The 72,089-nt window shown below is 32.2% G+C and overlaps 5 protein-coding genes across 5 annotated transcripts; 1 reads left to right on the top strand and 4 right to left on the bottom strand.

Annotated features, from left to right (window-relative positions):
* Positions 1–20,663: 20,663 nt before the first annotated feature.
* On the bottom strand, positions 20,664–31,635 carry LOC139498719 (uncharacterized). The gene is made up of 2 exons (XM_071287243.1): positions 31,381–31,635; positions 20,664–25,034 (listed from the first exon to the last, which is right to left on the bottom strand). The coding sequence occupies exon 2, from the start codon at positions 25,027–25,029 to the stop codon at positions 22,108–22,110; it is 2,922 nt and encodes a 973-aa protein (XP_071143344.1). The 5' UTR covers positions 25,030–25,034; positions 31,381–31,635; the 3' UTR covers positions 20,664–22,107.
* On the top strand, positions 30,666–37,862 carry LOC139498721 (uncharacterized). The gene is made up of 6 exons (XM_071287244.1): positions 30,666–31,701; positions 32,774–32,947; positions 33,157–33,242; positions 33,824–33,915; positions 34,852–34,961; positions 35,613–37,862. Exons 1-6 carry the CDS (start codon positions 31,387–31,389, stop codon positions 35,925–35,927), a joined length of 1,092 nt encoding a protein of 363 aa, XP_071143345.1. The 5' UTR covers positions 30,666–31,386; the 3' UTR covers positions 35,928–37,862.
* Positions 37,863–42,860: 4,998 nt separating this feature from the next.
* On the bottom strand, positions 42,861–44,810 carry LOC139497671 (uncharacterized). The gene has a single exon (XM_071285904.1). The coding sequence runs from the start codon at positions 44,808–44,810 to the stop codon at positions 42,861–42,863; it is 1,950 nt and encodes a 649-aa protein (XP_071142005.1).
* A 609-nt stretch (positions 44,811–45,419) lies between these two features.
* On the bottom strand, positions 45,420–47,369 carry LOC139497670 (uncharacterized). Its single transcript, XM_071285902.1, has one exon. The coding sequence runs from the start codon at positions 47,367–47,369 to the stop codon at positions 45,420–45,422; it is 1,950 nt and encodes a 649-aa protein (XP_071142003.1).
* Positions 47,370–47,978: 609 nt separating this feature from the next.
* LOC139497669 (uncharacterized) lies at positions 47,979–49,214 on the bottom strand. The gene has a single exon (XM_071285901.1). The coding sequence runs from the start codon at positions 49,212–49,214 to the stop codon at positions 47,979–47,981; it is 1,236 nt and encodes a 411-aa protein (XP_071142002.1).
* Between the last annotated feature and the right edge of the window lie 22,875 nt (positions 49,215–72,089).

Raw genomic sequence — 72,089 nt, 5'->3', positions numbered from 1 at the left:
AACACAAGTAAATTCTGTGATGACTGTTCTTGGATTTTCAACGTCACTCGATATCTCACATTCAATGACACTCTTGGCACATATTTTTTTCTCAAAGCTGTCATTAACGAAAGATTTGAATTGGTTCAATTTATTCTGGACAATAGCTTTTGACAGTTCTGTTTTGTAAGTTCTTCCTTTCCTCGGTAAAACCACAGTATTTACTTCAAACACAGATCCGTTTTCGGGGGAAACACGTATTAGCCACTGTGCTTTATCAAGTTTGTTGTCGATGATTAATCCCTCTTCATATGATTTCTTTTCTACCGTCTTGCCATAAATACGCACGTTTACTATTTGAAAAAGATTGTCTATCCATTCTTTGTTGTAAGTAAAGCTAAAGATATTCACCGAAATCTCATCACTAAACGACCATGACATAACAGTGAGTATTTCTTCTATCATTCTTTCCGACAAATTAGCAGACGACACCAGTGAGGCATATACAAATATTTCTTTGTCGTAAAAACGTTTCAAGCATATGCCGTCTACCTCAAACTGTGTACAAAAAAGAAACAAAAAATATTACTTAATAAATGATATAACGTGTTGATAGGTTTACATATATGTAGTCACAAAAGGGAACAGTAGTGTTGCTGGTGTTATTTGTTTTGGAAGGCGCCTTAAATTCATATAACATACATATAATGTATATACGTTCAGTCCTTAATTTATTTTTAGTAATACATGTTGGCGAGTAATTATTTGATACTGTGATGAACATGGATGACTGTGTAACAATATATTATTGATATGGAGAGAGAAAAAACACATATAAAAAGGTAATAGAAAAATGACAAAAAGCAAATGAAAGTTATTAATGAAATGTAAATTATTCACTAATAAGTTTCATTTAATGTTTCGAAATTTCGTCTGATTGTTCACCTTCGTGTCGTCTGTGGCATACTTATAAGAATTTCAAGAAACATAGAACAAGACATGTGCTAGTTAAACGCTTCAAATGTTAGGACGTCTCCAACGATTGGTGTAGCGAATAACGAATCCTTAAGAACATGTAGGTTGATGTAAGGAGTATGTATGAAAATAAAGGTTTGGTGTGATTGACAATGAAACAATTCTGCACAAGAGACCTAATGACACAGAAATTAACAACTATAGGTCACCGTATGACCTTTAGTAATGAACAAGGCTCATACCGCATAGTTAGTTATAAAATATAAAAAAGAAATAAGACAATGAAACAACTCTCCATAAGAGACCAAATCAAACAGACTGAAACAGCTGTAAGTCACCGTAAGACCTTCAACAATGAGCAAAGCCCATACGATATAAAATCAAATCTAAGGGGACGAGGTCCTTGATTTTAGTGTTTGGTTTCGATGATGTAAATATGTTGGTTGGTTCGTTGATCTTTATTTATCAAAGAAATACAGAAATACAGATCAGTCGTATCGTCTATACTCTTAACGTGATTGCATAATGAAATATATCAACATGATCAATGTATATATGGGACAAACAATTATAATATTTGTGTGTATCACTACCAAAATAAAACTGAATGAAAAAACAATCATGCATTTAAAGTAATTCAACCAAAGACTTTGTGCGTAGATAACAATGTAAAGAAAGACATTGCCGTATCTTGTTTCTTTGGAAATACTAAGACATATATCATGGCAAATATTTTCAAGAGAGAGCGTACTCATTAAGAAACGTCTGTTTTCAAACACGTTTATTGATAAGTTTGTTTAGAATTAAGGTTACACGATTGTCTTTAATAAGACTGTCAACTGTTTAGAAAGTGAATTACTTAACATTGTATTTTTTTAACTCTGAAGTTAAAATTAAAATGAAAACGATTATTTCTTTTATTTGAACATATCTACCAATCTTAATTGTTCAAAAGAATGTCATTGTTTTTCACTTGTTTGGTGTGATTGCGGGTTTTTTTTGCCATTTCATTATAAACTTACCGTTTTGAATTTATTTTTCAACTTCGTTTTTTTTTGTATTTTTCCCTTTTTATATTTTCTTTATGTGAGTGCTAAATGGTTTTTATAATTCTAGGAATCACGTAGCACTTTGATCATCAACACATTTCTTTCAACTATTTACATTTTTCTTCAGTATTAAATGAAATTCAAAATTCACCATGTTAAATGTTGTGGGATTTCTGTAGGTAAGCAGAATAGAAATGAGGTTAAGTAGGGGTGTATTATATACCAATATCTCTATAGACTATTAAAATAGCTCATTATCATAACCCTCTTTACCGTTCTTTCTCACTTAATTCAAGTTCCTAGTCGACGTTTGTACGATTGAGTTTAGATAAATATTTTCTGTTTCATTCTCGACGTTGGTAGCCATTTTCAAAATATGAATGACCGTCGTTGTGACTTTTTACCAAGTCTTTAATACAAAATCTCTTTTGAGTCGACCTTAGATATCTCTTGGTCATAAACACACATATATTATACAGCAACAAACGATAACTGAATTATAGTCTCCTGACGTCAGTCAGGCAAATATAAAATGTAGCCATATTAGCGGGCAACCAGTCTCTAGCCTATGACAGTGTTGCAACAGTACTACATACATTTGTATCAACAAACTTTATAAAACTTTTGAAAGAGATTAACATATCAGATTGATATAAAACAGTTAATGGCAAGTAAAAAAAACACGGACCGGTCTTGACAGAATATTCATCATACAGCCATACAACAAAAAAAAGACATAGCTGAGACTACTCGTAGTTACTGGTGACTAGTAGAAAGCCAATAACAACTAACAAAACTAAAACTAGAGTATCGTATCAATCTACACACATCAAACAATGAGTTAATTTTGCAGATGCTGTCAAAAGATAGTGAAAACATGACCTTGTGCTTTGCCAAAATTCAGGTATTGGCCGATTGTAGAACCATGGATGTGCATATGTGCATACATATATGTATTTAGCAGTATGTTTAGTTTATTTACAACCACTGGGTCGATGCCACTGCTGGATGAGATTTATTTCCCCGAGGGTATCACCAGCCCAGTAGTCAGCACGTTTTGTGCTGACATGAATTATCATTGACATGGTTATATTTATAAATTAACTGTGTACAAAATTTTGAATTTTTGAAATACTAAGGCTTTTCTACCTCAGGCATAGATTACCTGAGCTGGATTATGCAAAACTTTTGGGAATTTTGGTCCTCAATGCTCTTCAACTTCGTGCTTTATTTGGTCTTTTTAACTTTTTGGATTCGATCGTCACTGATGAGTCTTTTGTAGTCGAAACGCGCGTCTGGCCTATATACAAAATTTTGTCCTGGTATCTATGACGAGTTTATTTACTTACCTCGCCTTTACATCCTTGCTGGAATTGGAATAATACAGACATTGGATAGGATTCTTCATTAAAGCTAGCCAAACCGTCTACCGAATCAAACATACCAACACAACCCAAAAAATAATTCGGATCGATGCAAAATGTATTTCGGACTATTACATTTTTCCCCTTGACTCTTGCTAAAGCTGGGCTGATGTAATAGTTCAAACAAGTTTCGCTTCCAATATTTGGATCACTGTACACAATACATTCTCGGAGGAGATTTTCAGCCACTGGTGAAATAAACTCTACAACTAAATTGTTTAAGTCTCTCTTTTTATATGTGTCCTGCAAAGAGGCCATTACTATGGATGCATTGCTGTTTTTACGAATAGTACTATTTATATGGGTAAATATGACGTCAAAGGGTTCATAGACATTGATGTTATTACATTTGGCACACAAACGATTTCTATACACAATATTTGAATCAGTAATAACGAATGGGCCAAACGAAAAAATATCGTCTGATTGACATTTAATGTCAATTTCAGTATCTTTCAAATCTTGCGGGCAACTTGTAACCACTGAATAGCCTTGAACATTAAATACCGATTTATCCATTATAAATGGCATACATTCAAACTGAAGGTCACTGGAAATCGTAGAATTTTCGGGTATATCAGCGTTATAACAACAGTCATTGTAAAGTGTACATAAAGCATCGCAACGACAGAACTTGAAGATCAGATTTGAAGCACGTTCACATGAACTAAATTGTTGACACAAATCTAAGGGGACGAGGTCCTTGATTTTAGTGTTTGGTTTCGATGATGTAAATATGTTGGTTGGCGTCGTATTTATACTCTGATCAAATTTTATCAAACTTACATCACGTTTTACTCTTGTTTCAGGAATGCCACTTAATCTTAAAACAATATCTGGCGACAGGTTTGAAGAATACAGTAATAAAGCATCTTGAATCGACGATCTGTCACCAAAAGCTTTTGCTGTTCGGTACTCCCTGTTATTTTGGAAAAGACCTGTGGTGTATTCGGTTGAATTGGTCGGTACCATAGATGTAGTATAACGCATTTCCTGAATCCCATCAATAGAAACAAAGTTACTGGTAAAGACCATTATCAAAAATATCAAACGCAAATTTGATAGCAGCAGCATCCAAAACGTTCTTAGTTCTTGCAAAGTCATTGCAAAAACCGTATTTGTTACTTTTAAAACACTTTATTTATACCGTCTTAGAATAATTTCGTGATTATCAATTTACTTACTTTATGATTTTTGTACTGAGCAATATATATCATCTGTCGATCAAAACCTGGTTTGAATGTACTACACATTAATTGTAGTTTTGTTCAAATAAATTTGATTTAATATTGAATAAATTTTTCGTAATGAACATGATGAAGATGATCATTCTAAGCTAATTACCTTATAGATTTTATATTGAAATTGGATTGATTGTGCGTAAGGACGGAATCATTATGCAGTAAATTAAAATTACTACTGAGATTTTTGTAGTGGTAGTTTATGCATTGGTCAGCATTTCTTCTTGTTATAACATTTGATTGAGTGTACACAGTGATGACAATCATTGTATTATTATACCTGAAAACTCATCATAGATACAAGGTTGAAACTGTATACGCCAGATGAACTTTTTGTCTTTAAAAGACTTATCAGTGAAGCTCGAACAGGTAAAGTGAAAAGGGAGATTTTCATTGGATTGATTGGGCGGAATGAAATAAGTAATTTGGATTGGAACTTTATACGCCAGATGAACTTTCTGTCAGTAAAAAACTTATCAGTGAAGCTGGAACTAGTAAAGTTGAAAACGCGATTTTCATTGGAATGATTGGGCGTAAAGAAATTAGTAGTATTTAGCCAATTATTCGATAACGTCATTTAACTGTGATACATTAAATTGGTTGTGCGTAAAGAAAATAGCCGTTTGATTGCTAACGACTATTCGGGTCTTCTCTCTAATTTAACACTTATTTGATTGTGCGTAAAGAAAATAGTCACTTGATAGCTAATTAATATACGGGTTTCCTTATGTTTTAACATTATGTTGATTGGGCGTAAAGAAAATAGTCATTTGATAGCTAATAACCATTTTGGTTTTCTAACTTTTTTGATATTGAATTGATTGTGCGTGAAGAAAATAGCCTTTAAAGCTTATTACCATTTCGGTTTTCTTACTTTTTTAACATTAAATTGTCGTACTCATTTTATAATTGCTATTTAGGTGAAGTAAAAAATGAAATATTCTAAAACATGTTTTATTAGAAAATTTCCATGAAATATGACTCTACCATGAATATAAGTAGACATAATTTGCCTGTGTTTGCCAAAGATAGTATGCTACTTTTGGTCCGTGCTACCTTTGTACTTGCTTGTGTATACAAAAGATACAGTGCTACTTTTGGTCGATCCGTGCTACATTTGTACTTGCCTGTATATACCGTGTATAGTATGTCCTTTTTTCTGCGCTATCTTTTATAAACCTGTATATACGAAATATATCATGCAACCTTGGTCTGCGTTATTGTTCATTCGCCTGTATTTAAGACAGATATGTTGCTACCTTTGGCCCGCGCTACTTTTGCATTTGCCTTTGAACATGACTGTTTTAATTCCATCTTTCGTCCGTGTTACTTTTTTATTTTCCTGCATATACTGTAGATATTATACCACCTCTGGCCGCCTCTAACGTGTTTGTTTGCCTGTGCATACCACAAATAAAAGTCACATCATGTTCGTGTTACATTTTTATGTTTTGTTTGCCTGTATATTCGATAGATAGTATGCTACATCTTGTCAACCTTGTCATTTCAATAGCCATTATAAACGACAGATTAAAAACCACATCATAATCTAGCTAATGTTTTTAGCCTCTAAAGACGACAAATATAATGCCACATTTCGTCCCCATTACCTTGTATAACGGTAAGTCTGACAGGTCACCTTCTGTCTGCACTACCTTTTCATTTGTCTATAATTATGATAAACAGCATGCCACATTGGTTGGCGATAAGTTTGTATTTGTCTGTATGTATGACTACCATGACACCGTGGTCTGCATTACTTTTTATGTGCTGTATTTCCGAAGGATATTATGCTACTTACGTCTTAATATGTATTTGCCTTTATGTATGACATATATAATGCCTACTAGGTTCACACTATCTTTTCTACTTGTCTGTATACGACGGATCTTATGCCGATAACTGGTCAGTGCTATGTTTTATTTGATTATATTATCGACAGATATTTTTCTAATTTCGATCTAAGCTATCTTTTTATGTGTCTGGTTTTACGACAGCTAGTCTGACGTCTATGACCGCGCTACCCTAATTTGTATGTTTATATGACATATAGTACAATACATCTGGTACGCTCTGATCTTTTATTTGCCGGTATATATATAGATAAATTATCTATAGTAAAGGATCCTACAAATTAATGTAATATACAGTCACATAATATGATCGATGTTACGGAACCTCGGGCGACGCTTCCTTTTTATTATGATTATATAAAGGCAGTTTATGGTAACTATCAGACACTAGGCCTATCTGCTAAATAATTGTACTGTACATCTAACAACAATGATTTGCGACGGCGTAAAAGGTACACGGTTCTAATATGTCCACTTGATCTATTTCAATTTCCTTATCCTAAAATAAACTCTATGATATTCAATTTTTTTTAAATACTCACTTTGATTCCAAATGAAGGATGTTGTCAAGGAAAAACAACTCCTAGTAAAACCAAATGTTTCCCTGTCAGTAAAACAGGTACGAAAGATACCAGAGGGACCGTCAAACTCATAAATCGAAAATAAACTGACAACGCCATGGCTAAAACTGAAAAGACCAAAGAGACAAACAATAGTACACACGACACAACATAAAAAACTAAAGAATAAACAACACGAACCCCACCAAAAACAAGAGGTGATGTCAGGTGTTTCGGAAGGGTCAGCAGATCTTGCTCCACATGTGGTACCCGTCGTGTTGCTTTATATACATCTATTGAAAAAATAAGGCATCGACCATGCCGAATCTTTGACGATATTTCCCATCATTACATATAGCTAATTGATATTCTTTTAAACATGCCCATCTTCTTATTTTTATTTTCAAAATGTTACGAAGTCAACATAGATATGAAGCCCTATAAAATGTTTGTGTCATTTATTTTATAATGAATAAGGTATTCTTCCCTTCAAATTTGTTGATCTAAATATTGGAATTCAAGCTATTCATATACACAAGTTCTTTGCAGCATGTGGATCGACGTATGATTATAAAGCGTGTCTATTACTTAGTCTGCATTACATATGTTGGTATTTTTTACGATATGTATTTGTAAGCGTTGTTGATAAAGTCGATTTTTGTAAGTGTAATCTAATTGAAAGTCAACCTTGTACAAAGTACTTCCGGTTCATAATCTGAGACTGTTGAACATAGTTTTTTTCTTTGTTTTTTACTTCTGCGTGTTTTTGCTGTATTTACATAAGACATTATTCTACAGTATGTCAGCACTACCTATGTATTTTCCTGAATATACGACAGATACATAATGCAACTTTAGTTTTGCGCTTTCCTTTTTTTTCTTGTATTAAGGACGGTTAGGACGGTTATTTTTCCACAAATTGGTCGAAGCTACTTTTCTATTTGCTTATATATACGACGGATATTCGTCTACTTTTGGCCACCAGTTTTATGTGTCTTTTTATACGACATCTATTGTGACACTTTTGACCGCACTACCCTTTAATTTGCCTGAATATTAGACATATATTGCACTAACTCTATTCAGTCATCTTTTTTTATTTGCCTGAATAAATGACAGATGTTGTTGATCCTCTTTTTCATTTTTCTGTGTATACGACAGAGATATTGCCACCTCTAGACAGCCTTATTTATTTTATTTGCTTGTATACAGATTCATAGTGTATTAATTTACGTTTTTTGGTTCAGTTAAGCCATCCAATTGATATTTCATCGTCTGCTTGTCTATGTTGTGATGTTAAACTATTGTTTCAGAAAAAGTGTGAAGGTTTGGTACTATTAAAACGTTTAATCCCGCTGCAAATGTTTTCACCTGTCCTAAGTCAGGAATCTGATGTACAGTAGTTGTTGTTTGTTAATGTAATTTATAAGTGTTTCCCGTTTCTTGTTTTTATATTGATTAGACCGTTGGTTTTCTCGTTAGAATGGTTTAACACTAGTAATGTGGGGGCCCTTTATAGCTTGTTGTTCGGTGAGAGTTAGGGTTCCGTGTTGAAGGCCTTATATTGACCTATGGTGGTTTACTTTGATAGATTGTTATTTGGATGAAGAGTTATCTCATTGGCACTCACACCTCGTCTTCCTATATCTACGACTGTTATTATGTGTCCCACCATGTCTGATCTACCTTTTATGTACTGTACCTGGTAAAAGACATATATTATGAAACCTTATATCCACGCCGTTGACATTACAATTTGATTTGAGCTGTATACTAGTGTACTACGAATATTATGCCTGCTCTGTTCGTTGTTGCCTTTTTGATTTGCCTGTTAAAGACCACGTATTTTTTTGCGCTTCCTGATAATTTGCCTTAATCATGTATATATACGACAGAAAGATTGTACATTGGCAGTTTCGGTTCATGCAACCTTTTTTTTTCCCCTCACAGAACAGACAGTACGCCTCCCTGGTGAATAAATGATAATCAAACAGCAATTATTTGCGACTGAATAATCACGGTTCAAATATTCCAACTCGATCTATCTCAACCATACTTATCCTAAGCTGGAATCAAGCTCTATAACATTCCTATAGTTTTTTTATGCTTAGTAGTCATTTTGATTCCAAATGCAGAATGTTGACAAATGAATGTATTTCCTAGTAAGACCAAATGTTACTTGTCATTGTATATCGTATATATGAGAGAGGCATGTATCGAAAATGCCGAAGCTGTTACGATATTTCCCGTCACTACATAATTGGTTTACTCCTTTAAAACATGCATTCATACTACATCTTCTTATTTTTTTTTCTAAATATTACGAAGTCAACATAGATATGAAGCCCTAACACAATGATTGTTTCATTTATTTTATAAATAGCCAGTTTGTCTTTCCTAAAAGTTGTTTTCCTTTTCTAAAGTATCGGCATTAAAGTTTTGCATATTTTATTCATACTTTCAATAGGTTATTTTTGTAGCAGGAAGATCGACGTAAATTAAAACAGTATGTCTATTTATGGCCTACAATACACATTTGGATATCCTTTACGATAGGCATTGTGAAAGAGGGACGAAAGATACCAGAGGGACAGTCAAACTCATAAATCGAAAATTAACTGACAACGACTGGCTAAAAATGACAACGACAAACAGACCAGCAATAGTTGTTAGTAAAGTCATTCTTTGTCGATGCCACTGCTGGTTTTCGTTTCGTCCCCGAGTGTATCACCAGCCAAGTAGTCAGCACTTCAGTGTTGACATGAATATCAATCATATGGTCATTTGTTTAAATTTCCTGTTTACAAAAGTATGATTTTTTTTTAAATACCAAGGACATTAGCCGTATTTGACACAACCTTTTGGAATTTTTGGCCCTCAATGCTCTTCAACTTTGTACTTGTTTCGTATTAGACTGATGAGTCTCATGAAGACGAAATGCGCGTCTGGCGTATTAAATTATTAGTCTGGTACTTTTGATAACTAATTGTGGGTGTAATCTAATAGAAAGCCAATGCAACCTCGTACATTGTACGTGCAGTTAATGATCTGAGACTGTTGCAAATACATTGTTTCATACCTTTTAGATTCTTCAATATCCAAAGAAATATTGCAATAATACCTTTTGGTCTTTTTTCTTTTTTTTTCTCTGCCCAAACGTAATCAGTTAATTACCGACTCTTCAGTTTGAGTGTTCTTATTGATATCTTTCGTCTCCCTAATATACAATCATTTCTTCAGTATCTTGATGATTTATAATGTATTGTCAAAATGTATCTTTTTCCGGGAAATGTGTTTAACGTTTTTAAAAGTTATTAACTATTTGTATTTATTAATAAAGAAATAAAACCTAAATCGTTGAAGGATGTATTTGTTCATTTCACTTTTACTCATACAATAGCATGTGTGCATTCTGTATAGTCCAACCGTCAAAAATGTAAAAGTGATGGCCAAATGTCTAGATAGTTACCTGTTGAAACCTTATGAATAAACGTGCTATTGATTTTCTTTCACCGTAAGATTCCAACATATTAAATTGCATTTACTTTGACATACTAGTAGCCCTCTTGGTTTCTCGGGGATCGAATTCTTAAAGAGTCATGAACAGATTTAAGAGAGCAGTACTATTTTGAAAATACATAAGGTTAATTTCTTAACTTCAAGATTAGAAATGAAAAACAGTATATACCATTGTTCATCCACCCTAAAACTTTTAGAATCGCTTGAATTGTTCACTGTTTAATGAATATAGTTTGGGAATACTTCCTAGAATACACATTTATACTCCTAAAAAACAATGTTCAAGTTGTTGAACGGTATGGCGTTAAAACAGCGAAAGAATGAATTTAACTGTATATAAATTAACATAGGACAAAAGTGTTGATTACACACTTCACAAATCCAGAACATTATGTTTCCAACATGATTAATGTAACCAATAGTTAAACAGTTCGAGATCGAATTCTATACCGATACCAATAGTGAGGCATAGTATTATGTTATCTGTTATCTGTATCCTTTTACCTTAAATCACTACTATGTATTTGCTATATACTAGTACACGGGTCATAATCAAATATGAACTTAATCATCATACAGGGATTGACAAATTTGAATTTAATCTTGCATTGGCACATGAATTATCCTGTTGTACATGTAGTAGGAAAACCATAACGGGTTAAAAACGAACACAGGGTAAACTGTGCACCGTTTAATTAGCATGACTTTATAAGATGAAAATATCAATATTATAAATCAATACTGAGAATAAGACGTAGGTTCTTTTATTTTGTCACGGGTATTTTCTATTATTTTTATGCTTTTTCACGAGATACAATATGTGATTTGAAAGATAGTAGATATATTATGGGACCTGTTTCATGGTTACTGTGTATCATGTAACTGGTATCCTCTCCAAATACAATACCGGAGCAACTAAAATCTATCATAATTGTTTTTATACTGCACTCGTTCTATTTGAGCAGTCAAAATGCGTTGACCGTATATTTCTATGTCATATACAGTCACTGACCTGATATCACTTTTCCTCATGAATATTTAAATAGAAATTGTCGAAATTATGTTTAATTATTCATACGACCTCTTCAACCTGTTCTTGTTTTCAATGTAAACAACGATGCGTTTAACGACTCAAACTTGTTTCTTTAGCAATTTTCGGGAAAACATATTTCACTTTTTAATATTTTTTTGTTTGCAACCTATAAATCATTATGTTTTATGTTTATTGTTGATATTTTAGTCTGCAACGAATTCGTTCACCATTGATTGCGGTAATGATGTACATTTCGTCGTGTTTTATATTTCTCCGTCTGTGTGATATGAGGCCTTTTTAAAGGGGGATTTTCCCCAATATTTAAATTAAAAAAAATAACATTAACACAATAAACAACAATTGAAAATGTTTTTGTTTAGATTGCAGTATAAAGACAATAATAGTGCATTGACTTGACATATCAACGATATAAGGATTCGGCCCAAAACGGGGAAAATGCTCAGCACAGCCTCGCATTTCCCCGTTTCTAAGCCTCATCCTTATATCGCTGATATGTCAAGTCAATGCACTATTATTGTCTATATAAAGGTTTGTATTTTTCAGACTTTAGTCTTCTGTATGGTGATAAGAATGTTTTATTGACAGTAATAAGTCTTCTGTCTTTTTTTAGTCTTCTTTGGTTAGTATATGTAGTATGTTTTTGCTTACGATTTTTTTGTTCTTTTTATCTGCTGTCTCTTTAAAAATAAGCAAAGTATAGATACACTCATCATAGATACCAGAATTGAAATGTTGTATTTGCGCATGACGCGCGTTTCATCTCAGTAAATCAAATGAACCCCCCCCCCCCCAAAAAAAAAGGGTTTAAATGCCAAATAAAGTACGAAGTTTAATAGTATTGACGACCAAAAATTCCTAAAGGTTTTTGTTTATGGTGTATTTACACTACACTCTTTATTGTGTGCTGACTGATACTTTTAAGCAACACGACGGGTGCCACATGTGGAGCAGGATCTGCTTACCCTTCCGGAGCACATGAGATCCCCTCTAGTTTTTGTTGGGGTTCGTGTTGTTTATTCTTTAGTTTTCTATGTTGTGTCATGTGTACTATTGTTTTTCTGTTTGTCTTTTTCATTTTTAGCCATGGCGTTGTCAGTTTGTTTTAGATTTATGAGTTTGACTGTCCCTTTGGTATCTTTCGTCCCTCTTTTATTTGAGAACATCATTTATTTGCGAGTCATAGCTGGCTTTGAGCTAGCTTCTAGTACCTTATTTCGGTGCTTTTGTTCTATAGTTTTAATCTGAAAAAAAAGTTAAATCATAAAAAATACTGAACTCTGAGGAAAATTTAAAACGTAAAGTCCCTACTCAAATGGCAAAATCAAATAAATCGATAAAAGATATTAAACGAATGGACAACAACTGTCATTTTCCTGTTTTGAAACAGGCGTTTTCAAATGTTATGTATATTTGACAACCTCATCAAATTTAATTATATTCACAACGATGCGTGAACAAAGCCGACATCAAAGGTAAACTTGTCAAAATCGGGATACAACAGTTTTTTTTTTTTTTTTTTTTTATCTAAAATCTGATTTATTGCACTATTGCTGTTATAATTAATACCATGTCTACAGCATTTGACAGGGCATCCCTGAAGCGTTAGTTTTACTGAACAAACAGGGAGATTGTTCAGTAAATTATTAATAATAATAATAAATGGTTAGATTTACATGTTACAATATTGTGTATACAGATTATACAGATTACTACAGAAATTATTTTCCGGAAAAAAAATACATTCGTGAACCGCTTTGACTCTGTATATATGCTAGTTGACCTGGTCATGACCTATTGATCAAGGATTACACGATGGAGGCAAATTAACAGTCGAAGCAGTTTGTTGTATATTAATTATGTAGGTGAACATACTTGGTTACGAATTGAAGTACATTATATAAGTATATTTATTTATGAGTATGTGATATATTAAATGAAGGATGCGTCAGAATAGTAGGGGTTTAATCTTTATCACTGATCATGATCATGACGAAGTCTACAACACGTGGTTTTAAGATTAACTAATATAGAGACACATGTATTGCTGAATAAATTAGCATATAGCATATATGCGAGAATAATAATTATATGTATAAGCTTATTTCCTTCAAAATTTTACCATGTTTACCACCTGAAAGTGTCGAAATATTGAAGTAGTTCAAAAAATCTTTTTTGAACAGGGCATACACATCACAATTTGTAGTTTTATAATTTGAACTGTGAGTGCACTTGTGGATAGAAAATGTAATGAGTGTCACCAACAGATTTATATCATAATAATTGATATCACCGATTTTATATCCTATAATGAGATTTCTGTAGTTTAGGATATGATGACCTATTTTAACTTTATTTAATAGTATTTTGATCTTTTCCCAAAAAGTTTTAAAGTAACGACATTCTAGGAAAAAATGTTTATAATCTTCTGTTACATTACATAAGTCGCATTTACTGTCTTCTTTAATCTTCCATTGCAAAAGCAATTGTTTGCAAGGAAGGATATGATGCAGCAATTTCCATTTAAATATTTTTAATCTGTTATCTTTTAAATAAGTAAATATAAAGTTAAGCATTGATTTAATTGGAATTAACGAATCTAAATTTAGGACACGTTTCCATTTAGAGAAACCTGGAGGCGTGTCTTCATTTCCACTATTAATGTGTTTGTATATCTGTTTTGTTTCCATTACTTGTAAAATTATTATCTTATTTTTTTCTTTTGTATTGATGCAAAGGTTAAGTTTATTTTTTACTTTTGATTTTATTGATTTTTCTGATTTAAGTCACTGCATGAAATGATACGTTTACAAAATTTATTCTCATATTAAATTTCTAGTTTTAAATTTATCTTCTGATTTACGAAGAATTATTTAAGTAGTTTATGAAAATTTAATGCTTTTGTTAAATTTCAAATTTTCTTGAGTTTAATTCCGATATATGGGTGATTAAATTTGTTAATTATTTGAAAAATAATACAAGTTTAAATTTGTTATTTAAACAGATTTAAATCTAGTTTACCCTCGTTAAACTTTTAGTTTACAGATAGGTTTATATTTTAACAAAAGTACTAATATAAGACAATTTAATTGAATTTAAATTGGATTAAGTAACAAGATTATACGAATGTATTTTTTTCAATAAATTTGAAATTTAATGCCAGTTTTCGTAGCGTGTTTATATCTTGTTTTATTAAACAGGACTACTTCTCCTTCTTCTTCTTTGTGCCAACAAGGCTTCAATACTGACGAATACATGGTGTTCAAAGTAAAACCGAGCGTTATTAAGAAGAAGAAAAGACAACATTACAATCCGGCTTATCAAAATTGTCCAAACAGAAAAAAATAGAAAGTTTCGTTGCAAATATATCAACAACTTACGTAAGGAAATATTCAAATTTTGATATCCCAAACCTTTTCAAAATGACAACCAATGAGGGATATAGTTAAACCAAGATAAAGGTCGTTCTCGGATTTCCATAGATATTTCTGGTTATTTTTCTCTATAACAGAAAATACAAAACTGACACAGCAAATGACAAGAGCTTAAATAATTGCTTGATTTCATCGTTTGTTTTTATCGGTTTTTTTTTAGAAATTATTCAGTTCTGATAAGTTTCAACAAATAAATTTACATATGTACAATACAATACACAAATAATTTTTTTTTTAAACAAGCAGTTTTGATTATCCCCCTTGTAATAAACTAAATATATTTTGACATTTATGACATTTTAATTACAATTGATAATATTTATAATAATCATATATATATACTATTTTTTCCCGCAACAGTGTACTGTCTCAAGTATTTCGTAAATTTCGTATTACTTCAGTAATATTTATAATGGGATACACTCGTTTTGTCAACAATATCTGTTTCAGAGGATTTTTTTTTAAATTAAGTTATCTTCCCTAACATTGCATTGGCAAAGCTTAAAACAATACATATGAAATCTGTCTTCCTCTTCATATTTAATACAAGTTTAAGAATGGTTGGATAATTCTTTATAAATTAAACAAAACTTGCCGCACACTAGTATAAAAGGACACAATAAAAAAAAGTGAGAGCTGTTTTAAGCGCAAATTTTTGAATATTCACGAAGTAAACGGGATTTTTCTGTATTCCGGTTGTATTTGCTCCTGACTTTTTCGTAAATCATATTAGAGGTTTCTCAACATCTTACGAACGGACGAAACTCGACGAACGTATCGTTATGGAGCAGTCATTGTGTGGAGTAAAATATTTCCAACGATATTGTAGCATGTTGAAAGACAACAATAAACAATTATATACTCTTTTTGCAACCTTGCATTATATTGTTGTGGTTCAAGATTAGTGTTTTGATTGATTTTCTGTTGGTGAATGTCACGTATTCATACGTTGAGTTTCGTTTGTTTACATGTCAAATATATGCGTTTGATTTATCTCCCTTACCCATTTAAAAAGAAATTGTTTCTGGTTTCTCGTTTTTTTAAATACTAGTAGATTAGACCGTTGGTTTTCTCGTTTGAATGGTTCTACAGTAACACTTGTAATGTTGGGGCGCTTTATAGCTTGTTTTTCGGTGTGAGCCAAGGTTCCGCGTTGAAGGCCTTAAAATGTCGAAGTGTATGGAAAAATTTGTGTCTATGTAAAATGGTTCTAGTATGATTGATTAATACAAAATCTCTTTGTTTTGTTTTGTTTGTCCGCTTTTTAGATAAAAAATAAATAGTAGGATCGTTTGTAAATGATGAATTTGTTTGAATTTATTAGGTGTTCAGTTTACACAGATTGAAGCAGTCAAGGTTTGAGTTGTATAAATTGAAAAAAAATAGAAGATATGGTATGATTTTCAATGAGACAACTCTCCACAACAGACCAAAATGACACAACAATTAACAAATAAAGGTAACTGTACGGCCTTCAAAAATGAGCAAAGTGCATACCGCATAGACTTTTAAAAGACCCCGAACTGGCTATTGTAAAACAATAGAAATAAGAAAATACCGGCTTCATCTATGAACAAAAAATGAACGAAAAAAAGTTCACAAATCAACAAACGACAAACACTGAATTAGTCTCCTCACTTGTAACAGGTACAGTTTGTGACACTACAACATGAGAACAAACTACACAAATCAATTGATGAAGGCTTAACTGATCAGATGGATATAAATAAAAATACTAAATAATCTGACAAAAACACAGATATATGATGTTAATTTTCAAGAGAGTGTAAGAGAAGCCTGATTCGGTATGAATTTTGGTGTCTTCTCTTTTCTGTATTTAAATCTAAGGTCTATGTTCTGCTTTATTGAATAATGAAAATGTAAATATACAGGACTGATAATGATTAACCAAACAGAATAATTGATTGCCAAGAAGGTACATTAAGATTTGTTGTGACGTGAAAAAGGTTTTTATTTCAATGTTGAAGGATTTTTAAAATATATTTTATCTTTAAAAGAGATAACAAGATTCTTTCGGAAAGTATGAGACAAAAAATAGGCTTTTCAAATTTCGGTTACAATCTTTGTTTCCAAAAAGGAAAAACAACACGACCATTATCACTGAACTAGCACACTTTTTGGTTTAAATGAAGCACACATTCGAGTGCGAGATTTTCTCGCTGTGTTTAAGACCCATCGGCTGTTTTCTGCTCTTTGATAGGGTTGTTGTCTCCATCTAATTTTCAATTTTATTCGTGACATTTTATTATAGTTTCTTGTTTTTATGGCTCGCGGCTGATAATTTGATCAATGTGCCAACTATATACTTTTATTGTAAACGTAATGAGCCCTGTTGGTCACATGCAGATGCAGAGTTGATGTTCAGTGTTACAGATCTAACGCCAAGTGATGTATATGTAATTTAAAAGTCTCGCGCAGTAGATCTAAGTTCAATCTCTGTAGATCTGACGTCTACAACTGTAGATGTACTCTCCAGCGCTAGAAATGTCCATTACAGTGTATGCAGGAATAGATGAAAAAGGTTTTAACACCGCTATATATATTTATTTGTTTTAAAAGGATTTTTTTTTTTTGGGGGGGAGGGGGTCTCAGTAATTGACACATAAAGTTGCACTCGATAAATCGTAAATTTTAAAATAGTTGTGTGTATTCGAATTGAAAATATGAGTGATACAGCACCAACAAAACTAAAAGTAAGAATTATAGTTATTATTAATCGTTTACATTTAAAAAAAATATATACCTGCCTAAAATACAAAAAAATGTATATATATATATAGAAACAAGTAGAACATAAAAACAGAAATAAATTTTAAAAACATGTCATAAAAGCTCAACGGAAAAAAATAAATAAAAAACAATAGAAATATATTAATACTAAGTGTATACATACGCCTTAACTTTAATAAAATCATACAAAAAGAGAAATAAGAATGGCCATGAAATCAAAACAACCCAAAGGCCAAACAATATACATTACTAAACATCATTTACAAGTCAACTGGCTTTGTTTAAACAAAACTACACTCAAGTACAGACCTGTGACTATTTGCAGTCAAAAGAATATTTCTAAAACTCAGAATCATTTTACAAAAGACCTGCATGTATATTTTTGTTTGGTTTTGTTTAGATTCTGCGGAAGACATTTCTAACGGAATTTCACATTAAAATTGAGGGAGCGAAATTACCAAATTACAACAAACATATATATATTTACGTGTAATTGGGGAAAAGAGACAGAAACGAGACACGAAATATTTACATTTTTACTAGCAAAGATAGGAGACGTCCTCTGGCAGAGAGAACACTACGGTGACCTATATATATATAGTTGTTAATGTCTGTGTCATTTTGGTATTTTTCTTGTGGATAGTTGTCTCATTGGCAATCATACCACATCTTCTTTTTTATATTGCTTAATTTTAAGGTTATAAGCAAAGACAGCCAATGTGATATGTTAACTTGTAAGCACGCTCGTCTTAAGAGTAAAGAGGTAAGCCTCAGATTTGTCCTACATTTGTTTCACTCATAGTATCAAACTAAATTTTAAAGTTTAAAAACATTTCGAAAAAAAAACAACACCAAAATATATATTATCTTGTTCTCTGTACTTTAAACGGCAATTTGACACGAGTGGAATATAAGGTCAACGTTTGAAACTTTTCGTGGAACAACGTCAAAAATCGACGTTTTATTAGGAATGAGATGAAAATAGATGTTAATTCTGAATCAGATCTTTTCTTTACAATACAATCTATAAAAGAGAAAAAGGGGGTTGGGTTATAAGATGAAAACTTATCTGTAATTTTAAATAAACCGATGTGTTCAATTTAAAAGGGTGAATGTGAATATAAAAGCGGGACAGACGGAATAACGATCAAACGAACGAACGAACGCACAGACCAGAAAACATAATGCCCTCTACTATCGTTTTCCAATTATCATCCCGTTCACAAAATATAAAAGTTATATCAAACCGCCCATATATGATTATCACAAATACATGTCCTATGGCGAACAATAAGGTGATGGGATTGGTTCCAGCAAACGCATACATGTATATACTATGTATTCCGTTAAATTGTGTACGTCCCTGTCTAAAGTCAGTATCTTTTCTATCAGTGGTTGTCGTATGTCACTGTGTATATCCCAAACCCTACCCTTTTCGATGAGAACCAGGAGCTTTAAAATTGTAACGACACAACGGAAAAGAAAATAAAATATGCTGAAATAGTCCAAGTTTTGCCATGTTAGCATCATGTTTACTATCTTTACACATTTTATAGTTTTTATTTGAGAAATCTTTAACATGCAGACTGTCTAACTAGACATGTGGTATAAATACAGCAACTCTCTCGAAGGGATTTAAAGCTTGCAAACACAGTAAATCCAACCATTCAAAACATCTCTATATCCTATGTCATCAGTTTATAATTTATTGGCTAGCTTTGAACGCTTTCTGTCATAATAGTTTACTCTTTCCTACGTTTCCATAAATCGGAACGCTCACTTTCTCATTGAATTGTTTAACATTTAGGATGTATATAATCTCACGCTGTGCATTTTGCTTATTGTTAAAGGCCATATGGTATCTCATAAAGTTGTTTACATAATTATAATTTATTTGAAATTTTTTTTGGAGGATAGTTGTCTCATTTGCAATCATGCCCGTGACATATTGTTTACAGGGTACATAACAATGGATAATACCTGCTTCCATTAGACTAGTTTGTATAACAACTACTTTGTTTCTTTTTAATGGATTAAGGAACAAAAATATAAGTTAAACCGTTTTCAAACTGCCCGCTTTAAGGGGACGATAAATTACTTTTCCTGGATTGGCAATACGCGTTTGTCCTCTCAGTATCTAAGCCAATTGTATTTATATATAATTCATATCAGTTTACTACATTTCATATAAAAAATGTGTAATTTCACATAATTTTTGTGTGTGCTATATATTTGTAAATTGAACTCTTTCTTAGAAAATGTTTTATTGTATTGCATATCATTGCATTGTATTTTATCTAATTGAATCATTGTTTGTGTTTATTGCTTGACCCTTATGGGCCATGTGGGTGTAATTTTGCAATAAAGATTAAATTAGTGAATTTGCAAAGAGACACCAGGTTCACGTGTTGTTTTACTCTTTTTTTTTTCTTTTTTTTTTAAAGAAAATAACTTCTTTAATCAGTATAGTTTGAAGATTTGTCTACCGAAGACGTAAATCGTTTGTTTTGTTGTATATTTGTTTTGATTTTGATCCAATGACCTATTACTTTTACTATAAAGAAACCACATATTGTGCACATTATCAACGCTTCAGTATAAAATATTTGTTGAAATCATAGTAAATTGAGTGTGATAATTGGTAAAGGCAACGATATCCGGTCATCTCTTTGTTGAAATAATAAATTGACCTGATAAGCTGAAATGATCAGTTGGAATTGATTTTTTGGAAATACGAGATTTCAGATAGGTCATTTAGGTTTACATTTCCTCGTTAGAATATTATAAAGTCTTTTCATAATACAAAGCACACACAAATATAACACAATTAACCATATTTTTTTTAATATACAACAATTATAATAATATCCAATTTATATGTTGTATTACAATAACAATGCTTACTTAATAGTTAATCTAAATGGCTCAGCGTAAAATTGTAGCATGTTCATGGTTCTCATACAAAAAATACAAAATAAAACAGATATAAAGCCAAGGTTCTGTGTTGAAGGCCGTACATTGACCTATTTATAATAATGGTTTACTTTTATAAAATGTTATTTAGATGGAGATGTGTCTCATTGGCACTCACACCACAGCTTCCTATATCTATAAATAAAATACAGGGAACAAACTTTTAACAAGAGAAAATTCATTCTGAAAGTATAAAATAAAATTGAGAATGGAAATTGGGAAAGAGACAACAACCCGACCAAATAAAAAACAACAGCAGAAGGTCACCAACAGGTCTTCAATGTAGCGAGAAATTCCCGCACCCGGGGGCGTCCTTCAGCTGGCCCCTAAACAAATATATACTAGTTCAGTGATAATTAACACCATACTAATTTACAAATTGTACACAAGAAACTAAAATTAAAATAATGCAAGACTAACAAAGGCCAGAGGCTCCAGACTTGAGACAGGCGCAAAAATGCGGCGGGGTTAAACATGTTTGTGAGATCTCAACCCTCCCCCTATACCTCTAACCAATGTTAGAACCAATAAAAGACTAAAAAAAAAACAACATTGAAAGTAAGTTAACATTAACTGATGAAAAAATAAAATGTTCTTGAACAGCCGAATCAAAACAAAATATGAGCTCGAAATGCTGTATTAAGTAATCATTTCTTAGAAGTTGAAAGACGTCAAAGAGAAAATAAATGTGTATCCATTGTGTATATAAATGTAAGTTTATTTGTGATTAAGAAAATTTGAGAATTCAATGAAATTATGCATTTGTAAAAATAAGTCTGTATGTCTATTACAAAGATTTTATAAAGACCACGATTCTTCTGCAATATTTTATATAAAACGATCCAAGTACTATACATTTAAAAGAAAATAGTTTCCAAATGGATAAATATGAAGATAAATGATATTTACATACGCAAGGTATCGAAAGAAGTTTATCTTCCCTTGAAAATACGGCAATTTTGTTGCACTGAATTTGCCAGAGAGACACCCCCCCCCCCAAACCAAAATGAAACTTGCTATTTAAATCTTTTATCTTTGTGAAACCATAAAAACAGAAATATCTGCAATTGAAAACGGGGCTCGAATGCAATAACTTAACATTTAAATTGACTTTTACTACCACAAGTGATTAAAGTAAACTTTTTAGTTGGAACGTACGTACTTATTTTTAAAAAAAATGACGACCCCAACGACAAAAAAAGTCAAGAATCAATATTTGTTTCAAAAAATTCAAATCAATATCATATAATTATATGTGCCTTAAATTTTATACATTTTAATAATCAATAGTGAAATGTTTATATATTCGTTCCAGTATTTAATGGACAAATAAAGGAAACTTTCCTTCCTGAAAGCTCACCATCCGCTCGTACAAATTTACAATAAATTCGTGCAACAGGTATAAATGCAGATGGCCCAAAAGGTTCAAACATTTCTTGGCTCCACACTTCTACTGGTCTCCCACAGTGATACCTGTATCTAGCTGGTAGAGCACGTAACCACTTTACCCTTGCAAATAAGTGAATGTTGTTATCACCTCTGACCAACAGGTTATGTAAGTAATAAGTCTGGATAATGCCGGGTGTAAGATCCCCAGTGCCGGTCTCAGTAATTATTTCCCCGTCTTTTGTATGCCAATAAGCCATTACAAATGATGAACGCTTGTGTCTAGAGTCCCATGAACCATATACCTCATTGCCTAAACTAACTGCTGTGCATTTTCTACAAGATTCCGGAATTACAGCTTCCGACAAATCTGGATACATGACACTGTAAGTACGAGAAATAATACGGTGTTCGTCATATGTAAGACAATGTCGTGATGCCTTTGAGTATTGATATGCACCAATGTGTGACCAGTCCTGGTTTAAAATTGGGGCACTTCGTTTTGCTAAGTAGAGAAGATGTCTAACCTCTTCGTCAGCTATGTCTGCTACTGCTCCAAGGGTATCCATCTGTTGAAAGTGTTTTATTAGAGTAATTTCGTATTTTTGTGGTAGTTTTACAGATTTTACAAAAGAATCTCGAGTAAAACGTCGCATCATCTGCAATTCAACCGATCGATTGTTTTTCGGCAGTGAACCAAGATGACCATTATATCGTTCGAAGCTAAAAAGCCAAAAGGAATAAACTGGCCCATAGTCTCTTATACAATCGCTCAAATGATAGTGCAAATGCATGTTCGGTGTAACTCGATCCTTGCCATACTTAGCTTCAAAGTCTTTGCAAAACTGTAGGATGCTATCCTCATATTGCCTTATATCTGCCTCTGTAACATACTTAGAAGCGATTGTATGACTTGCAAGTACGAATTTCCGCCAAATATCCAAATCTGCATTAGGTAAGACATCCTTTAGTGAAAATATGGAAAAAACATTTGTCCAATTCTTCCATTGCTCTGCAGTAAATCCACCGAAAGAGGAGGATATTTTTCTTGGTATAGCACCGATGTTGCTAGCAGCATTTACAGAGTCTACCCTTTCCTGTACCGTTTTCAATTCTTCTGGTAGCAAAATTTTCAATTCCAACCAAATTTTAATTAATTTCTTCGCTGTTCCCTGGTAAAGATTATGCATCGGGTCTATAATTGACATCCTGATTGGATCAAAGTACTCCAGATCCCAAAGAGGAGAATATCTGAGACCGTATTTGCTTTCTAGACTGTCTTTTTCTGTTTGTGTTTTTGCTTGTCTTATGAGATGAACCAACTGTCGCTGATGAATTAAATCCCGGGGTATCCAATTTTCAACGTCAAAACCACCATATATTTTCCTACCGATATCACCAGGAAATGTTTTCATGCATTTCGAGCATCCTAAGGTAGCGCCATGGCCTAAAAATCCACACAATTTCCTTGTTGCAGGAATATCGCAGCCGACACACATCAATGCTAACTTGAAATTCTGTTTATCCTTTTTACTTTGAAAAGAATTCGACGAAAAACCGTATGTCCATACACTTTTGAGTTCATCTATAAGAGGGTCAAGGAATGTTTGTAGACTTGGTTCTTTTCCCATATCCGGTATTATAGCGATGAGAACGACATTTTTTAACTTAAAACGTTCGTTTCTTGGTAAATTTAAAATTACAGCGTACATAACACCTACAGAATACTGAACATGCTCATATGGCTGGAACCAGTCCAAGTTTATCATTAATCCATAATGTCTCTCGCTAAACAAAAAATTGTTTTTCTCTGTACCTTGGAATTCTTTCCAAATTCGTCCATCGTAAACATTTGCAAAAAAACCCTCTTCTTGTCGTCTTGATCTCCATTTTTCACAGTTCTTTTCAAATTCAGGAAGGTGGACAAGACTTGAAACTGAAGATTCCAAAGACTTATAACAAAATGTTTTATAAGGATACAGCTTTCTGTTCTTTTGCAGCTGAACAACTTTCAAAAGAAGTTCTCCACATACTTTTCTCCTTCCGATCTGTGGATGATTTGGGAAGCGAATATTCTGACAGGTTTTTGAGACTTGTTGACCCTCGATAATGTGCATACAGTCTTCGTAATCATATAATTTGTAACACTTCTTGCATATGACATATTTAGTAAAATTATCTTTCTTGAAACCGATATCTCTATATAATTTGTATACAGAAGCAGGAAAAGCAGCTGATATTGTTGCAATTGCAACATTTTCCGCAGACAAAGCATTGAAAAAATCTCTGAAAAATGAGAGCAAACGCTGGATTGCTATATCTGGAATAATGTGACAGGCCTGCCATGTACAAACAAAAATCAATAAGGACATTAAAAGGGAAGGCATATTTGAGCGGCTACTGTCATGATCATCGATTATAGTCTGAAATTGACGTGCATCGTCTCCTGTGTTGAAATCAGAATCAATGTCTGCGATCGTTACATTGTCCCAAATTTCTTCTTCTTCGCTGTCGGATTCATCTGAGTCGTTGTTAAGCGCCTGCAAATTGCTTTTTAATTTTGCCTTTATAATAGAAATTAATGGTCGGTCATTTTCATCAGCTGATGATGCCAAATAGGGGCTTGCTGTTTCTTGGTTGTCATCTATCGAAGTTTCCTGACTTTTCAATGTCTTACTACTACAGTGCCATATACCGTTATTATAATATTTAAGCCGATGATTTTCGAAATGCTGCTTCCCAAATATGTCATTACAACCAGGACATTCCTTCTTTCCTCGTTTCCTCTGAAATTCCAAATGAGCCGTTGACACAGGCTGGTCTCTTTTTGACATTCTCGCTGAAAAAATAAAGACAGCTTTACTTATACTATTTCTCAGTGTAAATATTAAGAAACAGAGTGATGTTATTATAAATGTTCATTGGTTCTTTGTAAAATAATAAATAGGGAAATACACTTTTTATCAAAGCATTTTCAAATATAATTGAATTCAGATGAAATCACTGCAAAAATTTAAAAGAAATGGAAAACTAAAGTCTCATATTTTCATTTATTCAAATGTCTGTGTACCCTTCAATCGTGAATATAATGTTAGAGTACTTAAGTTGCTAAAGTACCCAGACCGACCATCCCGTTTTGTTTTGTCATAGTAAATGTTGAACTACAGGCCTTGGTAATCCTGTTTGACCCTAAGTAAGATGGAGAAAAAACATCCAAATTTGAGCTTAAACTGATTTTCTTTCATCTCTATCACCATGGATATTAACCTATATACAAGGCCATTTTTGTCAATGTCGAGAGAAGTGGTGAGGCTTGCTAGTGTTATTTTCATGTCGTATGCTTGCTGTTCAAAAGACAACTGATAAGTTGTGTGTTTAATGATACAACAAAGAAAACGAACTTATGTTATTGTATTGCATTTGTAATGTCGGGGCCTTTTATAGCTGATTACGTGGTATAGGCTTTTCTCATTGTTGAAGGCCGTATGGTGACCCATATCTCTTAGTTTCTGTCTCATTTGGTCTCTTGCGGAAAGTTTTCTCAATGGCAATCATATCGGATCCGTATTTTTTTTTTGCATGAACCGCCTGAGGGGTTCATGCTTATATATTGGCTTATATATTGGGGTGTTTTGGATGTGTCTATGGGCCACTCGATAACTTTCGGCCGGAAGTCAGAATAAAATTCTCGGAACGTCTCGAAAGTTGTCTGTCGTTTTTACAGGTCTTAACAGGTTGTTATCTACGTCTCTGATATCATATATGTGATATGATGGCCCTTGACGACGCAATTATATTTGTTTTAAAACGAACACTGTATACTGTGTGTATCTGGGTCAGTTATATGGTCCGAGAACACAATTAATTCGTAGTGCGTTTCTTATAGAACATAAACGAAAATTTAAAAAATCCCACCTGCGCTTTCTCAATGAAATTTTTACAGTGTGTTGTACTACTTTTGGGACTAATTATATCAAAATTATAGAAATCTTAATCGCCTCTAACTCAAAATATGGACAATTTTGTGTTTAGGGTGTCTTGAAATCTTTTGACAGCTTCCGAAGTGCTAATTTTTCACCTTTTTCAGCTGGACCAAATCACTACTTTCTTGTAAAATTCTGGCCCCAATTTTTTTTACAGTGTAATTTCACCCCCCTACTTACAATTTGAGGCATTAAACATGGAGAAATAAATTAAGAGGTATAACAATTATTGGCAAGTAACCCACTGTTAACACTAGGGACTATATTCGTGAAATCAAGGCCGGACGACAATTGTGGTCTCGGACCTAATAGGATAGAAAGAGTTGACAAATCTTAAAAAAACTTGGTATGACCAAAGCTTAATAAATTATAACACTTACTTGCAAAGTTTCATAACAATAGAATATATTTAATATAGTAGTTTATGCGATATTTGTTGTTTTTATTACGTTTTAGAACGATGTAACCTTTAGGACTATCCTAAGACACCTAATTGTATATCCTGGGACCAAATTTAGGACGTATCCTATTTTAGGAGACTTTCGTTAACCCGACTTAGGACTAAGACGTGTCCTAAGACCATCCTAAGACATGTCTTAGTCCTAGGACAGCTTCGTTGACACTGGCCCTGGAAAGTACAGGAAATAAAATACTTTTTTATGTTTTTCTGAATAATTTGAAGACCCTTTTTCCCATAAAATCATAATGCATATTGATAAAAAGGTATTAAACTTGTGCAAGGGCATCATAGCCAGTCAAGGTCGTTACAAAACCGTAATAGTCAGCATCTGCATTCCAACTGAATAAAATTAATGAGTGTAATTACTTAATCTGATAAGATTAGATAACAGGCTGTGCATTTAATTAATTAATATGTTTACTTTTGATATCTATATAAAAGAACGAGGTCCAGTTTGTTAGCCGCCCTGAGTAAAAACGACAAATCTTGGAATTCAACTACAGTTATAGGACAAACGCCAGATTTTGAGTTTCTTCAGCAAAATAGCCTGAACATTAACCATTTAACAGCTTATTGGCAAACCATTAATTCAAACACTTGTTTATTTGTCATCACAGCAGGAAATCTTCGGATTACCACAACATCTAAGATAAGACCAGAAATAACCACATGTGTATTATGTATTGTAAAAGTACTGTTCTACATAAATAAATTGTTATCAAAATCAGCTAGTGGCAAAATCTTCTGACGTTTGAATTTTATATACACAAGGTCCCCCCTTTTATTTTCTTTTAAAGTTTTTGCAATGCAAAAAATTAAAACAAAATATGTGTTTTTAGTATTTTATCTTTATATTTATATATTAAAATTTCTAATATGAATTTCAATAAGAAATGACTGATTTTTCTAAAAAAAAAAATAATTGTATACTGGAAGTTATCAAATCAAATGTTCTCATACAACATCCACACTATTTTTGGAAAATATTTTCTCTAAATATTGGTGTCAATGGTTCTGAGACTGAATTTTTTCTCGCGCGAAAGTTTATAATTAGTTATTGTTTTCGATGGTACCAATTCAATATTTAACACTATAATGTATGGGGAAACTTTGGATTCAGAATATTTGTTCATTCTTATCATCTGAATGATCCGATTTTTTTAAATCAAATTGTGGGAAAATCCATCCCCCCTTTTATTAAAGTCAAATGGTCGTTCCCTAACTGCTAGAAAAGTTGTTCGAAAATTTGAATTCGGTTCTAGGTAATGAACATATAAATGACATATAGTTTACAAGTGTGAACAAATATTTTGTACATGTAGCTAAACAAGGTGTATAGATGTGAACAGATTTAATCACGGTGAAACTAGTGTACATGACACGCCATTATTCCGACAGCGCATTAGTCCGACAGCCCATTGGTCCGACAACCCATTAGTCTGACAACCCAATAGTCCGACAACTTATTGATCCGACAGCCCAATACTCCGAGAACCGATAATTCAGACACTTATCAAGTCAAGTATCAGGGTATCATGATTAACTAATTTCTTGCCTGTCTGTATTATTACGTTTATGTAATAACATATTTTAAGAAATAACTCCGTATATATATTACATTAGACTAAGGTAGTTCGAATACTTTCTATATATATGTTCCAGACCGTATGAGTATTTGGACCGTACGCGTACGGTCTGGACCGTATGCGTCCTTTTTCAAAATTGGTATAGTATCTTTCTTAAAGAAAATGTATCCATGCATACACACAAGACAGATGCATTGTCGGAGTAATGGGCTGTCGGAGTAATGGGTTTTCGGAATAGTGGGCTTTCGGAGTATTGGGCTGTCGGAATAATGGGCTGTCGGAATAATAGTTGTCGGACTAATGGGACGTGACCGTGTACATTACATTAAACCAAATGTAAACATGTTTACTGTACATAGCGTTTGATGTGAACACGGTCTTAATTTACAAGTCATCATCATTACAAATGTGTCTCTAACCAACACAAACAGTTTTAATATTTACTGTACATGCAGTTTTACAATTTGCTATTTGTTGACTGCAACTAAAGTCGCCAAAATCTAGATATAACAATCCTTCTTTGAGGAACGGATTTATATAAATTCTTATTAATTCCAAATCCCTCTGTATTTTTCATGTTTCTTTTGTATGATTGAAACTTAAAATTATAAAATAAAAATTATGTAACAAAACTAATCCTTATCTAGCATGTGTAGTGATGTCATCAACAGTTAGATTCATTTTTGGGTTTATTTTCTCTTTTTCAACGTCAGCATTTCTGTTAAACCTTCACAGAATTTATTTAATTGACAGACATACATGTATCTTCTATACAATGCAGCGCAGGACATTTGCGCTTTTTCATAAGAAATTTGAGCTTTTTTAATTAGACATTTGCGAGTTTTATAAAGGACAAATGTGCTTTTATAATATTTGCTTCTTATGACCTACCCGTGCTATCTTAATTGGGCTTAGGTCCGGTAACTTTGGCCTTAAAATAATGAAATTTAATTTATCAATTTTCATTATTGCTTATAATTGAATCAAATTGAGATGGAAATGGTAAATGTGTCAAAGAGACAACAACCCGACCATAGAGCAGACAACAGCAGAAGGTCACCAACAGGTCTTTAATGCAGCGAGAAATTATCGCACCCGGAGGCGATAGTCGTTTCCTATAGCTAAGACATTTCTTTTTAAAAGTTATTTTGTAGCACATCGACATAGTTGTATATAGCTAAACAAAATTAAAAGTATACATTATAAAGACATAAAGACAAGCATAGTTATCAGGGGTCAATTTTTCCTTGTGTCCTTTTATCTTTCTGTCCATCTGTCCCATTTTGGGTATAAGCTGTTCGGGTAAATTATCCTACAGTTTGAATGCTAGGAAGTTATCACTTTGCTGGCTGTGGATATACATATATATTGGAGGTGTCTTTGCGGTCAGGACTTTAAATTTTAAAATATAATATTTCTTATGTGTGGGACACAGTTGACCTTTGTCATTTTTTGTGTATAAACTTGCATAAGATTGATTATTGGTTTCTTAAAATCCTGTTGCAAATGTTTCATGCATGTTCATAACGAGAACAAGTTAACAATAAATTCTATAGGAAGGTCTTGTAATAGATAAAATTGAGAATAGAAATGGAGAATGTGTCAAAGAGACAACAACCCGACCATGGAACAGACAACAGCAGAAGGTCACCCATAGTTCTTCAATGCAGCGAGAAACTCCCGCACAGTGGCGGATCCAGAATTTTTCATAAAGGGGGGGGGGGGGCGCTCTGACTGACCTTAAAGGGGGGCTACAGCCATGCTTCGGTGATTTCCTATATAATCACCAAATTTTACCCATGAAAGGGGGCCGGGCCCGGGCCCTCTGACCCCACTCTGGATCCGTCTATGGCGCACCGGAGGCGTCCTTCAACTGTTTATATATAGCTAATATAAGACACTTAAGTTGATTAAACATTCCAGACCCTTTTGTTTCCCCTATAATTAATATTACCAATCATATTGTCATAATATTGTTGTAAAATGATGCCCTTTATAGGTTCTTGGTTAGATTAATAAAATTCTAATCTATCTTATTACCATAATTGATAAGTTCCAGTTCGAAGAGTTCAAACAAGAAAGATTTTGAAAGCAAAGAAAGCTGTGCATATTATAATCAGCATGACTTTTTCAGATTACAATACCAATACTAAAAATTCAGGCGAAAATAAGGCTTGCACATAGTTATATACTTTTATTCAGTCACGGACCTGTGATATCGCGGATGTGTTCTAGTGTATACAATAAAAACAAAATGAAGTTAACGATCCCTTTAATTTCGTAATGGTAAACTTTGTAACACTTGTGTTTAGGGAGCAACCGTTTTACTTCAAAGGGAGGGGAGGTGTTTTTCAAAAGTTTTGTCTGAGTCAGACCCCACCCCCCCCCCCCCCCCCCCCTTTTTCCCCTTTACGCTATCAATAAAAAAAATCATTTTTTCTTTTACATCTGCTTGACCAGAATATTTTTTAGGAAAAAACTCGGTTCCTTAAAAGTTTATTATTTTTTTTAACATCTGTTACAATTTTTATTGACTTGATTATTGTACATAATATAATCAAATGAATAAAGGGAGATGATTACGCACTTTTGAATATGCGACCTTAATTTACTGAAAGATAGAAAAAGGAAAATAATCATCAATTATCAAATGTAGTATATGAATGATAAAAACATGTATCATAATAAATCAGTCTCTTTTTTAACCATCAAATATCTATACATGATAATATTGAAAGATTTCTCGAACTGGTAATTAAACAATATTGTTCATGCAATGTATACAAATACTTTGATCTGTAAATGAGTAGCACAATGTTAATTTTGAAGTTCCTTTCTGAACCATTATCACAATTGTTGCAAATAATTATTTTCTCCGTCCCATTCACTAACTATTGTATGACTAACTAAAAGGAGGAGTGCTTTTGTTAATATGTCACACACGGAAGCTTTGATCCCTTATACACATAGAGATGAAGAACTTTGATGTCATCGAAGATCACTGTAAATTGCATAGGATAAATCTGTTTCTGGTCATGTGGCATGCAGTTGTAACAATTGCAAGTTGGCTATAAAGATCAGAATCTATACACATATTCATTTATATAAAAAATTTACTCTCTAAACACAACTCCGAATTCTAAGATTTGCACATACCTCAAAATGTCAACTTTCAACTCTTTGATGTCTTCTGATGAGGATCCAGATATTGGGGACAGCAGCATGCATTTGTTCCTTGAGTCATCACAGACTTCCGAAGTCCCTGAGCAAGGAAGAAGCCCAAGTCCAGCACAGATATGGAGGCCACATTTTGAGACTCAGAGTCCAGTTATAGCAAATAGCCCAGTCACAGTTTCGTCAGGTGCTTGTGGAGGGCCACAAGATACTCCTCGGTCGTATACCCGACAAACCAGTACCCCTTTACTGGGTAGAGTGCAACAAGAAAACACTACACGTATATCCAGCTCGTGTATTAAGGTACTTCACTTTATAACTTATGAACATATGTGTGTAACCAATTGAAGTAATAAATTGACATACTTCCACGATATATAATGACGATTGGGAATTGATAGGCATGAATGAGGCGATATTATAATTTTATCATCTTGTGGCGTGGTCATTTCCATTTTAGATTTGATAAGGATACTTTTATCAGTTTAATGATATTTCATTTTGATTGATGTGACAGCTTTTACGGTTCCTTGAATGAATGCTTTGGTTAAGGTTGTACCTAATACTACAGGGAGAAAACTCCGAAATTCAGTTAAACGTTTCAATCACTTTGTACTGTTAAGGAAATATTAGGCTTCTTAGTCAAACTGCTTTATAACAAATGAAATTTTTCTTATAAAGTGGTTGATTCAAATTTTTGATTTTTTTTTAAATTTTTTGTCAAAGGGTCAAAGTAAATATTTTGTCAAAATTTTATGAAAATTAAACGAGCCAAATTAATATTTATATTAGTCAAGGTGTTGGGTACGTACAACCTGAAGATTAAAAAATGTATTATCTTAAGTGCTAGTATAAACGCCAATATATATATATATATATATATAAAGGTCTTTCGCTAAAAGGAAACTAAGCTGGAGAAAATCTATTTCTTTTATTTGAAAGCATAACACGTTCAATTTTAAATATAACCCCTTCATATATTATATTTAACAAGGTTATGTCGCACATTTAATTGATAATTTAAAAAAAAATTAAGAATTATACATTAACTGCACAGCCACAGTTTTTTTGCCCTGTCTGAAATAAAGCGAAGTGCATATTGTCATATGAATTATCTCTTCTAGTACGAAATCAAAATTGACAGTATTTCAAACAAACTAAAAAAACGCAATTTATACTTAAGTTTTGTAGGCAATAGGGTTATGTACATGGTTATTTTTAAGATCTCATTCTATTCTTTTTTTCAATAACTTTCAATCATCATATTTATGTTCAAGTCTAATCCACGGTGCAATACTATAAATTGACACACGATTGGTGAATTATTAATAATACCAATGATAGTTTAAATATATCAACATATTTGTATTTTCAGACACTTGAGAAGTTATTTGACAATCAAAGGACATTTCTCCAAGAACAGTTTGTCAAACAAAATGCTCTTGTTGGAGAATGCCTTTCCATGTTAAAAACTTTGGAAAAAAGACCAGAAAATGGAAAGCAGCTGAATAAAAGTAAAAATGAGATTCACGTGCCTGCATATATAAAGGTATTTCATTTCTTACTGTTGTTTTATTTAATGTCACTTGGAATAAACTAGTAGCCTTAACCAATCAAATATTAAGTTATCAATATACATGTATGCATACAGTCATGATGATACTGTGTAATCAATTAACATACTTGTTTTCATTTGGTTTTTTTAATACATTACTCATCATTCGAAATATAATAATGTTTACTTTAAACTTTTTACAGCAATCTGTACGTGACGGATTTAAACATAATAAGAGAGCAAATGGGTTAAAGTGGACCACAAAAACTGCAGCCGGTACAGTACTAAAGTGAGTATAACATGTATCTTAAAACAGCAATCGAATACCTAGTCCGAGATGACTTTGACATCTGAAGACCTTTTAAGAACTTGCTTGGGCAGTGGGACGGAAGAGCACACTCCTTATAGAAAACAGAGAAATTAATGGCTTAGACTTAACACGGCATATTTATTAAAAATTAAAGCAATCATATACCATCCGATTCCTCATTCAATGGTGTGGATTATGGTCGTTCTATTGCGTCCAAGGAGTCGCTGTATGTTGACAAACCAAACAAAAGTATAGCAATGTACGGATGGATGTTATTTTTTTTATTTATTTATTTATTTTAAATAGTTTGTTATCAAATCAAAACGTTTCTGCCTTTTATGAACTGTATAGCCCGCCTGTAAATTAAGTGTCCCCTGTATGCAACGTAAATGCACCTACATGTATAGTGACAATTCTTTTTTTTTTAATATAAAGGACAAGGAAGGCTAGTCCACATTTTTCTTTCTGTTACAAGTATGTTTAAAGTATCAATAAACGAACTATATGAGTTTAATTTCAAAATAAGGAAACTGATGATGAACATATTCTTATATTCATAGATGCAATTCGGAAGAAAATAAAGCAATGACAGAGGCGATTTTGATCTATGTGAAGGGTCAGCATCAAACTGTTGAAGAGGGCGTGATCAGGTGTAAGTACATCTATAGCTGCAGCACCTATACTTATAATATTTTGTAACAGTCGTTACAGACGATTAAAGTTACCTATCCAATGCGTTTTATCACTTGTTTTCTTAAACTTATGATTGTATGGTGGATTGGGAATTACTTTTTTCAAACGACCCCCCCCCCCCCAAAAATAAAAAAATCCAACCAAACACCAAAACAAACAAAACAACAAAAACAATATCAAATAAACGCGCTTAGTAAAAAGTGAAAAGAATGATTCGATCATCCCCAAATTCCTCCATGAATATCAAATGGCCGTAAATTTACGACAGTATCCGATGTCTTTCTTTACCCTAAGTGATTAATTGCCATTCCTACATCGCCTTTTTTCCGACGTAGTCGGTATAGTTTCGGTTTGTGTCCTTTGAACTTAAGGACGCTTAACCATGTTAACTATGGCAACAGAATACGCATGCTCTAAAATCCCTCAACTTTTAACTTTTTATATAAAAAAGAAGATGTGGTAATGCAAATGAGACAACTTTCCACTAGAGACCAAAATTACACAGATATTAACAACTATAGGTTACCGTACGGACTTCAATAATGAGCAAAGCCCATACCGCATAATCAGCTATAAAAGGCCTCGAAATGACAATGTATAAAAATTCAAACGAGAAAACTAACAGCCTAATTAACGTACAGAAAATGAACGAAAAACAAATATGTAACATATACACAAACGAAAACCAATGAATCACTGGCTCCTGAAATATTGGCGGGATCCCAACCCTCCTCAGTTTGTTTATCAATGCGTAACATGTATGGACCTTTAATTCAAACTGTACTGGTGTTCGAGGCGTTATTCTGTTTTTTTTTATATTATTTCATTTAGGCTTTGGCAGTGAAGTATTAATTTTAGGTTTGATATTTTCACATAGTTCTTTTTTTTTCTGCAGGTGGGATTGAAACGTATTTCAATTCTGTTAAACAGAAGGAGATAATGGAGTTAACAGGGAAAAAGGAAGAACATAATAGAAAAATGGTTCTCTATGGCCGAAAACACAGGGTATGTACTGAATTAACACTTGAGACAGTTTTAGTCATCTGGATTAGGAATAAACATCGGCGATAATTATTCTTAAGATAGGAATTTCAATAAAGATTGATTAAAGACACATTGAAACTTATATAACACCAAGGAGATGGTTGATGCTTTTGATGAGTTCAAATGAATTAAACGTAATCAATTTGTTGTAGGCAGTTTGATGAAGAGATTTGAAGGTTCATTTTTCATTTCCGTATATTATAATGGTTAATTCATGGTTTTCATACTTCAATACTTTTTTGTAAATGAGAAAAGTACCATTTTAACAAATCGCTTACTCAGAGACGGGTCCGGATTTTTCTAAATAAAAGGAGAGCGCCTTGTTTAAAATCTGTAAAAGAGGGGGACCCATTTTACCCTAAAATCACACTGTTTATTTTTAATCCGAGTTAAGTGACCCCGATGATACGCCTATGCTATATACGAAAACAACTGTACAAGGTACCAATACTTAATTATTCGTTATTTATAGCGATTTCAATTTCGTTTGTTGATAGTAATGCAAGGGAAATAATCCAAATTATACATCAAGTGGTATTTACTTAAATTTTTATTTCACCATCTTCTGAGTTTAACATTTAAGGTATATTGTACATATGTATCGTTTTTCAGAAACTTATCAACCGAAGAAGAACCCTAAAAGAAAGAAAAATTGATCCAAAGGAGGAGGAAAGGTTCATGAAAGCATTGGAGATTGAAACCATGTCCTCAGAAGATTCCGATTCTGAGGACGATTCTATCTTCGTTACACGTCCTCTGTCGTGGGTGTCGACAGAGTTTAAACAGCTGATACAGCGTTTGGATAGAAAATACGATCGTATGTTAAATGCTCAGGGGAAGAGATTAAAATCCAAAAGAACAGTCGGGGAGCCTTCAGATAGACCGTGTCCCAAAAAGCCCAAGGGACTGGAGTGGATGTTTGGCTAAGGTGATATGGAGTTTTGACCATCAGTCATTTCAGATACATGTACTAATAAACATTTTGGCATGCATACATGGTCTTGTTTAACTTATTACGACGAATTAATTTGAACTTATGTTGCCGTCTCGTTTCATTGTGTTTATATTCAGTTTCAGCTAAACATGAAAAGAACCACGGGTCATTCTCCCTTAACGTAAAACCATTTGATATGCTTGGTGGGATAGGGAAGCGGCGGATTGACACACACGCGCTGTACACAAACATATTTTCACTTTTGTACACAATTGTTTATTTTTTTGTAAAATTTTGTTCGCTTGGATCTATTCTTTCAATAATGTACATGTTTATTTTTAAATGAAATGTAGCATGTGTATGTCATTGATTATGATGTGTTATTCATTTGTTTTGTCTTATCATTTTTTTCCACTAAAACTATTAATCAATTCACAAAATTCATTACATTTATTTTTATGGTTTTTTATAAATAGATTTGCTTATCTTGGTTGCCCCTTCTCACGAGGAACAGGGTATGGCGAATAATGAACATATATGTACATGTCATCATTACGCTGACTTCTCGAGAAAAAAAAAATCATAAATCTAATGTAAAAAATGAATATAGAAATATAATGAATACGTTTTCAGTTTGTTTAAATTTATATTTATCAAAATAAGGTTTGATCAGAATGTGATGCCAAATATGTAACACTTCTTCAAACATGTAGCTATTTGAATGTGTATAATAAAGAATATGACCACATAAAATGTATTTACTTTATTATTAATACTTCTAAATAGCTTGTTCCGGGGCTTCTTGTGTAAATAAGAAAAATATAATATCAGAGTTTTATATTGCAAAATGTACTTCTTGAGTATCGGAAATATGATATAGGTGTGCTGCTCGATTTTGGTGTTTATCGTTGCAATTTCGTGATTCTAATTGTTTGATGTGAAAATATTCTCAGGGCAGTCTTTTCTAAGATTCATAGTCCAGAGTCTTCTGATTACTGATTGATCGAATTACCTTTTGCTGAGTCAAAGTGCCGGTGTCCTTTTTAACGTTTTTTAGCGTTTAGAATATTAGAAGCAAAATGCAGTTCTTTTTTTTTCTTTTTTACCTCATTACGGAACAAAAAACGATAAATGACATAGGGGCATGTAGCAAGTCAAGATACACCTGAAGCTTGAAACTTTTACAGCCATATGGTACAGCAAATTTGTGCATAAGGTTATGGCCTAAGTCTCACCTAACCATCTTTATAAAAATACAAACACTCTTGTTAATTGTGAATCTTGTAGATTTGTAAATCATCAAACTATCAACATATTTGCACACACCCTTTCCCCTTTTTGACGCTTATAACAATCGAAAAAAAAAAACAAAAACGAACAAACAAACAAACAAACAAACAAACAAAAAAAGGAAGAAAGAAGTTACTTAGAACATTTGGAACAGTTTATTGCGGGTAATAAATTGATATTAAATATTAAATTTAATGGCAATTACATATGAATAATTTTCAAATTTACGAAAATTTAACAATATTTAAATTAGTATATAAAAAGTTTATTTTAATTATTGCATTTGTAAACTTTAAATTTAATTCACAGTAAATGGTTTAAATCAGAAAAATAAAGACATTTGTTCTGCTTTAAATTTCTAATTTTATTAAATTTACTTAAATTTTCCCTAATTTAAATTTCTCATTTAAATAGGTTTACTGTAATTTAAAAGAAAATAAATTTTAGATTTATACAACTTTAAAAGTATATGTAAATTGGGTTTATTCTTAAAAGTTTATTGGTTATATTAAACTTAAAGTAAATACGGTGTAAATAAGATATTTTCAAATGGATTATACTAATGATAAATTTTGAAATTTTAAATATATATTAGCTTTTATATGGATATAATTTTCTAATAAATGCATCATTTCATGCAGTGAGTACCTTGAGCCATTCATTTGGTAAGGCATAATTAAGTTTTGAAATTTCAAACATTAAATTGGATTTTGAGGATATTTTATTAGATATTATTTCTTGAGAGATATTACCATTTTGGTCTATTATATCGTTAACGTATATAATACCTTCTTTTATCCAATTTATAAAAACTAAACACTTTCCTTGAAATTTTATCAGTTTGTTTCCCCATAAGATTTGTTGTCTAATGTTTTTAAAATTCATATTGAGTTTGGTATTATTTAAATTTTGTACTTTGAACCAAGACTTTACAATTTCTAAGTAGAATTTTGGTAAAGTTTTATGTAGGTTTTGTATTGAGTAAATGTTGTCTAGATTCATGTAAAGTAGCATGAAATTAGCACCAAATTTATTAAAGTAAAATGTCGGAATTACTTCCCAGTTAGCAAAATCATCTGCAGTAAGTCTTTTTATCCATGCTATTTGTAGTGCAGTTATATAATTGTCTATATCTGTCATTTTAAGCCCTCCCGTAGTAGTATTTTTGCTAAGGGTGGTTCGTTTGACCTTTTCTCGTTTACCATCCCATATAAAATTGTAGATAATAGTTTTAAACTGTTGAATAAATTCATGTGGTAGGTTTGTGACTGAAGCTAAATATGTAAGGTTAGGTATAAGAAGAGATTTTACAACTGTTATTTTACCTATCATTGTAAGATTTCTTTTTTTCCAATTACTTATTAATTTGTCACATTTCTGTATTATTTTTTCAGTATTCAGCTTATCACATTCAGCTCGATCTGTTCCAAAATAAACTCCTAGACTTTTTATTGGTCCTTTATTCCATGTTATATTTTCAAACTTATCTTTACAATGTTTTAATTTTCCTAACCAAATGCCCTCAGTTTTTGATCTATTTAATTTTAAACCTGATAGCGTTCCAAAGATTTCAATAATATTAAGAGTGTGACGTACTTCATTTTTTGATTTTAGAAAAAGTGTTGTGTCGTCAGCTAATTGAGAAATCTTTAAACTGTGTGTTTTAGTATCTAACTTAATTTGAAAACCTTTGATGTTGTTGTCTTGTCTTATTCTGCAGGACAAAATTTCTACAGCAATAACAAAAATCAGGGAACTTAACGGGCAGCCTTGTCTAATACCGCGATTAATGTTATATGGTGATGAGACCCACCCATTGTTTAACATACAACCCGTTATGTCTTTGTACAGAGTTTTAACCCATTTGATAAAAGGATTTGGAAGGCCGAATTTCTTGAGTGCTTCATACATAAATGGCCATTCCAATGAGTCAAAGGCCTTGGAAAAATCTATGAAGAGCAATGCTCCTTCAATATTAAAGTATTCTGCATGGTCTATTATGTCTTGAATTTGACGAATGTTGAAACCTATATATCTATTTTTTATGTAACCATTTTGGTCACTATGGATGATTTTAGTTAGTATTGGTTTAAGACGTTGTGCTAAAGAATATGCCATAAGCTTTGTATCAACATTGAGTAAAGTAATTGGTCTATAGTTGTCTAAAAGAAGTGGGTTTCCCTTTTTATATAATAAAGAGACTACTCCTATTTTTTGTAGTGTGCTCATTTCTTCCTTTTGATAGCATGTGTTAAAAACTTTAACAACAATTTCTTTTAAATTTGTCCAGAAGGTTCGATAAAATTCTACACTGATCCCGTCGATGCCCGGTGATTTATTTAATTTCATAGATTTAATAGCTTCTGTACATTCCTTTATGGTAAGCTCCCCTTCTAGATTTTGAGTTTCCTCATGAGAAAGAGTTTTATCTACTTTTGTTTCTGTTATATATTTTTTTATTTCATTTTCATTAGGATTTGTACTTTTATATAAATTTTCATAGAAGTTTTTTTCTAACTTTAAAATTTCAGATGAATCTGTTATAATTTCTCCTTTTTCATTCGTAAGTGCAGAAATATTTTTATGAGTTTGTCTGGATTTTTCAAGGCCTATAAAAAATTTTGTGTTTTTTTCTCCTTCTTCTGTCCATTTTACACGTGATCTAACCTGAGCTCCCTTTGCTTCATTTATGTAAAGGTTCTCTAGTTTTTTCTCAGCATTGTTTATTCTATTTTGAACATTATTATCCTGTAAGTTTTCTGCATTTTCGTTCAATTTTTTTAATGACAGTTCTAATTTAATTATTTCATTTTTATTTTCAGCTTGTTTTTGCCTACAGTATTTAATGGTTATGTCTCTTACTTCAGCTTTAAAAACGTCCCACTTAACTCGAGGATCTACAGCCGTAGTAAGTATTTTTTGTTTATAAGTTTGAATTAAGTTATTAATGAGATTTTGATATTTTGTGTCATTCAATATACTGTTATTAATTTTAAAGAAACCTCGGCCTCTACTGTGTGCTTTGTGTCTTAGCTTTAATGAAATTGCCTGATGATCAGTGTAAGAAATAGCAGCGGGTCTAATATCTGCTGCTGTAATATGTGGTCTTATATCAGAGCTAATAAGAAAATAATCTATTCTGCTTGCTATGTTAAAGTTATTTTTCCTTCTCCAGGTGAACTGTCTTTTGTTTGGGTTAATTTCTCTCCATATATCAACTAACTTATGTTTTTTTATTAATTGTTTCAAACTATTTACAGGTTTATTAAATTTTTGTGTACTTGTACTTTTTCTGTCGTTTTCAGTCAGACTTTCATTTATATCCCCTCCAAGTATTAAAATGCCTAATCTATTATTTTCAATTAAGTTGTTTATTTTTTTGAAGAAAGAATTTCTATTTCTTTGTATATTTGGTGCATAAAAATTAACTAAAGTGAAGATGTTATTATCAAGTTCTACATTAATTAGAATAAACCTGCCCTCCTCATCTTTAATTTCATTTATTATTTTGTGATTTATGTTTTCTTTAATTAAAATTGAAACACCTCTGGATAGGGAATTGCCAAAGCTATGGTATATCTTACATTTAGTTTCACTATTTATTACATTTATGTTTTTATCGGTGAAATGGGACTCTTGAATAAACAAGATGTCACATTTTTGATTTTCACACCAAATATATAGTCTGTCTCGCTTTTCTTTTTTTCCTAGCCCTTGGCAGTTCAAGGAGCAAATATTTAAATTATTACTCATCTAAATAATGAACTATACATGTATTAGCAAAGATTACTACAGAGATATACATCATAACAAACTGTTTTAAGTTGTTGTATACAATACAACTATGACTAAACGTATAATAGTAGTAATGCATGAGTATATATAATATATATGTATCATTATAATATGTGTTTTTTACAATAATACAGTTTTGTACTTGTGCCTGTATGTATATCGGAGCTTGATTTTCAGAAATTACTTTTTCTATTTTCAGATATTTGAATTGTTCAATAAGGAGTGTTCGAGTGCTCATCAACATTATAACTGTGGTCAAATGAAATATATTCTCAACAGTTTTTGATGACGTCTTAAATTTTCCATACATTTGAACCTGGAAATGATATCTTTTTGTGTAGAATTCTTTGGAGATTTTTAAATGTTCACTTAACGCTGCTGTACATGTGTGTATCATGTGTTTTAATAAGATATGGATCTGTACTTCAAGTGAATATACTGCGTCAAAAAGATTAGCATAGCTGGTTGTGGAATATGTGTGTCTTGATAGTATGGTGCAAAAATATATGAGTGCAATTCGTTTCGTACTTCCTGTTTGTGATGCGGTATTTGGTGATATACTACATGTAGTTGCGTACCATATTTGCAATTTTCGTAGGAATATGAAGTGGTTGGTATATTTTCCGATTATCCTTGTTTGAATTGCAGAAAATAGAAGATTTGTTTGTACAATCAGTGCTTACGTGTAATAAAAGCATTTTGGTGATGAACCGAATTAAACAAATACAGCCTAATGACGTGGATAGTAGAACTAGTGATCGTTTCATTTTGTTAACTAGTGAATAAAAGTTTTTTCTTTTTGTTGGTTTAATGCTTGTTTTAAAATTATCTGTTTCTTTCAGACATATGTTTTTGTTGGTATTTTGTGAATAAACATACATATAAGATAAATTACATATTACACTGTTTTCTATTTCTACATCATCATGATCATCAATTGAGAACATATGATCTAGTTTTGTGTCATATTTCTCTTTTTGATTGGTTAATATACATGTACTACTCTTATCAACACAAATACAATATACAATATGTATAGAGGATAAGTAGTTTTCATTTTCGATATCATTATTCAAACACATATAATCTAAATTATATCGTATTTTTTTTTTTTAACATAATAAATAAAAGTCATGAAAAAACATAAAATGAGAACATTGTTTATGTTTACCATAACATCAGTTGGACACATACAATCTATTATTACAAAGGGATACAACAGTTATCGTGCCGAGTTTTTGAGTTAACCCGATGTCTGTTTTAACAGTTTGTTCTTACACAAGCTTTATCAATCCCGTCACCCTCGTTTTTGCCTGTCTTAAGACACCGAGATTGTAGTTCAATTGTTGTTGTTGATGTCTACAATATTTGTATTTCATTTTGTTATAAATTAGACCTTTGGTTTCATCGTTTACATTGTTTCCTATTTTTTTTTTATGTCGGCGCCTTCAATAACCGACCATACGTTATAGGTCTTCTAATTGTTGAAGGTCGTACGATTCGTTTGATTGCTTACATTGATTTCATTTGAACACTGGAAGAAAGTTGCCTCCTTGGTAATCATACCAAATCTTGATATCTTTATATTTTTGTTATTCATTTGAGAAATCGATTTTGTTATAATAAAACACCCATGCAACCACGCATCCCATATTGCTGATAGGACCCGACACAAATATCAATTTCGTGTTTCGGTAGTTAAGCTTGGGATGGTCATTTTAAGATGCATTATTTGAATATAATCTAATATGAAAATTATCATATTGATATATTTATATTTTAATTCTTCTTCAAAATATCTAGTTATTATGACAGATCTACCATCATCAGGGGTCCAACTGTCAATTTAATGTTAAAGTCTTTAACTTTGATCTACTAAGCATATCTCCAATACTTTTATGTTTGCTATACGCAACTATTGGTGCTGTATTGAATATTTGTACACAGTCTTCGTCGAACTGTAATAAATGCCAGTGTTTCATTATACGTTTCTTTATTTTACGTATATATGGATTATATTTAGTTATTAAAACTAACGGAATACTTTGCTTCTCTTTAGATTTGTTTTGTTGTAATAAATCAGTACGGTCAATTGATAAAGCATCAGTAATACTATCATCTATTTCCACGTTATCATAACCCCTATCTAATAATTTCACTTTGAAATTAGTTAGATTGTTTATTAATTTGTTATGATCACTTGTATTTCTAATTTGCCGTATTGCTTCACCTTTAATAAATCCTCTGAATACATGCTGTGAGTGACAGCTATTTCTGTGCAGAAACAGATAAGAATTTGTTTCTTTAAAATGTATTTCGAGGTCAAGAATGCCATATGTTGTAAATCTTTGACCTTTAATTACATCAACATCCAAGAACGACATTTTATCGTTTTTGATTTCATAGGTGAACTTTAATAAGGGGTTATAATCATTTGCTAGACGAAAAAAATCTATAATTTCATCTGATGTTCCATCATATATTATGAATCCATCGTCTCTATATCTGCCATGATAGAATATTTTGTCTTTATATTGAAATGCAGAAATAATTTGATTCATTATTTCAAACATAAGTATGTCACAGATTTCCGGTGAAGGAACTGCACCAATTGCCGTACCTATTACTTGTTTGTAAATTTTCCCATCAAATTCAAATACATTGTTTTCTAAAATAATTCTCAACAAATGTATTAATACATTGACTGGCGGAGCATTGACTTTGAAGTTTGATTTGTCAAAACTGTCATAGGCTCGTTCAACCGCACTCAATAACGCTTCTTGAGGTAGATTAGTAAACATCTGTGTTATATCATATGAAACCAAAAGGCTGTTTGCCATAGGTTTTAATTTCTCAATGATATTAATGAACGATGTAGTATCTTTTATATATGTAGACTGATTTTGAACTATTGGTATAAGAAAATAGTCAACGTAATGACCTATAAGTTCAGTTACAGAACCACACTGTGATATAATTGGTCTGCCAGGTGGAATTATATTTAATTCATTTAATCCATCATGTTGTATTTGTTTAAACGTCTCTGTTTCAAGACGGTGAATTTTTGGGAGAATATAAATTCTCCCTAATCGTGCATCTCTTAATTTTTGACCATTTGTTAAAAATTTAAATGATATTTTGTCGATTATGCCTTGGTCGTATAATGATTTAATATACTCAATGACCTGGATTTTCAGTTCTGCCATGTTAAATGAATCTAATTGGCAGTAATGTTGAGTATTTAGTTGTCTTGTGACTTCTGTTATGTAGTCTAGCCTGTCTAAAATAACACAATTTGAATTTTTATCTGCCTTTTTTATTACTATTGTTTCATCATTTTTCAAATTGCGTAGCGCTATTCTTTCGCCTTTAGTAAGATTGTTTTTTACATTTCTTTCTATTGGTAGAAAAGACAATTCAAGCTTGGTTAAATCTATATAATTTTCCAACGTATGGCACGTAGAGGCAGGTTTATATCCTGTATTGCTACGAAATGGATGAAGGTCAGTTTTTTCTTGACTGAACATATACCGACATCGTAATTTTCTAGCAAATTCATTGTAGTCTTTTAGTATAGACATTTTTGCATTTTTGCTTGATGGCGTTGGTATAAATTTCAAGCCTTTCGCCAACAGGATATATTCCTGATTTGATAATCTGCGTTTTGATAGATTAATTACATGCTTTTTTGCATGTGCAGTTCTTTGCTGCATATTGTATTTATTCCGTTCTTTTTTATTGTAGAATCGGAATTTTTGCTTTTTAGCATTTCTATTAAAACGACGTGCCATTTTTGAGTTCACATTGGGTGATTCTCTTAGCTACGTGCCTTTGTTGAGCTCACATTGGGTGGCTGAAGAATTTTTAGATTTACACATGTTATAAACCTTGAAAGAAGATCCGCCCAAATTCACGTGGGTTGATAGGCGGGGATAAGATAGCAGTGATAAATTGTCCGTGTTGATGATGTATAAATGAGTCACATTGTTTTGTGGAACTTTTCAAAGTAAATCATGTCATGAAGTATTTTCAACTCAAGGCTAAAAGCTTTGTCCACCGGAACAATAAATTAACACCATATACGTATCCCATCAAACAGGAAATGCGGATCATTCTCCATGCAGAAAACGATTCTCGGTAAGGTGCAGTAGGACAGCCGTCCATGAATACATTTTGTTATAATAAAACACCCATGCAACCACGCATCCCATATTGCTGATAGGACCCGACACAAATATCAATTTCGTGTTTCGGTAGTTAAGCTTGGGATGGTCATTTTAAGATGCATTATTTGAATATAATCTAATATGAAAATTATCATATTGATATATTTATATTTTAATTCTTCTTCAAAATATCTAGTTATTATGACAGATCTACCATCATCAGGGGTCCAACTGTCAATTTAATGTTAAAGTCTTTAACTTTGATCTACTAAGCATATCTCCAATACTTTTATGTTTGCTATACGCAACTATTGGTGCTGTATTGAATATTTGTACACAGTCTTCGTCGAACTGTAATAAATGCCAGTGTTTCATTATACGTTTCTTTATTTTACGTATATATGGATTATATTTAGTTATTAAAACTAACGGAATACTTTGCTTCTCTTTAGATTTGTTTTGTTGTAATAAATCAGTACGGTCAATTGATAAAGCATCAGTAATACTATCATCTATTTCCACGTTATCATAACCCCTATCTAATAATTTCACTTTGAAATTAGTTAGATTGTTTATTAATTTGTTATGATCACTTGTATTTCTAATTTGCCGTATTGCTTCACCTTTAATAAATCCTCTGAATACATGCTGTGAGTGACAGCTATTTCTGTGCAGAAACAGATAAGAATTTGTTTCTTTAAAATGTATTTCGAGGTCAAGAATGCCATATGTTGTAAATCTTTGACCTTTAATTACATCAACATCCAAGAACGACATTTTATCGTTTTTGATTTCATAGGTGAACTTTAATAAGGGGTTATAATCATTTGCTAGACGAAAAAAATCTATAATTTCATCTGATGTTCCATCATATATTATGAATCCATCGTCTCTATATCTGCCATGATAGAATATTTTGTCTTTATATTGAAATGCAGAAATAATTTGATTCATTATTTCAAACATAAGTATGTCACAGATTTCCGGTGAAGGAACTGCACCAATTGCCGTACCTATTACTTGTTTGTAAATTTTCCCATCAAATTCAAATACATTGTTTTCTAAAATAATTCTCAACAAATGTATTAATACATTGACTGGCGGAGCATTGACTTTGAAGTTTGATTTGTCAAAACTGTCATAGGCTCGTTCAACCGCACTCAATAACGCTTCTTGAGGTAGATTAGTAAACATCTGTGTTATATCATATGAAACCAAAAGGCTGTTTGCCATAGGTTTTAATTTCTCAATGATATTAATGAACGATGTAGTATCTTTTATATATGTAGACTGATTTTGAACTATTGGTATAAGAAAATAGTCAACGTAATGACCTATAAGTTCAGTTACAGAACCACACTGTGATATAATTGGTCTGCCAGGTGGAATTATATTTAATTCATTTAATCCATCATGTTGTATTTGTTTAAACGTCTCTGTTTCAAGACGGTGAATTTTTGGGAGAATATAAATTCTCCCTAATCGTGCATCTCTTAATTTTTGACCATTTGTTAAAAATTTAAATGATATTTTGTCGATTATGCCTTGGTCGTATAATGATTTAATATACTCAATGACCTGGATTTTCAGTTCTGCCATGTTAAATGAATCTAATTGGCAGTAATGTTGAGTATTTAGTTGTCTTGTGACTTCTGTTATGTAGTCTAGCCTGTCTAAAATAACACAATTTGAATTTTTATCTGCCTTTTTTATTACTATTGTTTCATCATTTTTCAAATTGCGTAGCGCTATTCTTTCGCCTTTAGTAAGATTGTTTTTTACATTTCTTTCTATTGGTAGAAAAGACAATTCAAGCTTGGTTAAATCTATATAATTTTCCAACGTATGGCACGTAGAGGCAGGTTTATATCCTGTATTGCTACGAAATGGATGAAGGTCAGTTTTTTCTTGACTGAACATATACCGACATCGTAATTTTCTAGCAAATTCATTGTAGTCTTTTAGTATAGACATTTTTGCATTTTTGCTTGATGGCGTTGGTATAAATTTCAAGCCTTTCGCCAACAGGATATATTCCTGATTTGATAATCTGCGTTTTGATAGATTAATTACATGCTTTTTTGCATGTGCAGTTCTTTGCTGCATATTGTATTTATTCCGTTCTTTTTTATTGTAGAATCGGAATTTTTGCTTTTTAGCATTTCTATTAAAACGACGTGCCATTTTTGAGTTCACATTGGGTGATTCTCTTAGCTACGTGCCTTTGTTGAGCTCACATTGGGTGGCTGAAGAATTTTTAGATTTACACATGTTATAAACCTTGAAAGAAGATCCGCCCAAATTCACGTGGGTTGATAGGCGGGGATAAGATAGCAGTGATAAATTGTCCGTGTTGATGATGTATAAATGAGTCACATTGTTTTGTGGAACTTTTCAAAGTAAATCATGTCATGAAGTATTTTCAACTCAAGGCTAAAAGCTTTGTCCACCGGAACAATAAATTAACACCATATACGTATCCCATCAAACAGGAAATGCGGATCATTCTCCATGCAGAAAACGATTCTCGGTAAGGTGCAGTAGGACAGCCGTCCATGAATACATTTTGTTATAATAAAACACCCATGCAACCACGCATCCCATATTGCTGATAGGACCCGACACAAATATCAATTTCGTGTTTCGGTAGTTAAGCTTGGGATGGTCATTTTAAGATGCATTATTTGAATATAATCTAATATGAAAATTATCATATTGATATATTTATATTTTAATTCTTCTTCAAAATATCTAGTTATTATGACAGATCTACCATCATCAGGGGTCCAACTGTCAATTTAATGTTAAAGTCTTTAACTTTGATCTACTAAGCATATCTCCAATACTTTTATGTTTGCTATACGCAACTATTGGTGCTGTATTGAATATTTGTACACAGTCTTCGTCGAACTGTAATAAATGCCAGTGTTTCATTATACGTTTCTTTATTTTACGTATATATGGATTATATTTAGTTATTAAAACTAACGGAATACTTTGCTTCTCTTTAGATTTGTTTTGTTGTAATAAATCAGTACGGTCAATTGATAAAGCATCAGTAATACTATCATCTATTTCCACGTTATCATAACCCCTATCTAATAATTTCACTTTGAAATTAGTTAGATTGTTTATTAATTTGTTATGATCACTTGTATTTCTAATTTGCCGTATTGCTTCACCTTTAATAAATCCTCTGAATACATGCTGTGAGTGACAGCTATTTCTGTGCAGAAACAGATAAGAATTTGTTTCTTTAAAATGTATTTCGAGGTCAAGAATGCCATATGTTGTAAATCTTTGACCTTTAATTACATCAACATCCAAGAACGACATTTTATCGTTTTTGATTTCATAGGTGAACTTTAATAAGGGGTTATAATCATTTGCTAGACGAAAAAAATCTATAATTTCATCTGATGTTCCATCATATATTATGAATCCATCGTCTCTATATCTGCCATGATAGAATATTTTGTCTTTATATTGAAATGCAGAAATAATTTGATTCATTATTTCAAACATAAGTATGTCACAGATTTCCGGTGAAGGAACTGCACCAATTGCCGTACCTATTACTTGTTTGTAAATTTTCCCATCAAATTCAAATACATTGTTTTCTAAAATAATTCTCAACAAATGTATTAATACATTGACTGGCGGAGCATTGACTTTGAAGTTTGATTTGTCAAAACTGTCATAGGCTCGTTCAACCGCACTCAATAACGCTTCTTGAGGTAGATTAGTAAACATCTGTGTTATATCATATGAAACCAAAAGGCTGTTTGCCATAGGTTTTAATTTCTCAATGATATTAATGAACGATGTAGTATCTTTTATATATGTAGACTGATTTTGAACTATTGGTATAAGAAAATAGTCAACGTAATGACCTATAAGTTCAGTTACAGAACCACACTGTGATATAATTGGTCTGCCAGGTGGAATTATATTTAATTCATTTAATCCATCATGTTGTATTTGTTTAAACGTCTCTGTTTCAAGACGGTGAATTTTTGGTGAGTTCATACAGACATTGATAAACTATGGAGTTGGGGTGCTGGGATAGGCTTTGACAACGATTTATTGAAATATTTGAGCTATTATCACGCTGTCAGCCTGAGAATTGTTTAGTTGACATCTTGTTGACTTTATGATCTCCTCGTACCACAATAAAGTGGTTATTTGGTGCATTTTGAACACTGCTGCAATTTCCTGTATTTGCTTATTCACTGGAGGAAATATCTATCATCAGCAATGCTAAAAAATTGGGGTTTTACCCACATCGTCTCAAATTGCAATCTGACACTTTAAGGGCAGTCCCACAAGTGATCTGTTATGGCTTTATATTTTATACAGTTTTATAAACAAACTTGAATTACATAAATGCAACTAGCGATGGATATGATTTAACTGAACTGTGTAACATCAGATAAGTCATTGGAAGAAGATAAAACATGTAACGTGTGCCTATACACTTCGTTAGTGATGTTTTTTGACAAACAGCTGTAAAGTGTGTAAATAAAAGTGTAATATCTTATCAGTTCTTGAGTTACGCTTAATTTATAGATAATTGATAGAGCAGAACAAAGAAGGTTAGTTTATCAATGAACCCAATGTAATTATGATGATAAACAAATGTTTACAAATATATCTTTATTTAAAGTTGAGAAATAAAACCATCAAAGATAATTTTTGATATTTGTTTACGATAAGTGGTCATAATTAATACGTTATAATTAAATGCAACGGTTATTATCGGCAATAGCAATAGTGCATTGATAATGTGTTTTTCATTTCTGTCAAAATAGATATTAAATTGGAAAAATATCTATACCGAAAGGTTAAAGGGTTGATTAATTATGTCAATTTCATGTTAAAGTTGTAATACATACATGATAATACAAGGAAAGTAAATGTAAAAACCAATACGTCAGAGATTTTTAGTGAGAGGAATAAGTTGATAAGAAAGTGCTGAGATTTGCAAAACAAAAATGTATGCTTTTTGATTGTCTGATAAATTAAAAAGTCAAATTGTCAAAATGCATCTGGTAAACGTGTTAGTTTATAAAGCAATGAATGGTGATTGGTTGCAATGTCTAGGAGGGATGTTCTCCTCTTCCCCTTATTTAGTTTCCTAATGAGTAACTGATATCTGATTGGTTGGTGAGTTCATACAGGCTTGATAAAGAATCAATATAACATCAAGAAATGAATTGCACACTGCCTTCTGGCGATTTCCTCCGATCTGTAAGCATGGCTAACAGACACTTTAAGAGAGCGAAAAAAACAAAAAAGGCTATCATGAAAAAGGCCTTCTATCAGAAAATAGAAAGATATAGATTCGCTCTCTCAAGAGGAAAAAAATCAATTGAAAAAGCACGTGAATATGTTAAAATATTCACCACTGAAAAAATAAAAGACGATGAGATTTTGTTACTCAGTATAGGATTAAAATATCTACCGTCTCCCTCGACCAAATTTGCAAAATCTAGTATTGCATCAGATTTCAATGAATTTGCAAGAAAACTAAGATGTAAATATCATTTTGACAAGGGTGAAATTTTTAAACGTCATCCCTTTTTTAACAAAATCTGGATATGAACCGGTTATGCAGGAAGTGACTGCAAAACAAAGAAAAGACACATTAATGGTAAAGCCCAAATCTGTATTACAGTGGCCTCCCTTGGTATTCTCAACAGTGTTTTCAAGACAGAAATCACACGTAAAGAACAATATCTTAAATCAATGGGATACATTGAAGGATGACGAAGAGGCAAACATTTTATTTTATTTGATAAAAGACCTCTGTTTGCTTTCCGTATGCATAAAAACTTGAAAGACACAGTAACATCAGCAACTCTGGGTAATTGATATGTTGCAGATTATGAAAATAGTTTCTAAACTTTGTTCGTTAAATTGATAAACAAAGTTAAGTAGATAAAGAGTATAGAAAAATATAAAACAGATCATGAGGTGTCGAGCCCCTAATAAAAATTACAGTATTTTTATAATAAGTGTCACTATGCAATGGCTTGGGCTCCTGACGATGGACATGGCCATGGTCAATTAGTTAATTCTAATTGGTCTAAATAGATGTTCGAAACACCTTATGATCTATGGAGTTGGGGTGCTGGGATAGGCTTTGACAACGATTTATTGAAATATTTGAGCTATTATCACGCTGTCAGCCTGAGAATTGTTTAGTTGACATCTTGTTGACTTTATGATCTCCTCGTACCACAATAAAGTGGTTATTTGGTGCATTTTGAACACTGCTGCAATTTCCTGTATTTGCTTATTCACTGGAGGAAATATCTATCATCAGCAATGCTAAAAAATTGGGGTTTTACCCACATCGTCTCAAATTGCAATCTGACACTTTAAGGGCAGTCCCACAAGTGATCTGTTATGGCTTTATATTTTATACAGTTTTATAAACAAACTTGAATTACATAAATGCAACTAGCGATGGATATGATTTAACTGAACTGTGTAACATCAGATAAGTCATTGGAAGAAGATAAAACATGTAACGTGTGCCTATACACTTCGTTAGTGATGTTTTTTGACAAACAGCTGTAAAGTGTGTAAATAAAAGTGTAATATCTTATCAGTTCTTGAGTTACGCTTAATTTATAGATAATTGATAGAGCAGAACAAAGAAGGTTAGTTTATCAATGAACCCAATGTAATTATGATGATAAACAAATGTTTACAAATATATCTTTATTTAAAGTTGAGAAATAAAACCATCAAAGATAATTTTTGATATTTGTTTACGATAAGTGGTCATAATTAATACGTTATAATTAAATGCAACGGTTATTATCGGCAATAGCAATAGTGCATTGATAATGTGTTTTTCATTTCTGTCAAAATAGATATTAAATTGGAAAAATATCTATACCGAAAGGTTAAAGGGTTGATTAATTATGTCAATTTCATGTTAAAGTTGTAATACATACATGATAATACAAGGAAAGTAAATGTAAAAACCAATACGTCAGAGATTTTTAGTGAGAGGAATAAGTTGATAAGAAAGTGCTGAGATTTGCAAAACAAAAATGTATGCTTTTTGATTGTCTGATAAATTAAAAAGTCAAATTGTCAAAATGCATCTGGTAAACGTGTTAGTTTATAAAGCAATGAATGGTGATTGGTTGCAATGTCTAGGAGGGATGTTCTCCTCTTCCCCTTATTTAGTTTCCTAATGAGTAACTGATATCTGATTGGTTGGTGAGTTCATACAGGCTTGATAAAGAATCAATATAACATCAAGAAATGAATTGCACACTGCCTTCTGGCGATTTCCTCCGATCTGTAAGCATGGCTAACAGACACTTTAAGAGAGCGAAAAAAACAAAAAAGGCTATCATGAAAAAGGCCTTCTATCAGAAAATAGAAAGATATAGATTCGCTCTCTCAAGAGGAAAAAAATCAATTGAAAAAGCACGTGAATATGTTAAAATATTCACCACTGAAAAAATAAAAGACGATGAGATTTTGTTACTCAGTATAGGATTAAAATATCTACCGTCTCCCTCGACCAAATTTGCAAAATCTAGTATTGCATCAGATTTCAATGAATTTGCAAGAAAACTAAGATGTAAATATCATTTTGACAAGGGTGAAATTTTTAAACGTCATCCCTTTTTTAACAAAATCTGGATATGAACCGGTTATGCAGGAAGTGACTGCAAAACAAAGAAAAGACACATTAATGGTAAAGCCCAAATCTGTATTACAGTGGCCTCCCTTGGTATTCTCAACAGTGTTTTCAAGACAGAAATCACACGTAAAGAACAATATCTTAAATCAATGGGATACATTGAAGGATGACGAAGAGGCAAACATTTTATTTTATTTGATAAAAGACCTCTGTTTGCTTTCCGTATGCATAAAAACTTGAAAGACACAGTAACATCAGCAACTCTGGGTAATTGATATGTTGCAGATTATGAAAATAGTTTCTAAACTTTGTTCGTTAAATTGATAAACAAAGTTAAGTAGATAAAGAGTATAGAAAAATATAAAACAGATCATGAGGTGTCGAGCCCCTAATAAAAATTACAGTATTTTTATAATAAGTGTCACTATGCAATGGCTTGGGCTCCTGACGATGGACATGGCCATGGTCAATTAGTTAATTCTAATTGGTCTAAATAGATGTTCGAAACACCTTATGATCTATGGAGTTGGGGTGCTGGGATAGGCTTTGACAACGATTTATTGAAATATCATGTTTGGATCGGTCCATAAAAAATTCATACGCGTCATACCCATTTGAAGACCAACATGTATACCTGAGGTAAAAAGATCGAGGATCTTGCAACAATCTCTACTAGTGGGCCTTTCTAACTAAGTCTACCATAAGCGTAGCGAAAATATCTGGGTACTTAAGATGGGATCTTGCATAAAACTATTCTTATACATGGTAATAAACAAGAACGAAACTTATTTCATCTTGTATCCTTTATTTATATTTATTGAAACACATATAACAACAAACACTATTTTACATACCATTAGGAAATAAATATTGAAACTCATAAATAGATAAGACAAGATTTAGTGAAATTGAGCGGTACTCGACACTTTGGCTAGTATAGATTTGACTCCTTTAATTTTCAAAAAAAATTGACAAAATATTAACTTGTCCTGTTGACAAAGATATATATACAGACAATAATAGTGCATTGACTTGATATAACAACGATATAAGGATGAGGCTTAGACATGGGGAAATGCGAGGCTCTGCCGAGCTTTTCCCCATTTGGTGCCGAATCCTTTTATCGTTGATATGGCAAGTCAATGCACTATTATTGTCTTTATACTGCAATCTTAAAAAAACGTTTTCAATTTTTTTGTGTTGATGTTATTTATTTGATTTACATTTTTGGGAAAATTCCCCTTTAAAAAGGCCTCATATTATGCAGGCGGAAAAATATACAGCACTATGAAATGTACATTACTTGTTGAAACCCGCAATCGATTGTGAACGAATTTGTTCGAGTATGGACTAAAATATCAGTAATAAACATAAAAAAAATACTGATGTATATGTTGTAAACAAAAAATATTACCAAGTGAAATATGTGTTACCAAAAATTGTGAAGAAACAAGTTTGAGTCGTTCCACGCATTATTGTATACATTGGAAACAAGAACAGGTTGAGAAGGTCGTATGAATAATTAAATATAATTTCGTCTTCTTCTATTTAAATATTCATGAGGAAAAGTGATATCGGGTCAGTGACTGTATATGACAAAGAAATATACAGTCACATAGTTATCAAATTACCAGGATTATAATTTAATACATCAGACGCGCGTTTCGTCTACATAAAACGCACCAGTGACGCTCAGATCAAAACCGTTAAAAAGCCAAACAAATACAAAGTTGAAGAGCATTGAGGACCCAAATTTCCAAAACGTTGTGCCAAATACGGCTCAGGTAATCTACTCCTGGGGTCAGAAAATCCTTAGTTTTTTTATAAATCCAAAGTTTTGTAAACAGGAAATTTATAAAAATGACCATATAATTGATATTCATGTCAACACCGAAGTCAAAGCATTTTGACTGCTCAAATAGAACGATTGTAGTATAAATATATATATTTATATTTCAAGACATTTGAACCTCACAATTCCAAAGATAAATTTCATTGGATACAGAGCAGGAGTCTTATATTCAAGCTTCTTTTTTTGAAACAGAGGACCAAACATCCTTAAAGAAAGTGTATCCTCAATTGACAAAATGATTGACGTAGTTAGATACATTTTATGTTTATTTTAAACCAAAAAAGGTTAAAAATACAAAAACTATATTTTTTCTGTTGTAAGACTAATATTTGAATATACAAATATAGTCTGGGAAACATCTATACTAATTAAATTTCTTAAAACAAAAATAGATTAAATTATAGACATAATAAACAAATAGGGCAGGAGAACCTAAAAGTTAGAATAGTTACTTAAAGGCAACAGTAGTATACCGCTGTTCAAAACTCATAAATCCATGGACAAAAAACAAAATCGGGGTAACAAACCAAAACCGAGCGAAACGCATTAAATATAAGAGGAGAACAACGACACAACATCGAAACGCAACACACACAGAAACAGACCAATCATCAGACAAAACACCACGAGAATAACAAATGTAACATGAAAACCAAATACATGAATTTGGGATAGACAAGTACCGTGCCACGTCTTATCTCAATATCTCAAAAATAAGAGAAAACACAAACGACTCAACGTTAAAATGCAACACAAAGAGAAACGAACAATATATAACAATGACCATCTTCCTGACTTGGTACAGGACACTTTTAAAGGGGAATAAAAGTGGTGGGTTGAACCTGGTTTTAAGGCATGCCAAACCTCGCACTTTAATGGCAAAGTTAAATATAACATTGAAATGACAACATAATATTACAGGACTACAATACAAATAAATAGGAGAACATATTAGACACAGAAAAACATGATTAATAGATAACAAAAAGCATCAGGTTTAAAATTCAATACGCCAAAAACGCGCCTTGCCCACACAAGACTCACCAGTGACGCCCAGATATAAAAGATCGAAAGTGAAAAAAGTACAAAGTTGTACAGCAGTGAAGATCAAAAGTTGAAAAGGTTTCGCAAAATACGGCATTGTTTTTATGCCCGGGATAAGAACATTCTTATTATATAGAACAATTCATGCTATTGCAAACAGTAAATTTTATCAAATGAATATGAAAGAGATATACACAAAGAAACTAAAGTATTAACTAATTACAGAAAACTAAACCTGAATACATAACGCCTAGATATAAAAGATCGAACGTGAAAAAGGTACAAAGTTGTACAGCACTGAAGATTAAAAGTTGAAAAGGTTTTGACAAATACGGCATTGTTTTTATGCACGGGATAAGAACATCCTTATTATATAGAATACTTAATGCTATTGCAAACAGTAAATGTTAACAAATGAATATGAAAGAGATATACATAATGAAACTGAAATATTAACTAATTACAGAAAACTAAACCCAAGTTTATCACAAAATAGACACACATCCGAATCAGTCCAAGCGTCAACGTAATTAAAAAAAATTGTGACGTCACATACGATGGCGAAAAGGCAGAAACGTTATGCCACATTTGAATTTATGAAATTTAGAAACAGCATGACGTCACATATGAAAAACTATCATTCAAAAATGAGATAGAATTAGGATTGATTTAGAACTAAATACTGATAATTCATTTAAACAAAATGCATATTGCAATACTTATTAATAGCAATTAACTGTAATATATATATGTCCAGTTTGTTATGAATCCAACTTCAAACGTAAATAATCGTACAAAATTTAATATAATTAATAAAGAGGAGGTGGTTAATTTTTCTATACGTCATACCTAAATATATAATAAGAAGACGTCAACCCATTTGACAAAATCTGATGAGAATTACAAATATAACATTAAACATGTAAACTAAATACATGAATTTGGGATAAACAAGTACAGAAACACGTCTTATAGTAATGCGAATTCACATTCAGCAAAACGGTCACAATCGGGAATAAGTCACGTTTGGTAATTAAAAGATTAGACGACATAATGACAAACCACAATCTACCATGTGGTAAAAATGTCCTTAGCTAGTTTGGTTAAAGAGACATTATATGGATCAACCAATTCGTGATGGTGTCCAGCCTTGTCTTGTGTGATATCAGGCCAGCATAGAAACATAATAATAGAATTTCTTTGGTAAATCTATTGAAGGTCGGAGTAGGTCCCTTTTTTCGATTTTTTTTTTTTATTATTAATTTGTTACCTTTATTACACAAATGTACCATATTCCGAATAAAATCAACGATGTGGTTAATTTTAATGAGTTGCCAAAACCAATTGTATATCAATTATTTTATTACAATTTGACATGTTGAACACATGACACATAAAGCGGTGAACATGACTTTTCTCCAGTTGAATATGCTGTTTTAAATATATTATAATACGTATTGTTAAGTTTATATAAAATTTGGATTTCACTAATTGGTGAATAGAAGAAACAAGAAGATTAATTTTGCAATATGAAGACTAGTTAAGCGACAAGAAAAACAGTTTTAGCGTGAAGAAATATACCAATTACTTATTTCAAATGAAGAAATTAAAAAAAGCATTAAAAAGATTTTTACAAGACACAACTACGAAGAATAGACCAAAAATTAAGAGTAATAAAAACAGGGTTCCTTAAACATGTTAAATATAACGAATAATAATAATAGGCAAAAATACAGAATAGAAACATTGGAATAAAAGACTAAAATAAAATCATAAATAAAAAACAGGGAAAACTATCTTCCCGTGTTTATCATACCTTTTACTTGATTAATGGTTGCTTACGTTTCCGTAGTTCACGGAAAATACGTTTTGTAGTCAAGTTTCCGAAGGCAATAAACAGTCCCTGGAAACTACAACATATGACAAACAAGTATTCAATTGCTTCATTTTGGACAATGGCTCCGAGCAGTCCTGAAATCCATAGCATACCTGTCACAAGACTAATACGCACAAACACTGGGAGGTACTGGAACGAATTTGATCTTCGAATGTGGCGTATTCCCAATGACTGTTTTGTTATCACAACTGCAATACACAACAGACATGTAATATTGATAACGACAGCCAGCCCTATAGGAGCAGAAACAAATATCAAGTTACCTGGATAACCCGTTGGAAAACAAATAGACCCACTGTAATTAATACTCACACCATCAACCTCCAAAAAGTCAATCAAGACTGCTGGTACAACAAATAAACATGGGAGAAGGAGACCGAGCAATGTGAAAAAGGGCCTTTTAGAAAACATTCCGACCTCAATATCTCCAGAAATAAGTGACAATTTTGTAAAAGAGTGACACATGTGAATCAAAGCAATACATTTAAATGAAAACACTACCAGCCAAAGATAATGGAGTGCAACTCCAACACTATAGCAAACCAAAGAGAGATCATTAGCCCCTATTCCTAACATGAATATTATATCTGAAATTAACAGAGCAATTGTAAGGTTTTCTACATTTGAACCGGGGATACTCCTGTGCATACCCAACCTTCTATAAACAAGTAAAGATGCTGTCAATGCAATCACAGAAATTCCCATACCTGTATATGTTATAACATTCATATTTATATTCGTGCTGAAAAGAATTGGTTGTTGTTCGATGAAATCAACACAAGCAAATTCGGTGATGACTGTTCTTGGATTTTCAACGTCATTCGATATTTCACATTCAATAATACTATTAGCACATAATTTCTTTTCGAAGCTGTCATTTTGGTTAACTTTAAATTGGTTCAATTTATTCTTGACGGTAGCTTCCGAAAGCTGTATGTCAACACCTTGTTCTTTTGTTACACCCACTACATTTACTTGAAAGGTAAATCCATTTCGAGGAGAAACACGTATTAGCCACTGTGCTTTACCAATTTGTTTTTCGATGTTTAACCCCTCCTCATATGATTGCTCATTTATCAAGTCACCAGATATTTGTATATATAACACATAGTCCTTCTTTTCTACATTGTATTGATATTTGAAGTTAGTCGCCGAAATGTCATCACTAAACGACCATGCTATAATGGTAAGTATTTCTTCTATCATGCTTCTTGACAACTTAGTAGGTGACTTTATTGAGGCCATTAATCGTATCTTTCTTTCAAACAGTCGTCCAAGGCATATGCCGTCTACATCAAACTATTTACAAAAAAAAATATTAATTAATTGTGTAATTAGGTTTATAAGTTTCTATAGTGACATAAAAGAAAAAGTGCCGGCGATGTAAGTAGTCTATCTGTTTACATGTAGTTTACATGTGGGGAAGGATCTGCTTACATGTCCGCAGCACCTGAAATCACCCCTAGTTTTTGGTGAGTTTCGTGTTGCTTAGTCTTTAGTTTTCTATGTTGATTCTTGTGTACTATTATTTGCCTATTTATTTTTTTATTTTTTAGCCATAGGGTTGTAATTTTTTTATCTATGCGTTGGACTGTTCCTTTTGTATCTTTCGCCCCTCAATTATCATGTATAGGTTTTTTATATCTTGATTTATAAAAAAAAAATACACAGTCAAGTCATTTTCGGGCCCTTTGTTGCTTACTGTTCGGTGTGAGCCAAGGCTCCGTGTTAAAGAACATACATTGACCTATAATAGTTTTTCTTTTACAAATTGCGACTTGGATGGAGAATTGTCTCATCAATATTCATATTCCAGCTTCCTATATCTATGGAACGCCAACACTGTCTTGTTATGACCATTTTCATTTTATGATATGCATTTACCTTTATATGATGTGTATTTACCTTTATATGATGTGCATTTACCTTTATATGATGTGCATTTACCTTTATATGCTGTGCTTTTACCTTTATATGATGTGCACTTGTCATTATATGATGTGCAAACACCTTTATGTGATGTGCAAACACCTTTATATGAAATGCAAATATCCTTATATGATGTGCACATATCATTATATGATGTGCAAACATCATTATATTATGTGCAAACATACTTAAATGATGTGCATATATACTTATATGATGTGCAAATATACTTATATGATGTGCAAATATACTTATATGATGTGCAAACATTCTTGTATGATGTGCAAACATTATTATATGATGTGCAAATGTACGTATATTATGTGCAAAGATCCTTATATGATGTGCAAATATACTTATATGATGTGCAAATATCCTTATAAGGTGTGTACATATCCTTATATGATGTGCTGTTTCCCTTTTATTACGTGCAAACATCTTTATATTATGTGCTTGTAATCTTATATTATGTGGTTAGGTTTACTTCATTATATGATGTCGAAACGTCATTATATAATGTGCTTTCATCGTCGTTATGGTCAATGAACATGATTACGATTAGAATGATTACTGTTTACTTCATAACTGATTCCGATCTGCTTCTGTTAACTATTAACCCGGCTCAAGTGTGTGTCTATCGATATCGCTATTGAAAGTGCAATTTATAGGGAAAATGAGACAAAGCAATTTAACAAAATCAGCGTTTCAAACATTTCGGTTAAAGATTATTAAGATCAGTTAATACAGGAGCTAGTTGAAGAAATTCCCGGCTGTGGAGAAATTGATAACAAATTTAAGAGCCTTTTATAGCTTGCTATTCGGTTTAAGCATAGGCTCCGTGTTGAAGGTCGTACTGTGACCTATAATTGTTTCCTCTTACAAATTATGACTTGGATGGGGAGTTGTCTCAGTGGCTCTCATACCACATCTGCTTATTAATATTCATTGCAAAAGACACCATTGAAATCACAGTCTGTTTCAAAAATATTTCATAACAATAGCTATAAAATTATCTACTGATGCATAATATGGCGAGATGGTTTGTTTTATAAAATGTTATTGAATAATATTAATCTGTAAATGGTAAGATACTGTAGTATTGAATAATTTTGTTTATGTACAATGATATTAAATCTAGTATATCATATAATCTATGCTACTAAAGGAAGAGACCGATTTCGTTGAGCCGCAACTCCTCTTAAACCCTATCAAGTCGGAAATATTTGTGATATGACGTTTACATGTAGTGTTTTTTACTTTTAATCGTAATCTGGCTATACAGATTGTTTATTTTCAACTTGTTTTAATGGAGATTTTTCTAATTGCTAATAAAATTCTGAAACATGAATACTAGTATGTCAACAGATTTGGAGTAGCGTCAACGATTTCTGAGAAACAAGGGGTTGATTCCTGATGAAGTACGTGTTTTAGATTTAATTTTTCGTCCGATTACATCGGATTTTCCCCATTGTGGTACTTATTTTGATCCTTTTTGGTAATGGCAACGAATTTTACGTAGACGATACAGTTATTGAGTTAAAAGGGAAAAAAACCCACTGAAAATCACACTTTGCCACACTTTTCCCAATTTAGGGTATTTAATATTTTTGTTTTCCAACCGAGATGAATGGGGTGACGCCCGTCTTTTGCATTTTGTTCCTCTTTTTAGTCTCTTTAAAAAAATAGAATAAAAAGCATTAACTTTGTCATTACTGTGTCCAACTTATTACTGTGTCATCACTCTTTGTTTCAACACTTGTCCACTCGCTGGCATCTCCGTGTATCATCGGTACAGCGGATATAGGTACTAACCAAGGTGTCGTGATCGATTTTTCTTCTGACACGGTACGAAAATCTTTGTTTTGTTTACATTATATCATTATGTACTTCAATCTAAACATATTTGTTGTTTTAAGAAATGATTTGGTCGTAGGTTGGTGACTAGAGAAGTCTCACTACTTGCCCAAAACAAGAACCCTTACTAAAAACATGTGCACATACTTGTCAAAGAAGTTGGCGCTCGTCTCATCCGATATGATTCTATATTCATTGCAACTCTTTTTCTGAAAGAAGGCCACTGTTTGTGCGTTATAAGTATAGCTGGTTCAATAATTGGCATTGAAATATTTTGTAAATATGTTATTTTTCGATATTTTATTCCGACAAGAAGCGTTGTGTATAGCTGACCACATGAATCCTTCTGTACGGTGCATAGTTAAATGAATGTACGGTATATAGGTTTTCACGCTTCGAAGTACCTACAATGTTATATCCGCTGTACCGATGATACACGGTAGTAATTATCATTCGGAATACTTTGCTTGCTTGTGACAATGGTGTTCGACAAGGACTTAACAGAACTATACCAGAAGGTCTGGAAAGAGAATAAGAAATATATCTTAAGTGTTTTGTTATATTGTTTGCAGATGACACGGTGTTGTTGTCTGAAACAGCACAGGACCTGCAGACTCAACTCAATGTTTCCATGATTATTGTTAGGCTTGGAACTTGAAAGGAAAGTTGACAAAATTAAAGTCTTAGTGGGATTTATTTTTGGACGGAAGCCAAAAAATCTCCGATTTTCTTACAATGATACTTACATTGGGATGATAAAACAATTTAACTATTTGGGAATTGTTGTTACTAAAACGTGAAATTTTAAAATGACAAAAGACATTTATCCGATAAGGCTTTAAGCCATGTACGAAAACTTGAAAACAGGAAGGATGTATAAGATTTCTGTAAAATGTCAACTTCAGCTTGTTCGTTTATAAAAAAATATATAAACACGTGCGTTTGTCCTTCAGCTGGCTTAGTAATTTTGAAACCTCTCTCTCTCTTGTTTTGTATATACTGTAAATAGTTATTATTTTTATCTCTGTATACTGATGTCATACATAGACTTTGTGAGACTTTGATGATTGATTGACTGTTATTTAGCGCCACTTTCAACACTTTCATGCTATTTCGTGGCGGTGAGTTTATTTTAGTGGTGAAAGTCGAAGATCGTCGAAGTGCCCGGAGAGACCCCCTGACCTACGTTTGGAAAACAGACAATTCTGGTTAATTAAGATTGGAATCGAGCTGACCTGTCACGTGCTGGATTTGAAATTGCACACATAAGCGTTGACATGCTAGTGATACAGCAGTTCGACTACTTATAAACAAGAAGATGTGGTATGACTGCTAAAGAGAAAACTCTCCACAAGAGGTCAAAATGACACAGAAATTAACAATTATACATCACCGTACGGCCTTCAACAATGATCAAAGCCCATACCGCATATTCAGCTATAAAAGGCCCCGAAATGACAATGTAACCACTCGACCACCGAGCGCTCAGCCCTTTCACCCGAAATGGATTAAAGGAGATATGGAATGAACCTGAACTCGGTGCATTACATTTACGTGCAGCTTTTTCTCATGTTTTTGTGCATATATTTCACAGTTGCAACTATAGATGATTATGGGTGGATTCTTGAGGTCCAGCGGGAAATTGATATGTGCATATTCGTACAAGAACATATTAATGTGATATGAATATTAACCCTGTTTTGTACTAGACTGACACCCTGAGCCGGATATTTTAACATGCTAGTTCAAAAGGTAGCATTCAGAAGGAAAACATTTATATCACCTTACCCGGACACAATTTTGTGATTCCGAGCCGACCAGTTTTTGCTCTGAATCCTTAATCCTGCCAGCTTATATGATAAGCTGGGAAGCAGCATGTAAATATGAATTTTAAAGTCTTTGGTTTGACCCGGTCGCGGTTCGACCCACGACCTCTCTCATTCAAGGCGAACATGCTACGACGAAAGTACCACCACTAGACATGCAGTAACCCGCAATATAAAAGGTTTCGTGGGAAGCCGCTCATATACTAGTATACACTTTATACTCAATTAAACAGGGCTAACGTACCGACCATTTTTTTTATGTGAGGGGGGGGGGGGGGCAAGTTGTTTTGTAAATGTTTGATTCTAAATTTCTTGAAATAGATTTTATCTATTTCAGAAGGGAAGCGAAATAGTTTGTTTCCATTTAAAATGAGGAAAAAATAAAACAATAATGATGAAACTTAAAAAAAAAAAACCTTGTTTCTTTTTTTTTTTTATTAATTTCGAACAAGGAAATACACGTGCTCCTTCCCTCAAACTAGAGTCGGTGTCTAACACATTTATTTATTAATATAAAATGTACATATCATCTGTTTAAGCTTTGGATACAAGGATCTGACAACACGTCATTTTATTTTCTGTCCTTGTATATATTACATCAGTCAATGAAATTTCAGCCTTCAAATTTTTGAAGGTGTGTATCAATCCAACAAAACCAGAGAATTGAGCGTTTTTAATCTGGTGTCTAAATGAACTTAAATTGAAATTTGCTCATTAATGAAGGTCGTATGGTGACCTATAGTTGTTAATGTTTGTGTCATTTTAGTCTTTTGTGGATAGTTGTCTTATTGGCAATCATACCACATTTTCTTCTTTATATTAAAACACTGCATTTATCTATTTTTTACTGAGACCTGTTGTTCTCTTACAGATAGAGAGTGATATTTTGAATTTTTCAAAGTGAAGATTTACGGCAGCGGCTTTTGATATTTTGCGTTTATCCTGGAAACATAATAGATTTTAAAAAAAATAGTGCAATGTGTATAAATTATACTCTATAATAAAGGTTCTTTTTGGGCAATTTTGGCTTTTCAGAGTTTTGTTGTTATATTGGCTATTATCTTGATAACTAATAATAGAGAAACCTTTTCTTGCAAGGTATAGACAAGAACATATATAATCAAAGTACTCAAGTATGAAAGTTGTTTGCGACTTCAGGGAACTAAGTTTGGATTTGCCGTTTGTGGTTTCATTAATATTTACCACACCTTCATTCAATAATAGCATCCGATGAAAAATTCTCTGCGAGAAGAAATTGTTGAAACTAAATTTTCAGGTTTTAACAATTCAGGTGAGCGAAACGAGGCGTAAAGATTGATGCCTACGGTTGACGAAGAATTCGCCAAAAAATTATACCGCGGCAAATTTACAACTATATAAAATAGAATGCCACTTTTCCGTTCCAAAAATGATAAAATGAAATGCCCCCTTTATTTCTTCCTGTATACCCCTCATTTTTTTGGTTACAAATGACCGGTTCCTTATATGAGCCATTACTCTATCAGAGTCCGATTTTTTCCCAATGTTAGTGTCTATCATGATAATATATAAAGAGAAACTCGAACAGCTAAAATGATCAGAGAGGCAATATTTACATAAATGAAAATACTAAACTTCGTGTATTATCTTCTTATAGAAAAAATGCTAACGTTAGGTATACCGAAATTGACAAATATAATGCCTTCCCACGTTAAAACGATCATAGAGCATGACATAACAGAATTATTTATTAAATTTAATAACCGTAACCGTATTGTAGACTTCGTATGTTTATTATTAAAGACCCGTCGATTTAAACAAAACTTTGCAATTCATATATATTTTTACAATTTTCAAACAATATCAGATGTGATTTTTTGCATCTTAAAACGAGGTACTATCATGCCAAGGTTTATCTCAAGTTTCAACCATTTTCCAAACGGTAGCTACCGTGAGATTTGATCCTAATTAGTAGTAACGGTTACTCCGCAGAAGCAGATCGGAATCAGTTATGACGTAGACAGTAATCATTCTAATCGTAATCATGTTCATTTACCATAACGACGATGAAAGCACATCATATATTGACGTTTCGACATCATATAATGAAGAAAATAAAACAACATAATATAAGATTACAAGCACCTAATATAATGATACACACATCATATAAAGATGTTTGCACATAATATAAGGGAAACTGCACATCATATAATGATATATACACATCATATAAGTATATTGCACAGCATATAAGTAGATTTGCACAGCATATTAGTATATTCACACATCATATAAGGATATTTCAACATAAGATAAGTATATTTTCACATCATATAAGAATGTTTGCACATCATATAAGTATATATGCACATCATATAAGTATATATGCACATCATATAAGTATGTTTGCACATCATATAATGATGTTTGCACATCATATAATGATGTTTGCACATCATATAAGTATATTTGCACATCATATAAATATATATGCACATCATATAAGTATGTTTGCACATCATATAATGATGTTTGCACATCATATAATGATGTTTGCACATCATATAATGATGTTTGCACATCATATAATGATGTGCAAACATCATATAATGATGTTTGCACATCATATAAGGATATTTGCACATCATATAAAGACGTTTGCACACCATATGATGACAAGTGCACAACATATAATGAAAAATGGGCATAATAAGACAGTGTTGGCGTTCCATATATATCTATATCAGTTGTACCTCCTATACAAATAAAATCAACACAAAAAAAAATCATTATAAATTAAAAACCAATTGTTCAGAGAACAATTGAAGGTCTTTCCACCACTAACAATATATGTTGATATGAAAAGATTTATATTCAGTTAAAAAGTCATTCCTATGGCTTTATGCTGTAAAAATATGAATTAAGGGCAAAAGTCAAAATCTAAAACGTCGAATTTGATTATGGCCTTAAACTCAATTTCAAGGTCGTAAACCAAGGTCCTCAAATCAAAAGACCCTAGGTCTGTAATATGTATGGATAATTACATCACTTTACGCAATATTCAAAATATAAAAGTGGAGAAAACTCCAATTTACGCTCAACTTACTCTCGCAATCAAAATTTTAGTGTTACGACATGTCGCAACTCACAATTTAATAAAAAATAATTTGTCGATATCGTTTAAGGTTTTTGAAAAAAAGTGAAAAAAGCTGAAATAAAACAAAATTTAGAATATGACCTTGACCTTTGACCTTGACCTTATTTTCATTTTGACCAAGGATCCCAAATCAAGAGACCCTATGTCTATATCACTTATAGTTTACCAGTTAGAAACGCACATCACCTATTTCAAATACATAAGGGGGAATGACTCTTATATGGAGTCTCTAGATAGCTTTGGTCAAAATTAAAATCCTTATCCTGAAGATGTAACGAGCTATTTGGTAAAATAAATTTGTCGTAATCTTTTATGGTTGCGAAGGAGTAGTGGCCACATGAAAAACGGTGTTTGGGGAGATAACTCTTATAACGTAAAGTATTTGGTTGCACCGTTGTCAATTTTAAAAGCGTATAAACTATACAATATCATATTCCAAATATCTAAGCGACATCTTTGGAAACATCAATATTACGCTAGAAAAAAATTAGGCGGAAGAAAAAAAATTAATAATAATCAGAACAAAACCTAAAGGTCTTTCCACGGAAAGGTGGAAAGATATATTATTCCGTTTTCACGATTATGACCTTTCGAATTAGACTTTTTGATAGGTTTCTCATGTCATGCATGTGGAGCAGGATTTGTCCTACACTTCCGTAGCACCTGAGATCACCCCCAGTGTTTGATGGGGTTTGTGTTGCTTAGTCTTTATTTTCTATAGTATATTTTGTGTACTATTATTTGTTTTTCTTCTTTTTTTAGCCCTGCAGTTTATTTCTTATCTATGAGCAAATTTAGTTTGAATGTCATTCTAGTATCTTCCGCCCCTCTTTTATGTAGAACATGTTATAAAATCTAGGTTTTTCATTACAACAAAACAATACGTAACAATGTTCATTGGTAAAATTAGAGCATTCGTAAAAACTGAATGTAAACAAAGGCATTGTCCTACATGTATCTGGTTTCTTTGGAAAAACTAAGTCGATAGACATATCAAAGCTAATTTAAATCATATACTTAAAGTTATATCTTCATTTATATGGCATTTTCAGGAATGTGTGTACTAATAGAGTCCGTTTTTTAAATACAATGTGTTGATAAGTAAGTTTAGAAGAAAGGTTGTCAAGATTATCTTTAATAACTAAAAAAAAGAAGATGTGGTGTGATTTCCAATAAAACCAAATGAAAAAGAAATTAAACACTGAAGGTCACCATACGGCATTCAACAATGTACAAAGCTCATACCGCAAAGTCAGCTTTAAAAGACACCAAAATGACAAATGTTAAACAGCTAAGACTGCTAAGTGTGAAAATTGTTTAAAGTTTTATCTTTTTTTTTTATACTTTTATAACGATCCTTTCTGTTATTTGAACGCGATAACCATTTTTTTTAATTTTTCAAATGAATGTGTATGCGTTTGGAATTCAAACATTAGGCAAATGTCTGTACCAGTCAGGAACATAATAGTCCGTTTTCTACTCGTTTGATGTGTTTGAGTTTTTTGTATTTTGATTATTTATAAAGGACTTTCAGTTTTGAATTTCCCTTTGATGAAAGTTTATTTCTTTTCAAGGCGGATTTCAGAATTAAAAAAAACAAATGTGGTGTCTCCAATGCGCTTTCTTAATTATCCTTATAATTATCCCCGAAACACGATTTTTTTTAAATAAAGGTCGTGTACAATCTTGCAAACATCAGCTTTGAATACAAATTGGGCTTTATTTTTATATATTTTTTTATAACCATGATGGATGTAAAAATCGTAGGAATAATCTTAATCGTTCAATCGTCGACGTTGAAACGGGTGGATAAAGAGGGTGATAATAATTTACTTTTAGTATAGCCCATATACATATAAATTTAGAACACATCCATATATACCCCTATAATCTAATACGTGTTGAAGATCGTGCCTTTATATACAATAGTTTAATTTAATTTATTAATTGTGACTTGGATGTAGAGTTCTCTCATTGACAATAATTACATATCTTCCTATATCTACTTTGTTCTAAACAAATTATCAAGCCGACCACATGCCCAAATGACATAGAATTTAAGGTGGTACCCAACACTTTAACTAAAATTACGTTGGCTCGTTTAATTTTAATAAAATTTTGACATAGTAATTACTTGGTCCCTTTGACAAAAATATAAAAATTTCAAAATATTTGAACTAACCGTTTTATCAGAAAAAATACACTGGTTATATAGCAGTTTGACACTGTGAAGCTAAATATTCCCTTAACAACACAACGTAATTAAACGTTTAGCTGATTTTACACAGTTATGTCCCTGTAGTTTTAGGTACCACCTTAACAGCTATATGTCAACGTACAGCCTTCAGCAATGAGAAAAAATTAAAACTTTGTAAGGCTCTAAAATGCCAAGTATTAAACCATTGAGAAAATCGTACAACCTGATTTATGGTGAAACTATATAAAGAAAGGCAAATATAATATTCAGCATCTACCATGGAACAGTGGTGTGACCGCACAATATATATGAACGAACTATTCAAATCAATTGGAAAGTGCTTAAATTGTTAGCTTCAGGTTGATACAAAGCTGAAAAAACACATGAATAAGTAACAAAAGCACAGGCAAGACATGAGCTGATATCAGAAAAGCATGACATAGTGCATTGCCATACAAAATATATTAAGGACCGTGAATGTGAATGTGCATATGTATATGTTTGTAGCTGTATGTTTTACCTACCTCGCTTTTACAGCCTTGCTGAAATTGAAATAATACAGTCATTGGAAACGTGTCATAATTTTTAATGTTCGAAATATCAAATGTATCTAACATACCAACACACGCCACAAACATCGGAACGGTGGTGCAAAATGTATTTCTGACTATTACATTATTTCCAGTTTGTTGTACTATCACTGGGCTGTTGTAATAGTTCAAACAATTTCTGCTAACATTTCTCGGATAACTGTATACTATACATTCTCGTAGTGCTTTAGACATTGGTGGAATAAACTCTACAATTAACTTGTTCTTGGCTCTATTTTCATATAAATCCTGCAAAACAGCAACTACTATATTTGGATTGGTGTTTTTACTAATTGTCACATTTTCATTTGAAAATTTGACTTCAAAAGCTTTGTAGATATTCGCGTTACTACATTCGGCACAGAAACGATTTTTAAACGTTATATTCGAATCAGAAATAACCCATGGACCAACTGAGAAAATATCGTCAGATTGACATTTCATGTCAATTTCAGTAATTTTTAAATTTTTAGGACATAATGTCACAACTTGATAACCGTTGTATGTAGTTTCAAAACTGAACATTGGATTTGGTAAACAATCAAAATGAAGGTCACTGAAAACGGTAGAATTGTCGGTTATATCAGCGTTAAAGCAACAGTCATTGTAAAGTGTACACAAAGCATCGCACCTGCAGAACTGAAATGCCAAGTTTGATACACGTTCACATGAACTATATTGTTGACACAAATCTAAGGGGACGAGATCTTTGATTTCAGTTTTTGGTTTCGATGAGGTATATTGTTTAAATATGTCACTTGGCGTCGTATCTATACTCTTTTCAAATCTATTCAAAGAAATATCCCGTTTCTGTACATCAAAAGTAGCTGTCGGGAACAGTTGGTGCAGTTCAGATTGATTTCCGGTATTTGAAACACGGTTTGTTTCAGAACTATTACGTAATCTAAAATCATTATCTGGCGACTTGTAAGAGGTATTCTGTAATGCAGCATCTTGTTTCGACGATCTGTCACTAATAGATATTTCTGTTCGGTACTCCTTTGTACTTTGGAAAAGACCTGATATGTATTCAGTTGAGTTGGCTGGTGCCATTGATGTAGTAATCCCATCGATAGCAACAAAATAACTGGTAAAGACCGCCATTAAAAAAAGTAAACTAAACTTTGTTGTCAGCTTCAAAAACGTTTTAAGTTCTTGCAAAGCCATTGCAAAAACTGCATTTGTTACTACTAAAACAACTCTATTTATACCATCTTTGAATAATTCCGTGATTATCAATTTACTCGCTTTATGATTTTTGTTCTCAGCAAATTATACCGTCAGTCAATCAACACCTGGTTTAAATAAACTACACTAAACCTGCCTTATCGTTTGAAATTGGATCGATTGTGCGTTAGGAAAATATTCAATTTGCAGTATATTAAAATAACTAAACAAGTGAGATATTTTTTATTGGTATTTTTATGTATTGGTCACCGTTCCTTGTGCTAATAGATTGATTGTAAGCAGTGACGACATCTTTTTATAACTATTTGTCAAATAGCTCATCAAGGATTAACCTTAAGATTGTATATGCCAGATGAACATTTTGTCTGAATAAGATTCATCAGTGACGCTCGAATTCATAAAGTTAAAAAGGCATTTTTATTGGATTGATTGGGCAGAAAAATAATAGTAATTTTAAAGCTAATTATCGGATAACATTTTCAAACTGTTTTACATTAAATTGATTATGCGTAAAGAAAATAGTCATTTAATAGCTAATTACATATTTGGTTCTGTTTCTGATTTAACATTGACTTGATTGTGAATAATTAAAATGATAATTCTAGAGCTAATTACTTATTTGCAGGGAGGTGTCTTACTATGTATTGAGTTGTAAGGATTAGCCTCTGGAAATGTAATTTTTCAAACTCAAAACTCAAAAATAAGGTTGAGAAATATAGATGAAATATATTATTATGTTGGTGACGAAATGAAACATTCTGAATCTTATCAAATTGATAAGATGTAAAGAAATTCACAGTATAATAAGTTATTTCTTAAACCTTTTTGTTCTAATCATTTGAAATAGCGTAATCTTGATATCTACCGGTGTATTTTTTGTAAAATAATAAATATGAAGGGTATGTTTTAATGTTAGTCAAAATATATTAAATAGGTACACTGACTGTCGTAGCTGTACGTTCTCCTGACCAATAAAAAAACCTATTTAAGTGCTGAAATACACTAATGATAGGTGTTTAATCAACTTTAAAGGGGCACTAGTTATATCAAAAATCTAAAGTTTGATTTTTTTTTCTGTTCAATTAATAATGAAAGTGAAATAGTGAAATAACAATTCGCTTTTTGCAGCCAAAAAGGTTCAATTTTGTCAAATTACGCTAAGTAACATTGATAATTAGTAATTCACTTGCAAGTGAATGAGTCGACCTCTTTAAATCTTTAAATTCATGTGAACTTCAATTTAACCCCTAGCTAGAGATTGACAACGCATGCATTGTACGTGTACTGGTTATTTAAAGAAAAAGAATGTCAACTATGAAAGTGAAACTACGGTAAATCATTTGATTACTAATTCGATGCACATAAAATCATTCTTATACGGTCAAACCTACTCAGCTGCAACTGTTAACTTTTATTTTCTTGATAAACATTCTCTGCTAAAAGTACAAAAATTCTGATCTACGAATATTCAAACCGAAAAGTTCTCAATCAAAAAGCAAAAACAAAAACTTAAACAGATTAGACGAAATATTTATAACTGTCACATTCCTGACTTGGTACATGCATTTTTTTATGTAGAAAAGAGTGGACTAAAACTAGACAATTCTGAATATCTGGACAAAAATCTGGAAATCTAAAAAAAGAGAAGCGAACATCTTGAAGACTTATTCATCAATAAAAAGGAAGTTCTGTATTAACTATAAATCTCAAGCAAAA

The sequence above is a fragment of the Mytilus edulis genome, chromosome 12 (genome assembly GCF_963676685.1).
Source record: "Mytilus edulis chromosome 12, xbMytEdul2.2, whole genome shotgun sequence".
NCBI classification, from domain to species: Eukaryota; Metazoa; Mollusca; class Bivalvia; order Mytilida; family Mytilidae; genus Mytilus; species Mytilus edulis.
This window is presented reverse-complemented; position numbering and strand designations above follow the sequence as displayed.

Coding starts and splice junctions, on each gene's coding strand:
- LOC139498719 (XM_071287243.1), bottom strand. CDS start 25,029: ATGTCAAAAAGAGACCAGCCTGTGTCAACGGCTCATTTGGAATTTCAG.
- LOC139498721 (XM_071287244.1), top strand. CDS start 31,387: ATGTCAACTTTCAACTCTTTGATGTCTTCTGATGAGGATCCAGATATT. Junction 31,702..32,773: donor TATCCAGCTCGTGTATTAAG/GTACTTCACTTT, acceptor TTGTATTTTCAG/ACACTTGAGAAGTTATTTGA. Junction 33,243..33,823: donor GCAGCCGGTACAGTACTAAA/GTGAGTATAACA, acceptor TTATATTCATAG/ATGCAATTCGGAAGAAAATA.
- LOC139497671 (XM_071285904.1), bottom strand. CDS start 44,810: ATGGCACGTCGTTTTAATAGAAATGCTAAAAAGCAAAAATTCCGATTC.
- LOC139497670 (XM_071285902.1), bottom strand. CDS start 47,369: ATGGCACGTCGTTTTAATAGAAATGCTAAAAAGCAAAAATTCCGATTC.
- LOC139497669 (XM_071285901.1), bottom strand. CDS start 49,214: ATGAACTCACCAAAAATTCACCGTCTTGAAACAGAGACGTTTAAACAA.